General features: G+C 48.2%; 2 protein-coding genes across 6 annotated transcripts in view; one reads left to right on the top strand and one right to left on the bottom strand.

Moving 5' to 3' along the window:
• The window catches only part of GUF1 (GTP binding elongation factor GUF1), a 28,785-nt gene extending 26,374 nt beyond the window's left edge, over positions 1–2,411 (bottom strand). For 4 of the 5 annotated variants that reach the window (XR_010303479.1, XM_064149205.1, XM_064149204.1 and 1 more), the window contains exons 1-2: positions 2,128–2,411; positions 87–198 (exon numbers count right to left, since the gene is read on the bottom strand). Coding sequence is in view for 3 of the 5 variants with exons in the window: in XM_064149205.1 (XP_064005275.1) it covers positions 87–198; positions 2,128–2,265 (250 nt within the window). In the remaining 2 variants the exon portion in view is untranslated. The remainder of the gene's footprint in view (positions 1–86; positions 199–2,127) is intronic. The other variant, XM_064149206.1, reaches the window with a different exon arrangement.
• A 19,997-nt stretch (positions 2,412–22,408) lies between these two features.
• YIPF7 (Yip1 domain family member 7) lies at positions 22,409–51,132 on the top strand. The gene is made up of 6 exons (XM_064149422.1): positions 22,409–22,434; positions 26,042–26,155; positions 27,069–27,235; positions 32,876–33,021; positions 39,970–40,151; positions 50,970–51,132. The coding sequence occupies exons 2-6, from the start codon at positions 26,043–26,045 to the stop codon at positions 51,130–51,132; spliced, it is 771 nt and encodes a 256-aa protein (XP_064005492.1). The 5' UTR covers positions 22,409–22,434; position 26,042.
• The last annotated feature ends 19,599 nt before the right edge of the window (positions 51,133–70,731 follow it).

Raw genomic sequence — 70,731 nt, 5'->3', positions numbered from 1 at the left:
TTAGAAATGTTAGTAATAATCAACGCTACAGAATCTTAAACATCATCTAACAGGTTAAGAAAAGGTAGCTTAAAATGAGAACTCACCTGTAATTTCCAACAGTCTGTCTGCTAGTGTACTTTTGCCATGATCTACATGAGCTATAATACTGAAGTTTCTAATGCTTTCAACAGGATACGTTGACATATCCAGCTTGTCCTGAAAAATAGAGTTTTATTTTCATAAACCATAGTTAGTCTCAATGCACAACATGAAGGCCAAGGCCTTTAAAAAAAGAATTAACTCTCCTCTCCAAGAGAAGCATTGGTTGAACAGACACAAAAGTAACGACAGGGTGACAAAGGGCGATGAAGCTAGCGAGAGGCACTTAGTGCCATGGTCTGGTTGACTGGACAGGGCTGGGTGCTAGGTTGGACTGGATGATCTTGGAGGTCTCTTCCAACCTGCTTGATTCTGTGGTTCTATAAGGAGTGTAGCTGAGGGAGATGGGGTTGTTCAGCCTGGAGAAGAGGAGACTCAGGAGTGAACTCATTGCTGTCTACAAATACCTGAAGGGAGGCTGTAGCCAGGTGGGGTTGGGCTCTTCTGCCAGGCAACAGCAATAGATTGAGGAGACACAGTCTCCAGTTGTGCCAGAGCAGGTCTAGGCTGGATGTTAGGAGGAAGTTGTTGCCAGAGAGAGTGATAGGCATTGGAATGGGCTGCCCAGGGAGGTGATGGAGTTGCCATCCCTGGAGGTGTTGAAGCAAAGCCTGGATGAGGCACTTAGTGCCATGGTCTAGTTGATTGGCCAGGGCTGGGTGCTAGGTTGAACTGCGTGATCTTGGAGGTCTCTTCCAATCTGCTTGATTCTATGATTCTAAAATGCTGGCATTTAATTTTAGTCATACACAGATATATGTTTATTACTCTGAACAACCAGTAAGTCTGCTGGAAAGTGTTGTGAAATGCACTATGTTCTCATGCATAGAGAGAGACACAGAACCTAAAACAGCTTCCAGTCTAAAACAGCTTCCAGTCTAAAGCAGCTTTCAGTCTAAAACCTGTAACAGTTCCAAGTTTAAAAACTTAAAGATTAAGAAATGTGGATACAATGGACCCTTACAGGTATCATTCTTCACAAGTACAATAAGACTACAAAGACATCACCCAGCAGCTTATGTAGCAGTGACATTACATTAAGGAGTCATCAGGAAAAGAAGCTACAGGCAGCATCTATCTGGGCTAAATAAAAATGATGCAGAAAGCCAGCCTGGCTTCCTTGGTTCACATGCTGAAAGTTCCAACATTCAAGAGGCTTTCTTTGTGTTATTCCTGCTTATTCCAAGCAGCAAAACACATGGAATTAAAAAAGTGTTTCCTCTGCTTTTCAAAGCTTTCAGCACCAGGAACCAGGCCAATGACACCAGCAACACTTCACTGAAACATGTTGGTCAGCAGAGTGCTATGCGAAGTCCATCTGTCTTCCCTAGGCTATGCATGGCTGCTGCAGGCCAAGCTGGCAAGGAAAGCTCAGAGCTCTTCACCAGAGCTAAGCAGCACTGCAGGCCAAGCTGGCAAGGAAAGCTCAGAGCTCTTCACCAGAGCTAAGCAGCACTGCAGGCCAAGCTGACAAGGAAAGCTCAGAGCTCTTCACCAGAGCTAAGCAGCACTGCAGGCCAAGCTGACAAGGAAAGCTCGGAGCTCTTCACCAGAGCTAAGCAGCACTGCAGGCCAAGCTGGCAAGGAAAGCTCGGAGCTCTTCACCAGAGCTAAGCAGCACTGCAGGCCAAGCTGACAAGGAAAGCTCGGAGCTCTTCACCAGAGCTAAGCAGCACTGCAGGCCAAGCTGACAAGGAAAGCTCGGAGCTCTTCACCAGAGCTAAGCAGCACTGCAGGCCAAGCTGGCAAGGAAAGGTCCGAGCTCTTCACCAGAGCTAAGCAGCATAAGGTGCCGCGGCCCTTGCAGCATGCCTCGGCCTGGAACCGCCTGTGGGAGCAAAGGGACACAAAGGCCCCTGCAGAGGGAAACGACTAGTCCAGAATGCCACCGCCTGTCCGGAAAGGCTACCTTCTCTACAAAGGGCCACCGCTTCTGGGGAAACGCCTCCGTATCCCCCTCCCTCCAGGGCAGCCCTGCGGACTCACCTTGCTGCGGGAGCTGTAGGGCCGCTCGCAGGCCGCAAGCCCGGCGGGCAGCCAGCACGGCACGCTGAGCGAGGAGGAAGCGGGACAGGGGCTCCGCAGGCGGACCCACCACATCGCCGTCCTGCCGGCCAGAGCCATCGTCCGCCTGAGCTCGGCTGCGCTCCGGGACAGCCCGGTCCGGCCCTAAGGGCGCCGCGCTCCCCTCTGAGCCCGCTCCACGGAACGGACGGGCGCGACCGCCAGCCACGCCAACCACCGCCAGGGACCGCCAGCCACCGCCAGCGACCGCCAGCGACCGCCGGCCACCGACAGCCACCGCCGGCCACTGCCAGCGACCGCCGGCCACCGACAGCCACCGCCGGCCACTGCCAGCGACCGCCGGCCACCGACAGCCACCGTCAGCGACCGCCAGCCACCGCGGCTCGCTCACCGCGCGGCTCACGCCGGAAGCGCTGCTGGCAGCGCCGGAAGGCATCACCGCTCCGCGCTCCGCCCCGGCCCCGCGGCTGCGGGGCTGCTGCCGGCTGCGGGGCTGCTGCCCTTGCGCTGCTGCGGGCAGTGGCTTCGTTGGAAAAGGCATGAAAGGTCATCGGCTGCGACCGTTCTGCAGAGCGGCTTGGCCTGGTGCTAAACCATGCCCCTCAGCACCACGTCTCTGCGGCTTTTAAACACCTCCGGGGGTGCGGATTCAACCCCCTCCTGCTCGAGTTTGTTCCAGTGAGAATCCGTTCAGGGAAGAATTATCTTCTGGTGTCCAATCCAAACCTCCCCTGGTGCAATTTGAGGTCTTCTCTTCCTATCACTTGCTACTGGGGAGATCAGCACCCATCTCACGGCAGCCTCCTTTCGCAGAATCACAGAGTGTCAGGGGCTGGAAGGGAGCTCCAAAGCTCCTCCAGTCCAAGCCCCTTGCCAGAGCAGGATCTCCTGTAGCAGATCACACAGGAATGCGTCCAGGCAGGTTTTGAATATCTCCAGAGGGGGAGACTCCACAACCTCCTGGGCAGCCTGTATCAGAGTTCTGCCACCCTCACGGGGAAAAAAATCATCCTCATGTTTAAATGTTTAAATGAAACTTCTGTGCCTTCCACCCATTGCCTCTTGTGCTGTCATTGGACATAGAATCATAATGTCAGTCAGGGTTGGAAGGGACCACAAGGAGCAGCCTGTTCCAACCCCCCTGCCATGCCCAGGGACACCCTACCCTAGAGCAGGCTGCACACAGCCTCAGCCAGCCTGGCCTCAAACACCTCCAGCCATGGGGCCTCAACCACCTCCCTGGGCAACCCCTGCCAGCCTCTCACCACTCTCATGCTCAACAGCTTCCTCCTCACCTCCAGCCTGAATCTCCCCACCTCCAGCTTTGCTCCATTCCCCCCAGTGCTGTCACTCCCTGATAACCTGAAAAGTCCCTCCCCAGAGTTTTTGTCCCCCCTTCAGATACTGGAAGGCCACAAGAAGGTCACTTTGGAGCCTCCTCTTCTCCAGACTGAACAGCATCACCCAGCAGAGCCTGGCTCTATCCTCTGACACTCATGTTTACATAATGATAAACACTGATGAGGTCACCTCTCAGTCTCCTCCATGCTGCAGACCCCCAGCTCCTTCAGGCTCTCTTCATAAGAGAGATGTTCCATTCCCTTCAGCATCTTTATGGCTCTGCACTGTACTCTCAAGCAGTTCTATGTCCCTCTTGAACTGGGGGGCCTAGGACTGGACACAGGTATTTGTAGAGAGTGAGGTCTCCTCAGTCTCCTCCAGACTGAGGGAGCTGGGGTTGTTTAGCCTGGAGAAGAGGAGGCTCAGAGGTGATCTCATTGCTGTCTACAACTACCTGAAGGGAGGCTGTAGCCAGGTGGGGGTTGGGCTCTTCTCCCAGGCACCCAGCAACAGAACAAGGGGACACAGTCTCAAGCTGTGCCGGAGTAAGTCTAGGCTGGATGTTAGGAGGAAGTTGTTGGCAGAGAGAGTGATTGGCATTGGAATGGGCTGCCCAGGGAGGTGGTGGAGGCACCGTCCCTGGAGGTCTTGAAGAAGGGACTGGATGAGGCACTTAGTGCCATGGTCTGGTTGACTGGATAGGGCTGGGTGCTAGGTTGGACTGGATGATCTTGGAGGTCTCTTCCAACCTGGCTGATTCTATGATTCTACCCCAGTTCCCTCAGCCACTCCTCACCAGATCTATTCTCCAGGCTTCTCACCATCTTCAATGCCCCTTTTCAGACCTGCTCCAACACCTCAATATCCTTCTTCTAGTGATGGCCCCCAACCTGAACCCCCTGCTCAAGGTGTGGCCTCAGGAGTGCAGTGCTGAGCTGGTTTTGATCAGTTTGCTTTGAGACCCGTATGCACTGGGACAGACTTAACTGGAGAAGAGGAGGCTCAGGGGTGATCTTATTACAGTCTACAACTACCTGAAGGGGCATTGTAGCCAGGTGGGGGTTGGCCTCTTCTCCCAGGCAACCAGCAATAGAACAAGGGGACACAGTCTCAAGTTGTGCCAGGGTAGGTCTAGGCTGGATGTTAGGAAGAAGTTCTTCACAGAGAGAGTGATTGGCATTGGAATGGGCTGCCCAGGGAGGTGGTGGAGGCACCGTCCCTGGGGGTCTTCAAGCAAAGCCTGGATGAGGCACTTAGTGCCATGGTCTGGTTGATTGGCCAGGGCTGGGTGCTAAGTTGGACTGGATGAGCTTGGAGGTCTCTTCCAACCTGCTTGATTCTATGATAAGCTATGGAAAGATGCCCATTTCAGCAGAACAATAAAGTACAGGAGACAGCAAATAGGTCACATAAATTCTCAAGTGATCCATTTATGTGTCAAAAATGTGATGGATGGATGTACACAATTAACATTTCCTGTACTTCAAAAGCCATTAGTTATAATGAGGGTAAATTAAATGCACTTATCATTAGTTTTATTGAGTGTTATTGAAGTCAGCAGCAGAAAACTGAAATGTTTACAGATTCACGACTGAAAACACAAAACCAAAACATAAACATGAATTCCTCCTCTGAGTTCCCCAGAATCTTATTGTATGCAGAACTGAATTATCTTATCAACTTCCAGCTGGAGACTTAGGGTAATTCTGCCCTAAACTGCAAACCAAATTCTGTCATGACTGCAAATCAATCAGTCTTACGTGTTAGCTCCTGGAAACTGTGTTCAATGAAAACAAATATGAGCCCTAATTGACATGCTGTCATAGCCTGAGTTTCACCAGGAATTGCATGGGTTTTGCCTATCAAATGACAAAATTGCAAGTGCAGAGATAAAAAGAGAACAAGATTCTATGACAGTAGTGGGGGAGGAGAGGGTGGGAAGGAGGGTGGTGGAGTACTTCTTTCATTTCATAGGATAGAATGGCTTAGGTTGGAAGGTACTTGAGAGATCATAGAATCAACCAGGTTGAAAGAGACCTCCAAGATCATCCAGTCCAACCTATCACCAAACCCTATCCAATCAATTAGACCACTAGACAACTTCTGAATCTCTTGGCTGATTTTGAATATATTGAATAGAGAAGCAGAGATCCCAGGTTCACAGGATGTTAGGGCTTGGAAGGGACCCAAGGAGATCATCAAGTCCAAACCCCCTGCCAGAGCAGGACCACACAGTCTAGCACAGATCACAGAGGAGCACATCCAGACAGGCCTTGAAAGGCTCCAGAGAAGGAGACTCCACAACCTCTCTGGGGAGCCTGTCCCAGTGCTCTGGGACCCTTCCAGTCAAGAAGTTCCCCCTTATGTTGAGGTGGAACCTCCTGTGCTGCAACTTACACCCACTGCTCCTTGTCTTATCCCAGGGAGCAAGTGAGCAGAGTCTGTCCCCCCCCCTCCTGCCCCCCAGCCCTCAGATGTTTATAAAGATTTATTAAATCCTCTCTCAGTCTTCTCTTCTCCAGACTAAACAGCCCCAGGTCCCTCAGCCTCTCCTCATCAGGCAGTGCTCCAGTCCCCTAATCGTCCTCGTAGCCCTCCAATGGACCCTCTCCAGCAGATCCCTGTCCCTCTTCAACTGGGGAGCCCAAAACTGAATGCAGTATTCAAGATGAGGTCTTACTGGGGCAGAGTAGAAGGAGAGAAGAACCTCCCTTGATCTGCTGGATACACTCTTCTTAATACACCTCAAGATCCCATTTGCCTTCATGGCCACAAGAGCAAGGGTGATGATCATTCACTCTCAGCATATATTTAAGACCTAACAAGTGTCCTAAACCATTTGATGTGCAGTGTAAAAGTTGTTTTGTTGTGATTTTATAACCAAATTTTATATGTGATCAAAGTACAGAGTGTACAGAAAACAACACTTTTTTGCAGTGAGAGTCTTAGCTCCCACCTCTGCTGAGCTCAACTGTAACCTTCTTGGAAATAAGAAATCAAGTCACTCTATTTTTCACAAATCCAGGTTGATTGGCATTAATTATGTTATCCTCCTTTAACTCTTAATTAGAGTCCTGGAGCATCCATTCCATTAGTTTCCATATGATTGACATCCAGCTGGCAGGTCTATAATTGCCCTCTTTAAAAGCTGAAACACGTTTGCTCTCTCCAGCTCTTCTGGAAGTGACAGCATTTCAGGATCTGCTGAAAGCAACATTAATGGTGCACAGAGATTGGCAGGCAGCACTTCTAAAAAAGTTCTCTATGCAAATTCTTAGAATCATAAAATCAAGCAGGTTGGAAGAGACCTCCAAGATCAGCCAGTCCAACCTAGCACCCAGCCCTGGCCAATCAACCAGACCATGGCACTAAGTGCCTCAGCCAGGCTTTGCTTCAACACCTCCAGGAACAGCATCTCCACCACCTCCCTGGGCAGCCCATTCCAATGCCAATCACTCTCTCTGCCAACAACTTCCTCCTAGCATCCAGCCTAGACCTCTCCTGGCACAACTTGAGACTGTGTCCCCTTGTTCTGTTGGTGGTTGCCTGGGAGAAGAGACCAACCCCACCTGGCTATAGCCTCCCTTCAGGGAGTTGTAGACAGCAATGAGGTCTGCTCTGAGCCTCCTCTTCTGCAGGCAGCACACCCTCAGCACAGCCTTAGCTGTTTTCCAGCAAATCTCACTTTTACAATGCCACCCTGCATTTGTCCACTTCCCCATCCATTCTAGAATGGTATAAAAAGACTCTTCATTTAGCAGAAACTCATTTCCTTTCTCCTCCAGGCCAAGATAAGTCACACTGACAGAGTTCTCCAGCTCACATTCGCTGCTAGTCATACTGGAGAAGACATAGTTTGATCACTTTTATGGTTGTAGCTTCTGTTAGCTTAAAGAGATGAAGGACAGCAAAGTATCTTTAAGAACCTTTTAAAATGCCTCACAAGTGTAGTGTCTCTCCATCTTGTTTTGCTTTTGAAAAGCCATTAATATTTGTAAGGTCACAGGTTGCAGAGCCTACACATATGGTGAAAAAACAACCTGGTTAAAAAGCCCAGCAGGATGATGAGCAATTGTAGGGCTGTTTTAGGAGGTAAATGGCAAATCAATAAACAGAATATTATTTACTTTGTATTTTCTTCTGTTTACATGAAGTGAACCAAAGTATTCTAGCTTGTGTAATGCAGAAGCTGGTTTTGCTCTTTCTCTTGGTTAATGCTGTTCTGTTCCAGCAGATGTTGTGCTCTTACTACTTCAGTGATTATTTATCTAAGTTAATATTTAATAGGCATGCTGCAAGAGGCATTCTGTAGATAGGTATGAGTGAACAACTTTTAAGAAAGGCAACAGACTGGCTTATTACTATGGAAGATTGATTATTTTGTGCTTGGATACCTCACTTGTGGAACATTAAAGTGGACCTTGGTCTAGAAAGACAGGGATCTGCTGGAGAGAGTCCCAAAAGAGAGCTAAGAGGATGATGGGGCCAATTGAACATCTCTCTTGTGAAGAGAGACTGAGAGCCCTGAGGCTGTTCAGTCTGGAGAGGAGGTGGCTAACAAGAGATTTCATCAATAGCTATAAATATCTGAGGGGTGGGTGTCAAGATGAAGGTGCCAGGCTCCTTTCACTGATGCCCAGTGATAGGACAAAGAACAATGGGTACAAGCTGGGAGTTGTACCTGTTGGTTCACAGGAGTACAAAAAGAAAAGAAAGAAATATTTATTTATTTATTTATTTTAATCACCAAAACCACACAAAGAGAACCAAACCAGGCTGTAGGTATGAAAAGATGAGATAAAAAAAATCATTTTGCTTTAAAATATTACTTTTGTCAGGCAGAGAGTGGGTAAGTCACTGAAACAGCAATGCCTTTCAGCTACCAGCAGCAAGAGTAAATACCTACTAATTACAGGCATTTTGAATAGCAGAGAGTCTGCAACATCAAAGTGATAATTAATCCCACCTCTTTGTCTTATTTCATACCAAAGCTGTTCTTTTTCCTCTTGTTTTCAAACTGTAAGTGCCTCCATGTGTGATGATTTTAATTACCTCTGCTTTAATGAGAAGAAACATTGCTGCTAAACTGTATTGTGCTGTCTGCCATGTCTGTACTAGACAAAATGAAGAGTAATGGGTTTAAATTGACAGAGAGGAGACTTAAACTAGATGTTAAGAAGTTCTTTACAGTCAGGGTGGTGAGACACTGGCACAGGTTGCCCAGGGAGGTTGCAGATGACAGAGATGAGATTTAAACTAGATGCTAGGAAGAAGTTCTTTACAGTGAGGGTGGTGAGACACTGGCACAGGTTGCCCAGGGAGGTTGCAGATGACAGAATCACAGAATGTGTTTGAAGAAGCACCACACCAACATGCTTCTTGAACACCTCCAGGGATGGTGACCACCACAGAGCCACAGAGTGGTTGGATTTTTTACAGTGAGGGTGGTAAGACACTGGCACAGGTTGCCCAGGGCGGTTGTGGATGCTCCCTCCCTGGAGGTGTTCAGGACCAAGTTGGATGAGACCTTGAGTGACCTGTTCTAGTGGGAGGTGTCCCTGCCTATGACAGGGGATTGGAACTGGATGATCTTTGAGGTTGCTTCCAACCTAAACCATTCTATGAATCATAGGATTCTATGCATTTGCAGGATGCAAGAGGTCTACTCAGTGATGCAGTGATCAAGCCATTTTACCTACCGCTAAAGTGCCTTTTCCGTTGCACTTAAAGGTTAAGATTATGAATCACAGAATCTTGGAGGTTTGAAGGGACCTCCAGAGATCACCGAGTCCAACCCCCATGCCAAGCAGGATACCCTAGGGACATTCACATAGGAATGCATCCAGGTGGGTTTGGAAAGTCTCCAGAGAAGGAGACTCCACAGCCTCTCTGGGCAGCCTGCTCCAGTGCTCTTTCACCCTCACTCTAAAGAGGTTTCTCCTCATATTGAGCTGAAACCTTCTCTGTTCCAGTTTGTAGCTGTTGCTCCTTATCAAAAGGTAAGAGTCTACAGAGAAGATAGTTCATTTGCATTATTGTTTGTCTTGGAATCATAGAATCAAACAGATTAGAATAGACCTCCAAGACCATCCAGTTCAACCCCTCATGCAGCCCTATCCAATCAACTCCACCACCTCCCTGGGCAGCCCATTCCAATGCAAATCACTTTCTCTGGCAAGAATTTCCTCCTAACACCCAGCCTAGGCCTCCCCTGGCACAACTTGAGACTGGGTCCCCTTGTTCTGTTGCTGGTTTCCTGGGAGAAGAGACTGACCCCCACCTGACTACAACCAATCAACCAGACCATGGCACTAAGTGCCTCATCCAGGTTTTTCTTGAACACCTCCAGGGATGGCAGCTCCACCACCTCCCTGGGCAGCCCATAGAATAGAATAGAATCATCAAATCAACCAGGTTGGAAAAGATGATGCAGTCAGATTTCATCATGGGTAACCCTGGTTTGGGCAGAGGGTTGGAACAAGCAATCCCTAGAGGGACTTGAGTTGGTTGTGGGACTCTCTGAACAGATGTAGGGCTAAGAGCAGCGTAATTTTTTTTTCTAATCAAAAAATACTTCTCTAAATTATTAATTTCTAAGTGAAGAAAACAGTTTTGAACAGCAAAGATTGTTCTTGTTACTCATATGTGATAAAGGCATTCCAAAAAAGCTGGGGAAGGACTGTTCAGGATATCAGGGGGTGACAGGACTAGGAGGGATGGAGCGAAGCTGGAGGTGGGTAGGTTCAGACTGGACACAAGGAGGAAGTTGTTCAGAGTTGAAATGAACTATCAGATAAGACTAATCATAGAATCATAGAATGAATCAGATTGGAAGAGACCTCCAAGATCATCCAGTCCAACCTAGCACCCAGCCCTGTCCAGTCAACCAGACCATGGCACTAAGTGCCTCATCCAGTTTTTTCTTGAAGACCCCCAGGGACAGTGCCTCCACCACCTCCCTGAGCAGCCCATTCCAATGCCAATCACTCTCTCTGTGAAGAACTTCCTCCTAACATCCAGCCTACACCTACCCCAGCACAACTTGAGACTGTGTCCCCTTGTTTTGTTGCTGGTTGCCTGGGAGACGAGACCACCCCCCAGCTGGCTACAATGTCCCTTCAAGTAGTTGTAGACTGGATAGGGCTGGATGACCGTAGATGACTGGCTAGGGCTGGGTGCTAGGTTGGACTGGATTATCTTGGAGGTCTCTTCCAACATGCTTGATTCTATGATTCTAAGAATGAGAGTGGTGAGAGCCTGAAACGGGTTGACCAGGGAGGTGGTTGAGGCTCCATCCCTGGAGGTGTTTAAGGCCAGGCTGGCTGAGGCTGTGGCCAGCCTGCTCTAGGGTAGGCTGTCCCTGCCCAAGGCAGAGGGGTTAGAACTAGATGATCCTTGTGGTCTCTTCCAGCCCTGACTGACTCCATCCTTCTATGATTCTAAAAAGCAGGCTTTGAAAACTGGATTTTTAAACCACTTCTAAATGGCAGCCACATCCTTGCTTTTTATATGCCAAGACACCAGGAGGATCCATGCCTTCTGTGCCATTTTGCTTAACTTTTTGGTCTGTAGAAGTTTTCCCATGAGCTAGCAATATCTCTGTTGTATGACTTGTCTAGCCAGAAAAATGACTGCCTCTGTTTGAAAATTGCATGATTTATATCTCTAGGTGTTTCTTCAATACCTGGCAATAAATAAGAACAGCTTAACAGCATAATTCACAACAGGCTTTTCTTTTTCATCTTTCAGAAAGGAGATTTAAAAGGAGTAAAGTGATATACAGCAGGCACCTTGACAGAAAATCTCCCTTCCTTTCAATAGGGGTGAAACTGGTTTGATTTTTTGTTCTCCTTATTCAGCTTAATGCTGAAATGCTAAAATAAAGTTTATAACAAACAGTGATGGTTTCAATAAGCACATAAAAAACCACCAATAATTCACTCATTAGAATTTTGCCCCAACACTTGTAGTGCTTAATTATTTATTCTGCTGTGGGTCTTTTCTGTGTTGAGAGGTAAGAAAAAAACTTGGATCTTTGTTTGATGAGTTTCTGCTGCTGGCTTGTAGCGAATAAATTTAGCTTGTTTCTGTATCATAGAATCATTGAATGGGGCCTGTCTGAATGGGGGGGGCTACAAAAAAGCTGGGGAGGGACTTTTTAGGCTCTCAGGGAGTGACAGGACTAGGGGCAATGGAGCAAAGCTGGAGGTGGGTACGTTCAGACAGGACATGAGGAGGAAGTTGAGCATGAGAGTGGTGAGAGGCTGGAATGGGTTGCCCAGGGAGGTGGTTGACGTCCCATCCCTGGAGGTGTTTAAGGCCAGGCTGGCTGAGGCTGTAGCCAACCTGGTCTAGGGTAGGGTGTCCCTGTCCATGGCAGGAGGTTTGGAACTGGCTGATCCTTGTGGTCCCTTCCAACTATGACTGATTCTGTGATCATCTACTCCAGCATCCCCATCATGGTCAGGGACACCTCTCAACTAGACTCAGCTGCTTAGGTGATCCTGCTCCATTCCCCCCCAGTCCTGTCACTCCCTGACAGCCTAATATGTCCCTCCCCAGCTTTTTTGTAGGCCCTCTTCAGATGCTGGAAGGCCACAAGAAGGTCACCTGGGAGCCTCCTCTGCTCCAGCCTGCACAGCCCCAACTCTTTCAGTCTGTGCTCACAGCAGAGCTGCTGCAGCCCTCTGAGCATCCTCCTGGCCTTTCTCTGGACACTCTCCAGTATCTCCACATCCTTCTTGTAATGGGGGCTCCAGAACTGGATGTAGTACTGCAGGTGGGGTCTCAGCAGAGCAGAGGGGGAGAATCACCTCCCTGGCCCTGCTGTCCACACTTCTCCTGATGCAGCCCAGGCTTTGGTTGAATTTCTGGGCTGCAAGTGCACACTGCTGGCTCATGATGAGCTTCTCCAGCAGCACCCCCAAGTGCCTCTCCTCAGGGCTGCTCTCCAGCCACTCACTGCCCAGCCTGGAATTGTGTTTGGGGAGTCTCCATTTCTGGAGTCATTCCAGTCCCTCCTGAGTGATTTACTCTGGGTGACTTTCTCTAGCAGTGGGTTGGATCTTCAGAGGTCCTTTCCAAGCCTCCCCATGTCTTCATTCCTATGAAAGGCTTTTAACATCTGCTTTCTCTTAATTTAACCTTCCTCTCCTCTGCAACTTCTATATATTTAGAACAGCATTAGCAAAGCAGCAAATACCTCCAGAGGACTGAAATCTTGGAGGTGTCTTCCAACCTGGTTGATTCTATGATTGTCAGTTGTAGAAATGACCAACGCCTTTTTTTCCTTGCTCTTTATCTGGCTCCAAGTCAAGCTACACTCAGAAAGGAAGCTGCAATTTTACATGAGAAGCCCTTTAAGGATGACAAATTCATCCATGTGTAGGGTTTTTTTTTTGTCCCCTTGAAAGTAAAAGTTACTTTCTGGAGTTCACATTCCCTTTAGGCAACTTGTGATTCATAGATTATTGACAGAAAAAGCTGCAGCTGCTCTTCTGAAACCTTTATAGCTTACAGACCCTGGGTCTGCTTCTAAAGAAACAATTACAGCTTGTCCTTAGGAGCTTCACGACCTCCACAGAGGAAAAAAAACCTTTTTTATCACTTCTCCTATTTCCAGCCCCGTGTCAAAAGAATCATTACAATTATGCAGGGTGCAGGGATGCAGTTTGGTTACTTCACTAGGAGCCTCGTGAAAAGCAGGTCTTATGCAACACAGTTCCCAAACCTTGATATCCTTGGGGGTGCTGATTGATACCCGCCTGAACATGAGCCAGCAGTGTGCCCAGGTGGCCAAGAGAGCCAGTGGCATCCTGGCCTGCATCAGCAATGGTGTGGTCAGCAGGAGCAGGGAGGTCATTCTGCCCCTGTACTCTGCACTGGTTAGACCACACCTTGAGTGCTGTGTTCAGTTCTGGGCCCCCCAGTTTAGGAGGGACATTGAGATGCTTGAGCGTGTCCAGAGAAGGGCGACGAGGCTGGGGAGAGGCCTTGAGCACAGCCCTACGAGGAGAGGCTGAGGGAGCTGGGATTGGTTAGCCTGGAGAAGAGGAGGCTCAGGGGTGACCTTATTGCTGTCTGCAACTACCTGAGGGGAGGTTGTGCCCAGGGGGAGGTTGCTCTCTTCTCTCAGGTGGCCAGCACCAGAACAAGAGGACACAGCCTCAGGCTGTGCCAGGGGAGATTTAGGCTGGAGGTGAGGAGAAAGTTCTTCACTGAGAGTGGTGAGAGGCTGGAATGGGTTGCCCAGGGAGGTGGCTGAGGCCCCATGGCTGGAGGTGTTTAAGGCCAGGCTGGCTGAGGCTGTGGGCAGCCTGCTCTAGGGTAGGCTGTCCCTGGGCATGGCAGGGGGTTGGAACTAGATGATCTTTGTGGTCCCTTCCAACCCTGACTGATTCTGTGTTTCTGTGATACTTCCTGCAAAAAAAAAAAAAACCCAAACCACAACTTCACAATTTATTGAGCAAAAGCAGTTAAAAAAACTAATTGCATTTTCCATACATGAACTATTGGTTCAGTGTTCCTGGCAATTATCTTAATTTAATGCAAAGAGAAGCCAATTTAATTAGGTATCTACACTTCAAAGAGGTTTACCTCAAGAGAAAAAAAAGATGTTTTCTTCATAATTAATCCTAATTTATTTCAAATTGAACTCTTCTTGAGTGTGAATACATCTCATAGAATCATAGAGTGTTATAAAGACATAGAATGGCTTAGGTTGGAAGAGATCTTAAGAGATCACCTACTCCAGTATCCTCACCGTGGCCAAGGATGCCTCTTAAATACACTCAGCTCCTCATCCATCCTGGCCTTGAACACCCCTAGGGAGGAGTGTATGAGGGAAGGATTGGTATGTGACTGATCAGACAAGGAGACAGCCACAACCTCCCTGGGCAGCCTATTCTAGACTCTCATCACCCTCATAACGAATCAGAGAATCAACCAGGTTGGAAGAGACCTCCAAGATCATCCAGCCCAACCTAGCAACCTAGCACCCAGCCCTATCCACTCAACCAGACCATGGCACTAAGTGCCTCATCCAGGCTTTGATTGAACAGCTCCAGGGACAGTGGCTCCACCACCTCCCTGGGCAGCCCATTCCAATGCCAATCACTCTCTCTGCCAACAACTTCCTCCTAACATCCAGCCTAGACTTCCCCTGCCACAACTTGAGGCTGTGTCCCCTTATTTTGTTGCTGGTTGCCTGGCAGAAGAGCCCAACCCCACCTGGCTACAGCCTCCCTTCAGGGAGTTGTAGACAGCAATGAGCTCTGCCCTGAGCCTCCTCTTCTGCAGGCTGCACACCCCCAGCTCCCTCAGCCTCTCCTCACAGGGCTGTGCTCCAGGCCCCTCACCAGATTTATTGCCCTTCTCTAGCTACATTCCAGCATCTCAACATCTCTCTTGAATTGAGGAGCCCAGAACTGGACACAGCACTCAAGGTGTGGCCTGAGCAGTGCTGAGCACAGGGGCAGAAGAACCTCCCTTGTCCTGCTGCCCACACTGCTCCTGATCCAGCCCAGGATGCCATTGGCTCTATTGGCCACCTGGGCACACTGCTGCCTCAGCTTCAGCTACTCTCTACCATCACCCCCAGGTTCCTTTCTTCCTGGCTGCTCTCAGCCACTCTGTCCCCAGCCTGTAGTGCTGCTTGGGGTTGCTGTGGCCAAAGTGCAGAACCCTGCACTTGGCCTTGTTCAATCTCATCCCATTGACCTCTGCCCACACATCCAGCCTGGCAAGGTCCCTCTGCAGGGAAGAATAATCAATAATGAAAAGCTTCTTTCTAAGATCTAGTCTAAACCTACTCTACCTGAACTCCAAACCATTCCCCCTTGTCCTATCACTAGACACCCTCTTGAAAAATCTCTCTCCAGCCTTCCTGTAGGATCCCTTCTATATTTTGATCTCTCCACAGGGAGATGAAGATTTCAAAGAAAAGTGTTCTAGACTGACACAGCAAAAACCTGAAAATTCAAAATCAAGTTAAGATGTCATTTCAATTAGGCAAAAATCATTATTTCCTATGGATAGGAGAGGGCTGCCTCATGCTGCTCATTTGCTTGTTATGACATTCTGCACAGCAACTTCTGCATCTCTTGGCTGATTTTGAATATATTGAACAGAGAAACAGAGATCTTAATGACAATTAAGTTTCTACAAATTTAATGAGGGCTGGAAGTTGCTAGGAGGTAAGAAATCTTGTTAGCACCTCCTTGGAGAAAAAAAATTAGAGCACAACTCATGCTTATGAGATAGCAAATAATCAACCTAGAAACAAGCTGTTATGTGTGGTTCAGCCTTTAAAAACCAAGCCTGGAGCTGAAGTTTCTGTCTTGGTGGGTATTAAAGAATTCAGCTGCAAGATATTAATCAGGCTTCATTAGTTCTGATACCATAGAAGTAACGTTTACCTCAAAATCATTTTCTCTCATAAAAAAACATAACAGAAGTAGAGTTTTAGGGTTTTTTTTTTTGTTTTTTGGCATATCCATATCCAGGCAGTGTCTCCAAGGAACAAAATAGAATCATAGAACCAACCAGGTTGGAGGAGACCTCCAAGATCATCCAGTCCAACCTCGCACCCAGCCCTGTCCAAATTCCACGATGGTGTGAGTGAATGGGTAGATGAATCACAGAAATCATAGAATCAGGCAGTTTGGAAGAGACCTCCAAGAGCATCCAGTCCCACCTAGCACCCAGCCCTAGCCACTCAACCAGACCATGCCACTAACTGCCCTATCCAGGCTTCTCTTGAACACCTCCAGGGATGGTGACTCCATCACCTCCCTGGGCAGCCCATTCCAATGCCAATCACTCTCTCTGCCAACAACTTCCTAACATCCTGCCTAGACCTCTCCTGGCACAACTTGAGACTGTGCCCCCTTGTTCTATTGTTGGTTGCTTGGCAGAAGAGCCCAACCCCCACCTGGCTGCAGCCTCCCTTCAGGTAGCTGTAGACAGCAATGAGGTCAAGTCTAACAAAAAGAGAAACACCAAAAAAAAAGTTTTAAATTTCACTTTGTGTTTTTTTTTCCTCTTTTGCCTCTCACCTACCCTCTGATGAAAAAATAATGAGGGGGTTACATTAGATTTGTCTGAGACCTTTCTGCATAAAATTCATTTTTTTAGTAGACACTTTACATAATGCAACTAATTAAGTTGGGGGGTGGGGGGGAACAACAGCCCTATCTCAGGGAAGTAGTAAATGGTTTATTTCTTTGCAATTAAATTTTCCTCTCTCCTTTAGTAACATAATTTAGTAATGCCCTACTTATACAATTATTAATGGAGGCCATAAGTGTAAGTAATTAGGCTGAAGGCTCAGTGAATTAATCCTTAATGTGATTAATTTTTGCATCAGAAATGGAAAAAAAAAACCCAACCCAACAACTAGAGAAGAATTGTCTGAGTTTTATAATGGATTTGCCAGACTCATTGGTTTACTTTCAGTAATAAATGTAGGGTTATGCTGTGATTCTGTTACATAGTTAATTCACAGAGTCATGGAATGGTCAAGGTTGGAAGGGACCTCAAGGATCATCCAGTTCCAACACCCTGCCATAGGCAGGGACACCTCCCACTAGAACAGGTCACTCAAGGTCTCATCCAACCTGGCCTTGAACACCTCCAGTCAGGGAGCATCAACAGCCTCCCTGGGCAACCTGTGCCAGGGTCTCACCACCCTCACTGTAAAGAACTTCCTCCTAAGATCTAGTCTAAATCTCTGACAGTTTAAATGCATTACTCCTTGTCCTGTCATTGCAGGACCTTGTCAATAGTCACTCCCCAGCCTTTCTGTAGGCCTCCTTCAGATACTGGAAGGACACTATGAGGTCTCCTCCAATCCTGTCCTCAGGGTGGAAGAGACTTCCAAGCTCTTCCAGTCCAACCTAGCACCCAGCCATAGCCAATCAACTAGACCATGGCACTAAGTGCCTCAGCCAATCTTTTAGAATAGAATAGAATCAAGCAGGTTGTAAGAGACCTCCAAGATCATCCAGTCCAACCTAGCACCCAGCCCTGTCCAGTCAACCAGACCATGGCACCAAGTGCCTCATCCAGGCTTTTCTTGAACACCTCCAGGGACAGTGACTGCACCACCTCCCTGGGCAGCCCATTCCAGTGCCAATCACTCTCTCTGCAAAGAACTAACCTACCATAGATCAGGCTGGCCAGAGCCCCATTCAGCCTGGCCTCAAACATCTCCAAGGATGGGGCCTCAACCACCTCCCTGGGCAACCCATTCCAGAGTCTCTCCACTCTCATGCTGAAGGACTTCCTCCTTACATCCAAATCCCTTCCTCTTCTCCAGACTAAACAGCCCCAGGTCCCTCAGCCTCTCCTCATCAGGCAGTGCTCCAGTCCCCTAATCATCCTCATAGCCCTCTGCTGGAGGACCCTCTCCAGCAGATCCCTGTCCCTCTTTAACTGGAGAGCCCAAAACTGAATGCAGTATTCAAGATGAGGTCTCACCAGGGCAGAGTAGGAGGGGGGAACCTCCCTTGATCTGCTGGCCACACTCTTATCATCCTGTGCAGGAAGATTGCTAGCACTGTTTGGAAACTGTTCATACAGTCAACTGCTGCTGTCACTGTGGAAATATTCAAGTTCTTCTGCTCTGAGATTTGTTGTACCATCAACTAATAGCTTCGAGGACCCAGTTGTTATTTGTTGTCTGTTTTGTCCTAGCAGATTCTGCTCAAACCACCCTTACAAAGAGGGAGCTGAGGTTCTTTAGCTTGGAGAGGAGGAGACTGAGAAGTGACTTCATCAATGCTTATCAGTATGTGCAGGGTGAGTGCCAGGAGGCTGGAGCCAGGCTCTGCTGGGTGCTGCCCAATGACAGGACAAGGGACAGTGGGTGGGAGTTGAAACATAGGAAGTTCCATGGAAACATGAGAAGGATTTTTTTCCCTGTGAGGGTGCCAGAACCCTGGAACAGGCTGCCCAGGGAAGTTGTGGAGTCTCCCTCTTTGGAGATATTAAAGACCTACCTGGATGTGTTCCTGTGTGATCTGGTCTAGGTGATCCTGCTCTAGCAGGGGGGGTTGGACAGGATGAGCTTTGGAGGTCCCTTCCAGCTCCTAACTTTCTGTGATTGGCTCTGGTTGGTAAATTTTGCTTTAAAGTGTCTCCTAGATGAGGTTTGCAAAGCTTCTGTCCTGTAAGGCATCATTAGGAATCTTCTTCTCATTTACAATTACATTGGAGACACTTCAGTCAGCACTTATTTAATCAGTGTAATGGTTCTTCCATTAAGCAGTGATGGTTCTGTATTTATTGAAACAAAATCAAGCAAAAGGCTTTGTATAAATACAGGTCATCAGTGGTTACCTTTCTCAACTACAGATCTTGTTAGAAAATAAATGAGTTTGAAATGAGCTACCTTCCAAAAGCCTATGGTGATTGGATTCATTGATTCAGCTATTTATTATTGGAGCCCAGCATTTGCTAGGAGTCATCTCGTGGTGACAGGCAAGGAGGATGCTCCTGGAGAGTGGTGGCTGTGCTAGTTTGAGCCTAGCTAGAATGTTTTGGTGAGAAGGATTAGATCACAGGCTGTGAAAGGGAAACAGGATGATGCCTAATTCACTCATAGGCTTGCTGAGAGGTATAAGAACAAGAATCCAAACATAGATAAGGTACTTCTGGGGGAACTGGCTGAGCTGCACTTCTCTCTAGCCTCTCTGCCATCTCTCTGATTAATCCACTTTGCTTCCTAACCCCCTGGCCAAACCTCCATTCTGCCTTGGGACTGAGGTAAAGTAGAGGGGTGGGGGAAGGTGGAAGGGCAGTTAGGAGCCCCTCCTGGGCACTCAGGTTTCTGGGAGGGCTGCTGTGTTTCTGTATTACCTTTTACCTTGTCTATTTCTGTCTGTAACTGTATACTGTAAACATCTGCTTGTATATTGAGCTAAGCTGTAAATATAAGCTTCATTCAATTTCCAGAGCTGGCTGAGTCTAGTCTGGGTGATTTCCAAAGTATGAGGGTCAGGGAACACACAAACCATCACAGTGTGCTTGCCCTGGACTTGTGGATGGATCTGACCCTGCAATGGCTTCACCCTCCCTCTGCTGTTGTAGTCCCAGGGAGCATCACTTTCTCCTAAAGAGGCAAACTTCCTCTGACCCCTGCAAGGAATGACTCTAAGGTCTCATTTCCCACATACTGCAGGTGCATCTGCTGGAAATGTGTCTCCAAAGTAAATGCATTTACCTTACTAATTTAACAGGTTAAACTTCACAATGTCTAACAGCTCAGCTCATGAGGGCTCCAACAAGGTCTTTGTAAATACCTCCTTAAAAGGAAAGCTTAGAATCACAGAATCAAGCAGGTTGGAAGAGACCTCCAAGACCATCCAGTCCAACCTACCCCCCAGCCCTATCCAGTCAACCAGACCATGGCACCAAGTGCTTTAAACTGCTCTGTGTTATGGATTTGAGATATATGGGACAGCATTTGTTCCTTTTCTTCTGCTTTCCCTGAAGGTCCCTACCCTTTTCTGCTTATTGTTGTTAGCTCTAGTTAAATGCTGACACTGTGATATTGACAGGTCGTGGGTTGGTTTATTTTCCCCCCTTCCTATGCATCTGTTCAAAGATCATATTTAGCATCTTATAAATAGCACTAAGCTCACCCCAGTTGAAGCAAGAGGCTATTTTGGGTGCTCTTCAATGTGTGAATTCAACAGACTGGAGTTTCTATCAAGGGTCTTGAAAAAGTAAGTACCCTTAGCTCCAAATTCTTTTGGAAAACTAAATGTGTGCTTTCTAAACCCTGTTAAAGGCATTGAGTAAACCTTGATAAGTAATTGTTTCATATTATGGTGAGAGCAGAGCACTTCTCTTATGGGAACAGACTGTGAGAGTTGGGGCTGTTCAGTTTGGAGAGGGGAAGGCTCTGAAAATCACAGACTTTCAGGGGCTGGAGGGGACCTCAGAAGATCATCTACTCCAACCCTCCTGCCACACCAGCACCCTTTTTTTCTAACAATCCAGTTTTCAGTTTTATCACTTTTTTAAAATCCCACTTATCTTCCCTTTTAATCTCCCTTATCTTCCACCTTTCCTCTCCCTTTCCCCCCATCTTCCTCTTTTCATCTCCAGTCTTTTCCTCTCATCTCCCTCCTTTCAGCACCACCTCCCCTTTTCCACCATACCTGCCCCTTTCTTACCTCACTCCACGTTTTCCTTTTCTTTCTTCCAGAGCACCTGGCTTCTGTTGGAATCTCCTTCCACCCCAGGTATGACCACTTTGCTCTCCCTGCCCACTCCCCTTTTTAATCTGGGTTCTGTTGGAGTCTCCTCCCACCCCAGGTGTGACCACTTTGCCCACTCCCCTTTTTAATGGGCCCCAGGAAAGACAAGCCCTAAGCTTGCCCAACTGGGCAGAGGGATCCTCCTCAGATCATCACCGGTGAGTCCCTGTGGTGCATCACTGGGTGAATGGTGGAGGGGATCTAAAGGCCGGGGGGCCTGGTGGCCCCCCGGTTAGGTAGGGTAGAGACTTGATCATTACTCTAACATCACCCACAGGTGCTGGTTAGGCCTCCTTTTTTGGGCTGAGCTCCTTTGTGTTTAGCTGCTTCTTTTTGCTCACTTATGATTAGCTGAAGCACTTGGCTGAACTGTAAGCTGATGGGTGAGTAGTGTTATGTTGTCATCTGAAGTATTTGGCTGAACTGTAAGCTCATGGGTGAGTAGTGTTGTGTTGTCATCTGAAGTACTTGGCTGAACTGGAAGCTCATGGGTGAGTAGTGTTGTGTTGTCATCTGAAGTACTTGGCTGAACTGGAAGCTGATGGGTGAGTAGTGTTGTGTTGTCACCTGAAGTACTTGGCTGAACTGGAAGCTGATGGGTGAGTAGTGTTGTGTTGTCATCTGAAGTACTTGGCTGAACTGTAAGCTCATGGGTGAGTAGTGTTGTGTTGTCATCTGAAGTGCTTGGCTGAACTGGAAGCTCATGGGTGAGTAGTGTTGTGTTGTCATCTGAAGTACTTGGCTGAACTGGAAGCTGATGGGTGAGTAGTGTTATGTTGTCATCTGAAGTGCTTGGCTGAACTGGAAGCTGATGGGTGAGTAGTGTTATATTGTCATCTGAAGCACTTGGCTGAACTGGAAGCTGATGGGTGAGTAGTGTTGTGTTGTCATCTGAAGCACTTGGCTGAACTGGAAGCTGATGGGTGAGTAGTTGTGATGGTTTGGGGGTTACCTCGCCCCTCCCACACTTTTGAATTTGCCCCAGCTAACTCAGACGGACCCTGGGAATATAGATGAAGCAATTTATTTACAGCTAGCAGAATTTACAAGCAGCTATTTACAATATATACAGTTATATACAATTATATACAGAAATATACAAAGGATAAACAATACAAAAGCACAACTCCCCTCCCAGAAACCTGAGTCCCCAGGAGGGGCTCTCAAACCACCCCAACACCTCCCCCCGGCCCTCTCAGCCTTACCCCAGTTCTCAGGAAGAAGAGAGGTGCAGCCAAGAGGTTAGGGAGCAAGGTTAGTAGGAGCAGGGTTAATGAGATGTGACCAGGTCTAAGGCAAAAGCAAGAGTGAGTGACAAAATGGAGAATGTTTACTTCTTCTTCCCAGAGTTCTCAGCGTAACTGTGAGAGAAGTTGACACCATGTTTTCATTTCACTGCCCATTATCTAGTTCTGTTACCAAAACATTCTAGCTTGCTTCAAACTAGCACAGTAGTGTTATGTTGTCATCTGAAGTGTTTGGCTGAACTGGAAGCTGATGGGTGAGTAGTGTTGTGTTGTCACCTGAAGTACTTGGCTGAACTGGAAGCTGATGGGTGAGTAGTGTTGTGTTGTCATCTGAAGTACTTGGCTGAACTGGAAGCTCATGGGTGAGTAGTGTTGTGTTGTCATCTGAAGTACTTGGCTGAACTGGAAGCTGATGGGTGAGTAGTGTTGTGTTGTCATCTGAAGCACTTGGCTGAACTGGAAGCTGATGGGTAAGTAGTGTTGTGTTGTCACCTGAAGTGTTTGGCTGAACTGGAAGCTCATGGGTGAGTAGTGTTGTGTTGTCATCTGAAGTACTTGGCTGAACTGGAAGCTCATGGGTGAGTAGTGTGTTGTCATCTGAAGTACTTGGCTGAACTGGGAGCTGATGGGTGAGTAGTGTTGTGTTGTCATCTGAAGTACTTGGCTGAACTGGAAGCTCATGGGTGAGTAGTGTTGTGTTGTCATCTGAAGTGTTTGGCTGAACTGGAAGCTGATGGGTGAGTAGTGTTGTGCTGTCATCTGAAGTGTTTGGCTGGACTGGAAGCTGATGGGTGAGTAGTGTTGTGTTGTCATCTGAAGTGTTTGGCTGAACTGGAAGCTGATGGGTGAGTAGTGTTGTGTTGTCATCTGAAGTGTTTGGCTGAACTGGGAGCTCATGAGTGAGCAGTTTGTATACTTTCCCCACCACGTCCTAGACTTGAAATAGGCATGGATTTGATGGGTGTACCACTCAGCAGGTAAGGAATTGGCTTGTTGATTACACTCAAAGAGTAACTAAGTGGAGACAAGTGAGAAACAGCTTTCTTCAGAGGTGAGTATTGGTATCAGTGTTGTTTGACAGCCTGGCTGATGACATGGACAGGGGAATTGAGTGCATCCTCACCAAATCTGATGATGGCAACAAGCTGTGTGGTGCAGTTGACATGCTGGAGGGAAGGGATGCCATCCTGATGTGGGCCAATGCCAACCTCATAAATTTCAACAAAGCCAGGTAGAAGGTCCTGTGCCAAGACTGGGGCAATTCCAAGCACAATGCATGCTGGATTGGGAATGGATAGAAAGTGGTCCCAAGGACCTGGGGATGCTGGTTCATAAGAAGTTTAATATGTGATGATTTGGGTGTTACCCCCTCCACTTTAGAAATCACTCAGACAAGACCTTACTGTTGCCTTTCACTATCTGAAGTGGGCTACAAGAAAACTGGTGAGAGACTTTTGAGGATGTCAGGTAGTGATAGATCTGCAGGGAATGGAGAAAAATAAGAAGTGGGTAGATTCACATTGGATCTTAGGAAGAAGTTCTTCAGCATGAGGGTGGTGAGACCCTGGAGCAGGTTGCCAGGGAGGTGGTGGAAGCCTCAAGCCTGGCCATCTTTAAGGCCAGTGTGGATGTGGCTCTGAGCAACCTAATCTAGTGTGAAATGTCCCAGTCAATGCAGGGGAGGCTGGGTCTAAATGATCCTTGTGGCCCCTTCCTGACCTGACTATTCAATGATTCCATATAAATTCATGTCTTCTTCCAGGCAACCAGCAACAGAACAAGGGGACACAGTCTCAAGTTGTGCTGGGGGAAGTATAGGCTGGATGTTAGGAGGAAGTTCTTCATAGAGAGAGAGTGATTGGCATTGGAATGGGCTGCCCAGGGAGGTGGTGGAGTCACCATCCCTGGAGGTGTTCAAGCAAAGCCTGGATGAGGCACTTGGTGCCATGGTCTGGTTGACTGGATAGGGCTGGGTGCTAGGTTGGCCTGGATGATCTTGGAGGTCTCTTCCAACCTGCTTGATTCTATGATTCCTATTTTCTAAACCCTGTTATAGACATTGCAGCAGACCTGCTTAAGTAATTATTTCATCTCCACATAATGGCAGCAAAGAACATAAAAGCCTTACTGGAACTGAACTATTGGGCTAGAAGTACCATTTAATATCCTTTAAAACATACTCCTTTTAAAACCTTTAATGAGCAAATGCATAACTGATGTCCAGTTTCCAAATGAAACCCCAGTAAATACCTTGGCACCATTAAATCAGCCTATTAATTCCTGTGTGCAATGTAAACATGGATTTCTCTTGCCAGCCTGCAAATCCTGCACGATGGGTCAGCAGTTCAGAAAATAAAGTAGTAACTTCTGCTTTGAATGCTCCAAGTAATTAGCAATTGCTAACTGAGTCCCCACAGATCAGTCTGATTATGGGATGCAATTTAGAAGCTTTAATATGCAGCGTTTCAAGGTCTCTGATGAAATCCTAATCTGGGTAAGTTTTACCTTGCAAGGAGATTTGCCATAAGCAGAGTGTGCTTGATAAATACAGAGGTAGCTATGAGAGGAAAAGCCTGGGTTTGCCAGTGGCACTTGGAGAGCTGGAAAAGAGGGCAAAAGGGAAGAGAGCAAGAAATGGGAGAGATGAATATCTAAGTAAATTGGATATGGTTATGGTTATCAGCCAGATTATGTAACTTCTCTGTGTGCTTTGAGAGTTTAACTTTTCAGGAGAGACAGGGACCTGCTGGAGAGAGTCCAGCGGAGAGCCACGAGGATGATTGGGGGATTTGAGCATCTCCCCTACAGAGACAGAGCCCTGGGGCTATTTAGCCTGGAGAAGGCTGAGAGGAGCTCTGATCAATATGTACAAATACCTGAGGGGTGGCTGTCAAGTGGCTGTCACCAATCTCTTTGGTGGCCAGCAGCAATAAGACAAGGAACAACAGCTACAAACTGGAACAGAGAAGGTTTCAGCTCAGCATGAAGAAAAACTTCTTTACAATGAAGGTCACAGAGCACTGGAACATGCACTCTCTCCCTAGACCTCCCCTGGCACAGCTTGAGGAACATGCACTCTCTCCCTAGACCTCCTCTGGCACAGCTTGAGACTGTGTCCCCTTGTTCTATTGCTGGTTGCCTGGCAGAAGAGACCAACCCCACCTGGCTACAGCCTCCCTTCAGGTAGTTGTAGACAGCAGTGAAATCAGCCCTGAGCCTCCTCTGCTGCAGGCTGCACACCCCCAGCTCCCTCAGCCTCTCCTCACAGGGCTGTGCTCCAGGCCCCTCACCAGCTTCGTTGCCCTTCTCTGGACACCTTCCAGCACCTCAACATCTCTCTTGAATTGAGGAGCCCAGAACTGGACACAGGACTCAAGGTGTGGCCTGACCTGTGCTGAGCACAGGAGCAGAAGAACCTCCCTTGTCCTGCTGCCCACACTGCTCCTGATGCAGGCCAGGATGCCATTGGCTCTGCTGCCCACCTGGGCACACTGCTGCCTCATCTTCAGCTACTTTCTACCAGTACCCCCAGGTCTTTCTCTGCCTGGCTGCTCTCAGCCACTCTGTCCCCAGCCTGTAGCACTGCTTGGGGTTGCTGTGACCAAAGTGCAGAACCCTGCACTTGGTCTTGTTCAATCTCATCCCATTGGCCTCTGCCTACCCATCCAGCCTGGCAAGGTCCTTCTGCAGGGCTCTCCTACCCTCCAACAGCTCCACAGCTGCTACTAGCTTGGTGTCATCTGCAAACTTACTGTTGCTGGACTCAATATCCTGATCCAGATCATCAATAAAGATATTGAACAGGGCTGATTCCAGCACTGATCCCTGGGGCACACCACTAGTGACAGCTGCCAACTGGATGTGACACCATTCACCACCATTCTCTGTGCCCTGCCCTCCAGCCTGTTCTTGACCCATGTCATATAACAATATGATCTTTTCCTACTCTGCCCTTTGCTTGTTGCAAAGTCTCTTTTATTGATGTTTTCAGTCACTTTTTTTCTCTTTCCCCTCTCGATTCAGAATGTCAGGTTTTGAGCAGTTTCACTTTGACTTCTACCAGTCCAATTACACCATAGATGACCAAGAAGGCTGCAGCAGTTATGGGTCTAATGAAAACCTCTGTGGAAGCAGAAAGTAAGTATGGTATTTAAACAAAAAAAAAAAGAAACAACCCAAACCACTAAACACATGAACAGAAACTCCTGAAAACCAAACAAAGAGATAAAAAAGGTGATGCATCTCAAAGCTTCAATAAAATGATAGAGTCATCCAGGTTGGAAGAGACCTCCAAGATCATCCAGGCCAACCTAGCCCTACCCAATCCACTAGCCTATGGCACCAAGTGCCACATCCAGGCTTTGCTTGAGCACCTCCAGGGACAGCAACTCCACCACCTCCCTGGGCAGCCCATTCCAATGGCAAATCACTATGAGGATTATTGGGGGCTTGAACATCTTTGCTGTGAAGAGAGACTGAGAGCCCTGGGACTGCTTAGTCTGGAGAAGAGAAGGATGAGAGGGATTCTTACCAACCTCTATAAATCTCTGAGGGGTGGGTGTCAAGATGAAGGTGTCAGGCTCTTGTTAGTGGGGCCCTGTCATAGGGCAAGGAACAACAAGGACAAGCTAGAACACAGGAGTTTCCACTCCTACATGAGGAGAAACTTCTTTATGGTGTCAGTGATGGAGCACTGGAGCAGGCTCCCCAGAGATGTTGTGGTGTCTTCTTCTCTGGAGGCTTTCAAAGCCCACCTGGACATGTTCCTGTGTGATTTACTGTGGGTAACCCTGCTCTAGCAGGGAGGTGGATCTAGATGATCTTCAGATACTGCTGGGTTCAGAGTGGATTGCAGTGAAGAGAAGCAAAGCCATAGTCAGCAGTTTGGCACTCACTGCACTTGGTGGTCACTGTACCCAGACTCTGCTCCAGCTTCCCCAAACTGAAAATACTTGCAAATTTAAACCACAGCACACCAGCACTTTAAGCTGTTGCAAAGCTGCTCGCTGCAGGTGCTGATTTTGCTGTGATTTGCTGCTTCTTGTCCTAGAGGACAGACAGGAGAGCAATCCTCAGGCAGTGCTTTTGCCCCGTCAGAGATGTTCCCATACTCTGAGAGTTACACTGGTCAGATTCTGCAGCCAACACACAGCCCTGACACTCTCTCTCACCTTACTTATGCTGATGGATTTGATGAGGAGCCTCCTTTGCTGGAAGGTAAAAATAAAACCGTGATCAATGTGTGTGTGTGGTCCTGGGGGTACCTACAGCTTGCCAGGTACTGGTGGTCACTAAGAATCACACAATCATAGAATCAGGCAGGTTGGAAGAGACCTCCAAGATCATCCAGTCCAACCTAGCACCCAGCCCTGGCCAATCAACCAGACCATGGCACTAAGTGCCTCATCCAGGCTTTGCTTCAACACCTCCAGGAACAGCATCTCCACCACCTCCCTGGGCAGCCCATTCCAATGCCAATCACTCTCTGCCAACAACTTCCTCCTCACATCCAGCCTAGACCTTCCCTGGCACAACTAGAGACTGTGTCCCGTTTTTCTGTTGCTGGGTGCCTGGCATAAGAACCCAGACTCACCTGGCTACAGCCTCCCTTCAGGTAGTTGTAGACAGCAATGAGCTCTGCCCTGAGCCTCCTCTGCTGCAGGCTGCACAGCCTTAGCTGTTTTCTAACAAAACTCAGTTTTATGATGCTACCCTGCATTTGTCCACTTCCCCATCCATTCTGGAAAGCTATAAAAATACTTCATTTGCCTGAAAGCCTCTCCTCACAGGGTTGTGCTCCAGGCCCCTCACCAGCTTTGTCACCCTTCTCTGGACACATTCCAGCACCTCAACATCTCTCTTGAATTGAGGAGCCCAGAACTGGACACAGCACTCAAGGTGTGGCCTGAGCAGTGCTAAGCACAGGGGCAGAATAACCTCCCTTGTCCTGCTGGCCACACTGCTCCTGATGCAGGCCAGGATGCCATTGGCTCTCCTGGCCACCTGGGCACACTGCTGCCTCATCTTCAGCTCCTCTCTCCCAGCACCCTCAGGTCCCTCTCTGCCTGGCTGCTCTCAGCCACTCTGGCCCCAGCCTGTAGTGCTGCTTGGGGTTGTTGTGGCCAAAGTGCAGAACCCTGCACTTGGCCTTGTTCAGTCTCCTCCCATTGGCCTCTGCCCACCCATCCAGCCTGGCAAGGTCCTTCTGCAGGGCTCTCCTACCCTCCAAATTTGAAGGAGATTGCAGTAGAGGTACCAGGCCTGGATGTGTTTGCTTCAGACAACAGCCCCTGGCCCTCAGCATTGTTTGGTTTGGGTTTTTTTTTGATAGTTTACTTACTTTGCCATAGCAGTGACAGTGCTTTGACTGTTCAGCCTCATAGCACAGGCAGCATATATCCATCTGCCACTAGATGACAGCATTACAGCATGTTTTGCATTCTCACCTCGGATTATTTCTCCTGCTGTGTTTCTCTTGCCTGCATATTGGAACATCTATAATTAATAAATACTCCTAGTAATCCTTTTGCATATCTGCAGAGAGAGGCTGAGGGAGCTGGGGGTGTGCAGCCTGCAGAAGAGGAGGCTCAGGGCAGAGCTCATTGCTGTCTGCAACTACCTGAAGGGAGGCTGTAGCCAGGTGGGGTTGGGCTCTTCTGCCAGGCAACCAGCAACAGAATGAGGGGTCTCAAGTTGTGGCAGGGCAGGTCTAGTCTGGATGTGAGGAGGAAGTTGTTGTCAGAGAGAGTGATTGGCATTGGAATGGGCTGCCCAGGGAGGTGTGGTGGAGATGCTGTTCCTGGAGGTGTTGAACCAAAGCCTGGATGAGGCACTTAGTGCCATGGTCTGGTTGACTGGACAGGGCTGGGTGCTAGGTTGGACTGGATGATCTTGGAGGTCTCTTCCAACCTGCCTGATTCTAGGATTCTAATTAGTGGAATAGTTTCAAGATGCTTGCTTCAGTCAGAAAGGAACTGAGGAAGCTGTTTTCATCTTCAGTTAGTTGATCATTTTAACTGTCTGAGTGACATCAATCATCGTGTTGACATCTTAATGCTGATTTTGTAGCTTGCTTGTACTTGTGCTCTATTAAAATACAGTAATTGGAGAGTTTGTGATTATTTAATCAGAAGAAGGGCACGTTTAGTCTGCTTTTGCATGCTGGAAGGGGAGTTTTTACTGCTTAAGAGATGCTACTGCTGCCTGAAAACAATCAAGGTCACTCTGATACAGGTAACTATTAAATCTCTAACTCTTAGATGCACTCTCCACATGCAACTCACCCAGTGACTTGCTGATAACACAAACCTGGTGCAGAGACTGAAACATGGTGGGGGAGTGGGGAGTGTAGAGCCATGTACCTGGGAAAGAAGAACCCCAGGGATCAGTATAGGTTGGGGACTGACCTGCTGGAGAGCAGTGGAGGGGAGGAGGATCTGAGGGTGCTAGTGGATGGGAGGTTGAGCATGAGCCAGCAATCTGCTCTTGTGCCCAGGAGGGGCAATGCCATTCTGCAATGGATTAGAAGGGCTGTGGTTAGTAGGTCGAGAGAGGTTCTCCTGCCCCTCTACTCTGCCCTCGTGTGGCCACATCTGGAATACTGCGTCCAGTTCTGTGTCAGTTCAAGAAGGACCTCCAGGAACTGCTTGATAGGGTGGCAGAGCCCTGGAGCAGGCTGCCCAGAGAGGTTGTGGAGTCTCCTTCTCTGGAGACTTTCCAAACCCACCTGGATGCATTCCTGTGTGAACTACCCTCGGGGATCCTGCTCTGGCAGGAGGGTTGGACTGGATGATCTCTGCAGGTCCCTTCCAACCACTAAGCTTCTTTGATTCTGTAATAGTCTTAGAAGAACTGAGCTGATCTGCTCTGGCTTTCTATTCCCTCCTTTAAAATATCTTACCTAGCACACACTGCTGGATCTTTTCTTTCCACCAGAGGTAAGACATCACTTCACCTGCATTACACCTGCACAACATTTAAACTGTATGCAGGTCACTTTCAAAGCAAAGACACTTTTAAATATGTAATCTCTGAACAAAAGGCAGCAAATGACTCATACAGAATGATAGAATTATTAGTGAAGTCTTCTTCTCTAGAGACTTTCCAAACCCACCTGGATGCATTCCTTTGTGAACTACCCTAGGGGATCCTGCTTGGGCAGGGAGGTTGGACTGGATGATCTCTGGAGGCCACTTCCAACCTCTAAGATTCTGTGAACCTAAGTTCTCACTTACTGGATCATCTCAGGGAAGAGGATTAGTCCTGAAAAAGCTGAAGTGTTTCTGCAGTTCTAAGAGAAATCATAGAATCAAGCAGGTTGGAAGAGACCTCCAAGCTCATCCAGTCCAACCTAGCACCCAGCCCTGTCCAGTCAATCAGACCATGGCACTAAGTGCCTCATCCAGGCTTTGCTTGGATGCTTCCAGGGCTGGTGACTCCACCACCTCCCTGGGCAGCCCTTTCCAATGGCAAATCACTCTCTGTGATGGTTTGGGTGTTCCCTGCCCCCCCACACTTTAGAAATCACCCAGACTAGACTCAGCCAGCTCTGGAAATATGAATGCAGCTTATATTTACAGCTTAGCTCAATATACAAGCATATATTTACAGTAGATACAGTTATAGACAGAAATAGACAAGGTAAAAGGTAATACAGAAACACAGCAGCCCTCCCAGAAACCTGAGTCCCCAGGAGGGGCTCTCAACCACCCCTGCACCTTCCTCCTACCCCTCTCAACCTTACCCCAGTCCCAAGGAAGAATGGAGGTTCAGCCAGGGGATTAGGAAGCAAAGTGGATTAGTCCCAAATGGAGGCTGAGGTTAGAGAGGTGCAGCTCAGCCAGCATCATCCCCAGTGAGAGTGGTTATCTATGTTCTTATTTCTTGTTCCTATACATCTCAGCAAGCCTATGAGTGAAGTAGACATCACCTTTGTTTCCCTTTCACAGCCTGCAATCTAATTCTTCTCACCAACACATTCCAGCCTGCTTCAAACTAGCACACTCTCTCTATGAAGAACTTCTTCCTAACATCCAGCCTATACTTTCCCTGGCACAACTCTTTGCCCTGGCAAAGTTAATGGCAGAATTCCCATCAACTGTAATGGGGATGAATCTTGTTCTGTTTCCAGAGGCCTTCAATAATTACTTTTCAAATGCAAACAAAAAAAAAAGAGGGGGGTGGGGGAGGAAAGCCTTAACCTGCTTTGAAGGGAAGAATGTCATTTTTAAGTGCTTCTGGCAGTTGAGGCTTAAGACATATCTCTTGTCAGATTTGCCAGGCTTAAAGCATCTATCTCTGTCCTGAGTGTTCTAGAGTATCTTGAATTCTGCAGTTACTCTTAATTAGCATAGTCTTCTATACCTAAGTTTGTGTGGCAGTAGATAGATGTGTTTTAAATATAGGAAAAACCAAATATTAACTCTAAAATGCTGAGGGCATTTTTTTTGAGGGGTGTGGGGTTGTGAATTGCCAAAAAACAAATGAAATGAATTATTATTCTAATTCAGAACCAGAGCTGACTCTCAAATACACTTGCAAGGACATCACATTCCTACTGCAGAATGCACCATCCTCCAATATCACCCAGGTGCTGGCTCATGGTCAAGCTCCAATATCATCTGCATTAAAGAATCACAGAAACACTCAGGTTGGAAAAGTCCCTCAGGATTGCCAAGTCCAACCAATATCCCTACTCTACAAGGTGCATCCTAAACCATATCCCCAAGCATCACAGCCATGTCACTTTTAAAGACATCCAGGGTTGGTGACTCAACCACCTCCATAGACAGCCCATTCCAATGCCTGAACCAAGCAACCCAGCTTTAAAGTCACACTCCAAGGGACTGCCAGCAAGTCATTTCTAAGTGAATACACATAGACTCATAGAATCAGTCAGGGTTGGAAGGGACAACAGGGATCATCTAGCTCCAACCCCCCCTGCCATGCCCAGGGACACCCTACCCTAGAGCAGGCTGGACACAACCTCGGCCAGCCTGGCCTTAAACACCTCCAGCCATGGGGCTGCAGTCACCTCCCTGGGCAACCCATTCCAGCCTCTCACCACTCTCATGCTCAACAACTTCCTCCTCACCTCCAGCCTGACTCTCCCCACCTTCAGTTTTGCTCCATTCCCCCCAGTCCTGTCACTCCCTGAGAGCCTGAAAAGTCCCTCCCCAGCTTTTTTGTAGGCTCCCTTCAGATCCTGGAAGGCCACAAGAAGGTCACCTGGGAGCCTCCTCTTCTGCAGCCTGCACAGCCCCAACTCTTTCAGTCTGTGTTCACAGCAGAGCTGCTGCAGCTCTCTCAGCATCCTCCTGGCCCTTCTCTGGACATGCTCCAGCATCTCTACAGCCCTCTTGTAATGGGGGCTCCAGAACTGGATGCAGGACTCCAGCTGGGGTCTCAGCAGAGCAGAGCAGAGCAGAGGGGGAGAATCCCCTCCCTGGCCCTGCTGGCCACACTTCTGCTGCTGCAGCCCAGGCTCTGCTTGGCTTTCTGGGCTGCAAGTGCACACTGCTGGCTCCTGTGGAGCTTCTCCTCCGGCAGCACCCCCAAGTGCCTCTCTTCAGGGCTGCTCTCCAGCCACTCACTGCCCAGCCTGGAGTTGTGCTTGGGATTGCCTCGACCCAGATGCAGGACCTTGTACTTGGTCTTGTTGAACCTGAGGTTGGCTTGTGCCCAGCTCTCCAGCCATGAGCAACACCATGCTGATTTGAAGTTAATTGGAATACTTTAATGAGAGAAATTAGAGATTCATTTATTTGTTTCTTTGGGATTTGGTGGTTATCTAATGCATGCCTACAAAAGTGCTGTTTTCTTGTGAGCAGTTAACAATCCTGGGATTTCTCCTTGTAGAACTTGGAATCAATTTTGAGCATATATGGCAGAAAACATTGACAGTTCTAAACCCATTGAAGCCTGCAGATGGCACCATTATGAACGAAACAGACCTCACCGGACCTGTGGTCTTTTGTCTGGCCCTGGGAGCATCACTGCTGATGGTAGGATGTGGTAGAAATCTTCAGGGATTCTTTTTCTCATGAGCTAATCCTGAGGTGCTAATGCATGTGATGCTGAGTACTGCATCCAGTCCCAAACCTTTATTAACCTAAGGACACAGGAACAGCTTTTTCCTTCCCCCCTCAAATTCACAATCCCTTCCTGGAAACATTGCTAATCCTTTCTTAGTTGATACTTTTCTACATCATCTACTACACAAAATAAGGTAGCCTGTGCTTAACCTCCTTCCCCTTTATGATGCTTAACCTCCTTCCCCTTTATGATGCTTAACCTCCTTCCCCTTTCTGAATACAGCTTTCCTACAGGAGGGAAGTTCACAGGATCACACAGGATGTTAAGGGTTGGAAGGGACCAAAGGAGATCATTGAGTCCAACCCCCCCCACCAGAGCAGGACAATACTGACACAGATCACAGAGGAACACATCCAGACAGGCCTTGAAAGGCTCCAGAGAAGGAGACTCCACAACCTCTCTGGGCAGCCTGTGCCAGTGCTCTGGGACCCTTCCAGTCAAGAAGTTCCCCCTTGTGTTGAGGTGGAACCTCCTGTGCTGCAACTTACACCCATTGCTCCTTGTCCTGTCCCAGGGAGCAGTGAGCAGAGCCTGTTCCCTGCTCCTGGCAGCCTTCAGATACTTATAAACATACATCAAATCCCCTCTCAGCCTTCTCTTCTCCAGACTAAGCAGCCCCAGGTCCCTCAGCCTCTCCTCATCAGCCATGCCCTCCTGTCCCCTCATCATCCTCCTATCCCTCTGCTGGATCCTCTCCAGCAGATCCCTGTCCCTCTTCAACTGGGGAGCCCAAAAATGAACATGGTATTCAAGCTGGAGTCTCACCAAGGTGATTGAACAGGGACTGTACAGTGCTCCAAATTCATCTATTTATCACTAACAACAGAGGCTCTCCAGTGCTGTCAAAGTACAGCTCTGATTGTCGGCAGCAATTCATCAGCCAGGGGTAAGGTGGGACCATTCTGGGAAGGGCTTTACTGCTCTGCAGCCCAGGTGAGAGAAGCAGAGCTCTAACTCTCCATTTCCTCCGTGATAAATAGTGCTGAATCAGAAGACTCTTGCAAGTTCTTACTCAATTTGCAGTGTCAGTGCAGTCCCTTGAATGTGCAAACTGCAATACAGCTGGCAAGTGGTAGTATTTATGTCCCTGTAAAAAGAATCATCTTGTAAAAAGGAGAGAAGAGGCAGGAGGAAGGAGAATGAAAAGGAAGGAAGGGTGGAAGCTAGAGAAGATAGGCTGTTTTCCACCTGGAGAAATAAAGGTATGAGGGGGAAAAAAAAGCAGGTAGTGTTGAACTTCTAATCAGGAAAAAGGAAGGAAGGAAGGAAGGAAGGAAGGAAGGAAGGAAGGAAGGAAGGAAGGAAGGAAGGAAGGAAGGAAGGAAGGAAGGAAGGAAGGAAGGAAGGAAGGAAGGAAGGAAGGAAGGAGGGAGAGGGAGGGAGGGAGGGAGGGAGGGAGGGAGGAAGGAAGGAAGGAAGGAAGGAAGGAAGGAAGGAAGGAAGGAAGGAAGGAAGGAAGGAAGGAAGGAAGGAAGGAAGGAAGGAAGGAAGGAAGGAAGGAAGGAAGGAAGCACTGCTTGTTGGAAATCTCTTGGGAACAGGTGGAAGGAAATCAAGATGGGTAAAGAGCAAAGCAAGGGAAGTCATCAAACTTAAGAAGTTAGCACTTAAAATGATGAAGATGCATCTCTGTGAAGGAAGGAAGAGAGGGAGGAAGGAAGGACCACTTGCTGGAAATCCCTTGGGAACAGGTGAGAGGAAATTAAGATGAGTAAAGAGCAAAGCAAAGGAAGTCATCAAAATGAAGAAGTTAGCATTTAAAATGATGAAGATGCATAGGAAGGAAGGAAGGAAGGAAGGAAGGAAGGAAGGAAGGAAGGAAGGAAGGAAGGGAGGGAGAGAAGGAGGGAGGAAGGAAGGGCCACTTGCTGGAAATCCCTTGGGAACAGGTGAAAGGAAATCAAGATGGGTAAAGAGCAAAGCAAGGGATGTCATCAAAATTAAGAACTGTAGACAGAACAAAGGGGAATGGCATCAAGCTGAGTCTGGAGAGGTTTAGATTGGACATTAGGAAAAAGCTTTTCATGGAGAGAGTGGTCAGGGACTGGAATGAGCTGCCCAGGGAGGTGGTGGAGTCACCAACAATGGATGTGTTTAAGGGTCGTCTGGATGTGGTGCTTAGGGATTTGGTTTAAGGTGAAACTTGCAGAGCAGGCTTCCCAGGGAGGTGGTGGAGTCACTGTCCCTGGAGGTGTTGAAGCCAAGCCTGGCTGAGGCACTTAGTGACATGGTCTGGTTGATTGGACAGGGTTGGGTGCTAGGTTGGACTGGCTGAGCTTGGAGCTCTCTTCCAACCTGGTTGATCCTATTCTATTCTATGATTCTATGACTTGGTGATCCTGAGGGGCTTTTCCATCTTGGATGTTTCTGTGATTCAGTGATTCAGTTCTTCCAGAGCAGGGAGGCAAAGAGGAAAGGGTTATTAGGCTGGCAGCAGGACTTGTTCTCCCTCATACTGGCATAAAGCAAAGCAGCTCCAGCACACAGAGAGAGAGAAACAACAGCAGCGGGAAAGTTAGCAGCAACCTGAGCCTCAGCTGCTTTGCATTTGACACAGTCACTTGAGCAAAATCAGACTTCCCCATCCACTTGAACTAAGGATAGTAGCACCCACTCCAGGCAGATGTGAACCAGCACACCAAGTCTGACTTTCCTCTAACCTTGTTCCTTCCGCAGGCCGAATTTAGCTCTTTCCATTCATCAAAGCCTGCCAGACTAATCAAGCCTGATTCTGGTTTTGCTTACCTCACTGCAAATTGGGAGTATTCCCACGTGTGTGAGTCAATATATTTACATATGTTAAGAAAGACCAGAATTGAAATCAACGTGTTCAGCTGCCTGCTTCTCTCTCTTCATACCCCCACACTGCTAATCAAACATTTCACTCAGTGGAGACTTCAGTTAGCTGCTGCTGCTGCTGCTCCTTTCTCTCTCAGTCATGTCTTCACCTTCAACTAAAGAGGGCTTGAGCACCTCTCCTGGGAGGACAGGCTGAGCTGGAGCACCTCTCCTGGAAGGACAGGCTGAGAGAATCACTGAATCATAGAATCAAGCAGGTTGGAAGAGACCTCCAAGATCATCCAGTCCAACTTAGCACCCAGCCCTAGACAATCAACCAGACCATGGCACTAAGTGCCCCAGCCAGGCTTTGCTTCAATACCTCCAGGGACAGCAACTCCACCACCTCCCTGGGCAACCCATTCCAATGCCAATCACTCTCTCTGCCAACAACTTCCTCCTAACATCCAGCCTAGACCTCCCCTGGCACAGCTTGAGACTGTGTCCCCTTGTTCTGTTGCTGGGTGCCTGGGAGAAGAGCCCAACCCCACCTGGCTACAGCCTCCCTTCAGGTAGTTGTAGACAGCAATGAGCTCTGCCCTGAGCTACCTCTTCCCCAGTGAGGTGCCTTCAGATGTGCCTTCAAAACTCCACCATTCTGTGCCTGAGTGATTCTATGAAAGGCTGCCCCAAACCACAGTGGATGCTGAACCTACTACAAATCTTCACTGGCTCAAACTGTAATTGATAATAATCAGTTGCTATTCCTCTCTCACATCTCTCCCACTAGCCATGAATAATTTTATTTAGTGGAGCATTTTTCCCACATTATTATATGCCAGTAGTATGCAAATTCTGGCAGAGAACTCTACATAAGTAGGAAGATTTATTCTGCTGTTAGGTGAGGAATAAATGATTCCTTTAGAGTGGATGCTGATGACACCAAGCTGGGTGGAGTGGCTGACACACTGGAGGGCTGTGCTGCCGTTCAGTGGGACTTAGGCTGAGAGATGGGCAGGGAAAAATTGAATGAAGTTCAACAAAGGCAAGTGTAGAGTTGTGCACCTGGAAAGAACAACCCTTGGAGCAGTATAGGTTGGGGACTGACCTGCTGGAGAGCAGTGAAGGGGAGAGAGACCAGGGGGTCCTGGTGGATGGAAGGTTGACCAAGAGCCATCAGTGTGCTCTTGTGGTCAAGAAGGCCAATGCCATCCTGGGGTGAATTAGTAGGTTGAGAAAGGTTTTTCTGCCCCTCTGCTCTGCCCTCTGGAATACTGTGTCCAGCTCTAGGCTACTCAGTTCAAGGACCTCCAGGAACTGCTTGAAAGAGTCCAGCACAGAGCCAAGGAAATGATGAAGAGACTGGAACATCTCTGTTACGAGGAGAGCTTGAGGGAGCTGAGGCTCTGCAGCTTGGTTGAAGTGGAGCCTGAGAGGTGACCTCATTCATGTTTATCAATATGTGCAGGTGAGTGCCAGGAGGCTGGGGCCAGGCTCTGCTGGGTGATGCCCAGTGACAGGAAAAGGGGCAATGGATGGGAGCTGAGCCATAGGAAGTTTCTTGGAAACAGGAGAAAGAGTTTTTTTGCCCTGTGTGGGTGCCAGAGCACTGGCACAGGCTGCCCAGAGGCATTGTGGAGTCTCCTTCTCTCGAGATATTTGAGACCTGCCTGGATGTGTCCCTGTGTGATTTGGTCTCGGTGATCCTGCTGTGGCAGGGGGGTTGGTGTGGATGAGCTTTGGAGGTCCTTTCCAGCCCCTAATATTCTGTGATTCTGTGAACTCAGTGATGAGGAAGAAGCCAGCACCTAGGACATTGTGAGGCTATAGTCAACTTAGCTGTATTTGACATCATCTTGAGGACTGGAACCAGAGGAGAGCTCAGAAGTGAGCCAGGTCAGGTTGAAAGCAGGATGACAGTGCAGATGTAGAGGCAGGTCCTACTAGCTGGGGCTGCCTTTCTCATCAGCATGCACTGTTGTCAAGCCAAAGCTGGTGACCTGTCACCAACCTGCAACATCAGAACTTTCAGGGTGTCATCATTCAATGAAGCTCTTTCAACTACATTGCTTTCTATTTTCCCACCTCAAATACTGCTGACATTCAGGGATCAAGTTCCACCCAAATGTTCATTTCTGGGAGTGAGTAATGTCTGGAGGTGGCCCTTCAAAATAAGGGCAGGAGATAAGAAATCAGTGGCACTGTGGCCACTGTTGCCTGCTGTACTAGCTTTGTGTAGAAATTAGAATCATAGAACCAATCAGGGTTGGAAGAGACCACAAAGATCATCTAATTCCAAGCCCTCTGCCATGCCCAAGGATACCTCACACTAGATCAGGCTGTCTAGAGCCTCATCCAGCCTAACCTTAAACATCTCCACGGATGAGGCTTCCACCACCTCCCTTAGCAACCTGTTTCAAAGTCTCACCACCTTCATGGTGAAGAACTTCCTAACATCCAGTCTAAATCTATCCATTTCAAGCTTTGTTCCATTCCCCTCGGTCCTATCACTCCCTCATAGCCTGAAAAGTCCCTCCCCAGCTTCTTTGTAGGCCCCCTTCAGATACTGAAAGGCCACAATAAGGTCACCTTAGAGCCTTCTCCTCTCCAGACTGAACAGTCCCAACTCCCTCAGTCTCTCCTCATAGCAGAGCAGCTCCATCCCTCTGACCATCCTCATGTCCCTTCTCTGGACACCCTCCAGCACATCCATAGCCTTCTTGTAATAGGAGCTCCAGACCTGGACACAGTACCATCAGGCTCCAAGTTGTCAGACTAATACCTTTCACAGCCACTAAATTCACACAGAAGAATAAATCCTGGAGGAAAAAAAAAAAGTCCATCTGAGTTTCATTCTTTTGTTGGAACAAGAAGAGAACAGAAGCTGACAGTTACTGCTCAGGTTTATGTTGAAATGAGTGTGTTGTATTGATCTAACCACAGTGTTGTGTCTTTCTCATGGTAGTCAGGGGGAAGCATGGACATACTCACCCTGCAAACCAGCATCCCTTCAGCAGAGCTTTACTAGTTCTCTTTTTTTCCTTAGGGTTTCTTAAAACTGGAGGTCTGTGATAAAAATGTGAAGCATATCAAGTAAACTAAGGCATCATTTCACTTAGGACACTTTTCCACAGCCCTGTGTGTTGTATGGATGTTAGGAACAAGTCCTTGGCCATGAGGGTAGTAGAACACTGCAACAGGTTGCCCAGGGAGGTGGTTGAGGCATCATCCCTGGAGATATTCAAGGTGATGTTCAACAGGGCTTTGAGCAACCTGATCTAGGTGAGGATGTCCCTGCTGACTGCAGAGGGGGTTGGATTGGATGACCTTTGGAGAATCATAGAATCAAGCAGGTTGGAAGAGACCTCCAAGATCATCCAGACCAACCTATCCCCCAGCCCTATCCAGTCAACTAGACCATGGCACTAAGTGCCTCATCCAGGCTTTGCTTCAACACCTTCAGTGACAGCAACTCCACCACCTCCCTGGGCAGCCCATTCCAATGCCAGTCACTCTCTCTGCCAACAACTTCCTCCTAAAATCCAGCCTAGACCTCCCCTGGCACAACTTGAGACTGTGTCCCCTTGTTCTGCTGCTGGTTGCCTGGGAGAAGAGGCCACCCCCCACCTGGCTACAAGGTCCCTTCAGGTAGTTGTAGACAGCAATGAGGCCTCTTCCAACCCCGACCTGTGATTCTGTGAGTCTATATACACCTATTGGAAAGATGTTCCCTGACTCTACAATGTGCTTGCCATTATTTCATCCCAGTTTGCTATCAGTTAGACTTTTCCAAGTCACCCAAATGATTACTGGCCAGTGCACAGTCCTGTGACAGCAGGGCTGAGAATCAGCCTTAGTATTTTAGGCCAGTGACAAGCACATGATCACAACTGTACCTTGAAGTTTTTTGGATGCACAAATCACCCACAAGTATCAGCTGTGACTTACAACTGAACTACTGGAGGTGAGGCAGAGAGGATGTCAACAAGAAAAGGTAACAAACCTTGTGTTAGTCTTCTGTCTTCTCCCACCACTTTGCAATCTCTTGCTCACTTCATGCTTCCTCACATTTATTCCAGGCAGGAAAAGTTCATTTTGGCTACGTGTATGGCATGAGTGCCATCGGGTGTCTTGCTATGCATGCCCTACTGAACTTGATGAGCACCTCAGGAGTCTCACATGGCTGTGTTGCAAGTGTCTTGGGCTATTGCCTGCTGCCCATGGTGATCCTCTCCTCTTCTGCAGTTTTCTTCTCACTACAGTAAGTACCAGCCTGTGGCAGTAGGAAGCAAGGGTCTTGGGCATTTAGCTGTCCATGGCAATCCTGTCCTGATTTGCCATTGGAATGGGCTGCCCTGGGAGGTGATGAAGTCACTGTCCCTAGAGGTGTTCAAGAAAAGACTGGATGAGGCACTTAGTGCCATGGTCTAATTGAGTGGCTAGGGCTGGGTGATAGGTTGGACAGGATGAGCTTGGAGGTCTCTTCCAACCTGCTTGATTCTATCATTCTATGATCCTCTCCTCTTCTGCAGCTGTCTCCTCACTACAGTAAGTACCAGCCTGTGGCAATAGGAATCAAGGGTCTTGGGCATTTGGCTGCCCATGGTGATGCTGCCCTCTCCTGCAGCTGTTTTCTCACTGAAATAAGTACCAGCCTGTGGCAACAGGAATCAAGGGTCCTGGGCATTTGGCTGCCCATGGTGATGCTGCCCTCTTCTGCAGCTGTTTTCTCACTGAAATAAGTACCAGCCTGTGGCCACAGGAATCAAGGGTCCTGGGCATTTAGCTGCCCATGGTGATGCTGCCCTCTTCTGCAGCTGTTTTCTCACTGAAATAAGTACCAGCCTGTGGCAATAGGAATCAAGGGTCCTGGGCATTTGGCTGCCCATGGTGATGCTGCCCTCTTCTGCAGTCATCTTCTCCCTGCAGTTAAGTACCAGTGTGTGGCGAGAGGCATCACAGGGAGGAAATTCAGAAGGCTGATGTTATGCAAACCATTTTTGTTACTGTTTAGGCAGTGAATTTTGGCAGCTGAAACTGTGAAGAAAAATACTATTTTGTGGGAGTGAGTAGGTGGAAATGTTAAAAACTGGACAATGTTTTATTCATTTAAGTAAGTTCTTAATTTCACCACTTGGGCTAAGGGAATGCCTTTGGTTTTTGCAGCAGCCTTAGAATCACTCAGGGTTTGAAGGGACCACAAGGATCATCTAGTTCCAATCCCCTGTGCCATGGGCAGGGACACCCTACCCGAGAGCAGGCTGGACACAGCCTCATCCAGCCTGGCCTTAAACACCTCCAGCCATGGGGCTGCAGTCACCTCCCTGGGCAACCCATTCCAGCCTCTCACCACTCTCATGCTCAACAACTTCCTCCTCACATCCACTCTGAATCTCCCTCCCTCCAGCTTTGCTCCATTCCCCCCAGTCCTGTCACTCCCTGACAGCCTGAAAATTCTCTTCCCAGCTTTTTTTGTAGTCCCCCTTTAGATCCTGAAAGGCCACCAGAAGGCCTGGGATGTGATTTGTGTTTTGCAGAGCCCACAGTGGCCACACTCAGGTATCAATTTTAAAAGCAACTGCCAGGTTTTGCTTTTGTATTATTTGCTTGGGGTTATTTTTTTACCTTGTTTTCACCTTTGGTTTTACCTTGTTGTTACCTTTGGTTTTACTTTGTTGTTACATGTGGTTGGGCTTAATTTTTTAGCCTTGTTTTGGTTCTCATACTTAGCCTTCATTTCCTTCTCTAGACTGGCTCCTGTGTGACAGCATGAAATAAGTCACTCTTAAAGACTTGCATTTGAGCAAGTGTTTTAAGATGTAAAAGAATCCTGTTCTCTGAGGTCTAGCCTGAAAATAACTGAACACTTTGAAGAGCCAAATGTGTGGTGGTGTCTGTATCCCTGCCTGTGTGTGGGGGAGGTGTTGGGTAATATGCCTATAAATAGGACATTTGTATGCAAGCCTCTCCTTCCCCCTCATTCTGTAAAGCCTTCTGAGATACAGCCTGTGTTTACCTCTCTGTTCACATGCAGCAGAGTACAAGGAAGCTCCAGGTCTTGCCTGAAGGCCTTGAGCAGTGCTTTTATCCATCATTATCAGGTTATTAATAACCATTCCCCTCCTGAGTGTTTGTTGTTCACTCATGCATCGTAGAATCAAGCAGGTTGGAAGACACCTCCAAGCTCATCCACTCCAACCTAGCACCCAGCCCTGTCCAATCAACCAGACCATGGCACTAAGTGCCTCAGCCAGGCTTTGCTTGAACACCTCCAGGGATGGTGACTCCACCACCTTCCTGAGCAGCCCATTCTGATGGTTTTAACTCTCCAATCTGTCAGACATGGAACTTGGCAGCTGATGAAAGTGTCCCTGCTTGGAGTTGTCTTTCTTATTTTAGAAAAGCATCAATTTCATGTAGATATTTATCATTTTAATAGGAAATTGCCTAATATGATAAAGATTTTTGGCTTAATCCTGGTTGGATTTTATTGCGGTGCTACCATGGCTTAACCCTGACCATATTCCACCTATTAAAGCATTCCTGAGCTCTCCTTAGAATCATAGAATCATAGAATTAACCAGGTTGGAAGAGACCTCCAAGATCATCCAGTCCAACCTAGCACCCAGCCCTATCCAGTCATCTAGACCATGGCACTAAGTGCCTCATCCAGTCTCTGCTTGAAGACCTCCAGCGATGGAGCCTCCACCACCTCCCTGGGCAGCCCATTCCAATGCCAATCACTCTCTTTTTGAAGAACTTCCTCCTAACATCCAGCCTATACTTTCCCCAGCACAACTTCAGACTGTGTCCCCTTGTTCTGTTGCTGGTTGCCTGGGAGAAGAGGCCAACCCCTACCTGGCTACAGCCTCCCTTCAAGTAGTTGTAGACAGCAGTGAGATGAGATGAACAGTAGTGACACTGAAGAAACAGTTTATTCTCTGCTTTCCTACACTTCCCATATTTTCTTGATTAACCTGTTTAATAATCCACCCTAATAACAGCTGCAGATGCATAATTACAGCACAGATGGGGCAAACTCCAGACCAGCTGGTAGTGCTGCACAGGGTGCTGTAGTCTGCACAAGGAATCCCCCAATCACCCTCTGCACAGTTGTAAAATGCTTTCAATTTACAGCCAGCAAATCTTTTGGAGGTCTCTGAGTGCTCTTCTCTGACAGCCTTTGCAAAATTCACAGGATCACAGAAACATCCAGGTTGGAAAAGTCCCTCGGGATCACCAAGTCCATCCATTAACCCTACTCTGCAAGGTGCATCCTAAGCCATATCCCCAAGCACCACATCCAAACGACTTCTAAACACATCCAGGGTTGGTGACTCAGCCACCTCCCTGGGCAGCCCATGCCAGTGCCTGACCACTCCTGCTGGGAAAAATAAATCCTAATATTCAGTCTAAACCTACCCAGTTGCAGCTTGAGGCCATTCCTTCTTGTTCTATCACTAATGACCTGTGAGAAGAGACCAACACCAACCTCTCCACAAGGTCCTTTCAGCTGTAGCTAGTGATGAGATCTCCCTTCAGCCTCCTCCTTTTCACACTAACCATCCCCAGCTCCTTCAGTCCTCCTCATAACATTTATTCTCCAAGCCCTTCCCCAGTTTCCTTGACCTCTGCACTCACTCCAGCACCTCCACATCCTTCTTGTAATGAGGTGCCCAAAACTGAACACAACACCGGAGCAGAGTCCAAGGGGACAATCACCTCCCTGCTTCTGCTGGACACAGCATTTCTAATCCCAGCCAGGATGCCATTGGCTTTCTTGGCCACCTGGGCACACTGCTGGCTCCTATTGTCTGAATCAACTTTTATTTGATAACATCCAATGCCTCTCTCCAGGACTCTGCAGTCCTTTCTCATTCACTGTGTGAAACTGCTTGTGCACAGCAAGTTAACTGCTGCAAACACCCAACTAAAATGAAGGGGCAGGTTTTCAATCCAACCTTACTAACCTTCAAATGCCTTTGAAAAGGCAAAGGAAAGACAGTCACAAGTTCAGGAGTTGTTGCCTAGATATTGCTGAAAATGTTCTTGTCTATTTCCAGGTGTGAAGCAACTTCAGTATTTGTTAAGATAATCATGGAATCATAGAATGAGTTGGGTTGGAGGGACAAACACTAACCCAACAATTTTCAGTCTTCATGATTAGCTCTGGAGGGAGCTCCAGAGTCTCCCTCTCTGGAGATACTCAAGAAGCATCTGGATGCATTCCAGTGCAATCTGCTCTAGGTCATCCTGCTCTGGCAGGGGGGCTGGACTACATGAGCTTTCAAGGTCCCTTCCAGCCCCTGCCATTCTGTGATTCTATCTCACTGAAACTGAATAAAAAGCAAAATATGGAACAGGGCAGAGCTCATTGCTGTCTACAACTACCTGAAGAGAGGCTGTAGCCAGGTGGGGTTGGGCTCTGCTGCCAGGTGACCAGCAACAGAACAAGGGGACACAGTCTCAAGCTGTGCCAGGGGAGGTCTAGGCTGGATGTCACGAGGAAATTGTTGTCAGAGAGAGTGATTGGCATCGGAATGGGCTGCCCAGGGAGGTGGTGGAGTCACCATCCCTGGAGGTGTTGAAGCAAGGACTGGCTGAGGCACTTAGTGCCATGGTCTGGTTGACTGGATAGGGCTGGGTGCTAGGTTGGACTGGATGATATTGGAGGTGTCTTCCAGCCTGCTTGATTCTATGAACATTTTGGGTGTTGAAAGTTATCAAAGAGAAAAGCAGATCTCTCATGCAAGCTTGCCTGGAATCAGGTCTATTTCTGCCCATCTCTGCTGATACCACAACTGAGACAAGCTGATCTTTCTGAGAGAAACAACAGCAGATTTCTTCCCCACATAACTCCAACAAATCATTACTATGGTCAAGCAATTTCCTTATCTAAACAGCAAAGGAAATGAGTGTAAGAGTGGAGAAAGAAATTCTTAAATCCATTGGATTCCAAGGACCCATCTGCAGGTTGTGGAGAGGAGCAGAGAGGTTCTACTCATGTCTGTCCCCACAGCTCAGTTTCACATCAGTGAACCCTCAGTCCTCCTCTTACTCACTGTAGGCACTCAGTGATCCTGGAGGACTTTTCCAACCAAAACAATTCTATGATTCCCTCTGCCTTTTGCTGGAGGATGCAGCTTCCATGGACATGCCAGACAGAAGCTCTCTGCTGAAGCCAAACCATTGCTTTTGGCAGCCACATGCTGTTAGACCAAGGAGTGGATTTATGAGTGCACTGAGGGATCTCTTGGCTCCAATATGATTTGATGTCCTTTCCATCCTGCTCGCTGCCAGTTCTGGAGCAATCCATGAGAGGCCACTGGACTTCAGTGCAAGGCAGAACAGCTCTAAGTTGTGTGCTTTGTGATGGTCCCCTGAAGGGGCATTGTACTAGCTGAAATCTGTCAGCACACAGTGTGTTCCTGTTGCATGCCAGCCCTCTGCCAGCATGGGTACCAGCTGAAAGAGGCATCCATACCAGCATCCTAGCATCTCCACTTAGGAGCAGAGACCAGGAACTGGGTTCAGCAGCCCAGTGTGATTTCTCTGAATGCCACTATGTAGGTTTAAAGAGCACTTAAAGTGAGGATATTAACTCACATGCTCTCTAATATTTATTTTTAGCAGGTTGAAGTTGCAGTGAGGTGCTGAGTCACCTTAAAATCAATTCTCTTCTTCCTCCCCCAAAGTCTTAAAAGCTGACACCACCAAGTACCTTACTGGCCTGGAGCTAATGCACTACAATATACCTAAAATGAACTATTTTATGTGATGTGATTGCATGATGTAAGCTGCAATGAGGAGAGCTCTACCCATCATGGGTTTGTTTCAATAATAGTATTATCAGTGGAGATTTTTTTCTTACAAATGGACCCAAGTATGTATGTGTAGTCACTTTCCTACTGCTGGGCATGGTTTGCTAATAGTTCAGAGGAGAGTGGCACCAAGAAGCCCCTTTAGCAAGTGGCAGAGGTTCATTCCTTGTTAAAGCTCTTCTGACTGACACAGCCAGAGAGTGCAGTGCAGCCAGTGCCATGATGTGCTCCAGCAGTGGAGCCCATAGTACACAATTTACAGGTTCACAGACTGCATTGGGTTGGAAGAGACCCTCAAAGGTCAACTTGTCACAATATCACAGTCTCACAGTATTATTAGGATTGGAAGAGACCTCACAGATCATCAAGTCCAACCCTTTACCACAGAGCTCAAGGCCAGACCATGGCACCAAGTGCCACGTCCAGTCCTGCCTTGAACAGCTCCAGGGACGGCGACTCCACCACCTCCCCGGGCAGCCCATTCCAGTGTCCAATGACTCTCTCAGTGAAGAACTTTCTCCTCACCTCCAGCCTAAATTTCCCCTGGCACAGCCTGAGGCTGTGTCCTCTCGTTCTGGTGCTGGCCACCTGAGAGAAGAGAGCAACCTCCTCCTGGCCACAACCACCCCTCAGGTAGTTGTAGACAGCAATAAGCTCTGCCCTGAGCCTCCTCCTCTCCAGGGACACACCCTCCTGCAGTAGCAGGGACACCTCCAACCAGATCAGGCTGCTCAGGGACACATCAAGCCTGGTGTTGAATGTCTCCAGGGGTGGGGGCTCAACCACATCCCCCGGAAACCTGTTGCAGTATTTTGCCAGTCTCATTGTGAAGAGCTTCCTCCTGATGTCCAACTGAATCTCCCCTGCTCCAGTTTCAAACCATTGTCCCTTGTCCTACTGCTACAAGCCCTTCTAAACAGCCCCTGCCCAGCCTTCCTGTAGGTCCCCTTCAGATACTGAAATGTAGTTAAAAGGTTTCCCCAGAGCCTTCTCTTCTCCAGCCTGAGCACCCTCAGCTCCTTCAGCCTGTCTGCATAGCAGAGGTGTTTGAGCTCCCTGATAATTTTTGTGGCCCTTCTCAGGATCTGCTCCATCAGGTCCAGGTTCTTCCTATGTTGAGAGCTCCAGAGCTGGACACAGCAATCCAAGTGAGGTCTCACCAGAGCAAAGTGCCAGAATCACCTCTCTTGACCTGCTGGCCACACTCCTTTAGATGCAGCCCAAGATGCGATTGACCTTCTGGGCTGCAAGCTCACCTTGTTGGCTCATGTCCAGATTCTCACCCACCAGCACCCCCAAGTCCTTTTCTGCAGGGCTGCCCTCAGTTTCATCATTTCCTAACCTGTATTAATACTGAGGGCTGCCCCAACCTGTGTTCTCATGCATTTTACAGAAGCAGGCTGCAAATACAGAGAGCAAATAAAGAGTATGTGAAACATTATTTATTGCTGAGGTCATGTTCCTACAGGCTTTAATACTGAGCTCTCTGTAATGAGCAGGAATATTTCAGAAGGCATTTGACCATAGTCCCATTATCATCAATCCTCCAGGCCAGCCTGTGCTTGAGAGGTGGCAGAAAGCAACTTTGGCCATGACAACCCTGAGCAGTGCTAAAGGCTTGGGACAGAGTGGCTGAGAGCAGCCAAGAAGAAAGGGGCTGGTAGATAGTAGCTGAAGATGAGGCAGCAGTGTGCCCAGGTGGCCAAGAGAGCCAATGGCATCCTGGCCTGGCTCAGGAGCAGTGTGGCCAGCAGGACAAGGGAGGTTCTTCTGCCCCTGTGCTCAGCACTGCTCAGGCCACACCTTGAGTGCTGTGTCCAGTTCTGGGCTCCTCAATTCAAGAGAGACGTTGAGGTGCTGGAAGGTGTCCAGAGAAGAGCAGCAAAGCTGGTGAGGGGCCTGGAGCACAGCCCTGTGAGGAGAGGCTGAGGGAGCTGGGGGTGTGCCCCTGGAGAAGAGGAGGCTCAGGGCAGAGCTCATTGCTGTCTACAACTACCTGAGGGGAGGTTGTGGCCAGGAGGAGGTTGCTCTCTTCTCTCAGGTGGCCAGCACCAGAACAAGAGGACACAGCCTCAAGTTGTGCCAGGGGAAATTTAGGCTGGAGGTGAGGAGAAAGTTCTTCCCTGAGAGAGTCATTGGACACTGGAATGGGCTGCCCGGGGAGGTGGTGGAGTCGCCGTCCCTGGAGCTGTTCAAGGCAGGACTGGACATGGCACTTGGTGCCATGGTCTGGCCTTGAGCTCTGTGGTAAAGGGTTGGACTTGATGATCTGTGAGGTCTCTTCCAATCCTAATAATACTGTGAGACTGTGATACTGTGAGGCTCAGGGGTGACCTCATTGTTGTCTACAACTACCTGAAGGGAGGTGGACTTGGTCTTTTCTGCCAGACAATCAGCAACAAAATAAGGGGACACAGTCTCAAGTTGTGCTAGGGGAGGTCTAGGCTGGATGCTAGGAGGAAGTTGTTGCCAGAGAGAGTGACTGGCATTGGAATGGGCTGCCCAAGGAGGTGCTGGAGTCACTGTCCCTGGAGGTGTTGAAGCAAAGCCTGGATGAGGCACTTAGTGCCATGGTCTGGTTGACTGGCTAGGGCTGGGTGCTAGGTTGGACTGGGTGATCTCAGAGGTCTCTTCCAACGTGGTTGATTCTATGATTCTATGATTTCCACAGGCCCAGCTGCCACCAAGTGGCAGTGTGGAAAGCCACCATCCTTTCAGAGTGCAAAGAAAGGCACCATGGCAAGAAACATATCTTTCTTCAGTGTTTCCTTTCCAACCCCTTCCCTTCTAATCAACATGCACCCTTCTTAAAAGACCAGGAGAGCTTTCTCCTGAGAGGCTGTCACCTCCTCTCTACCCAGAGCCTCACTGATCCTCAGAGCCTGCAGCAGACTAAAACCTGTGCCAGGTTTTAGCAGCAGACTAAAACCTGTGCAGGCTGCCTGATGGTATTGAAAGTCTCTAGTGCCATTTTTGAACCTAACAACTTAGATTTGTAGAGTGATAGAATGACAGAATGATAAAATCATAGAATGGTCTGGGTTGGAAGGGACCTCCAAAGGTCATCCAGTCCAACCCCACCCTTCACTCAGCAGGAAGATAGAATTGTAGATTCATAGAGTGAGTGGTCTGGGTTGGAAGGGACCTCCAAAGGTCATCCAGTCCAACCTCCCCCTGCACTCAGCAGGGAGATAGAATTGTAGATTCATGGAGTGAGTGGTCTGGGTTGGAAGGGACCTCCAAAGGTCATCCAGTCCAACCCCACCCTGCACTCAGCAGGGAGATAGAATCATAGATTCATAGAGTGGTCTGGGTTGGAAGGGACCTCCAAAGGTCATCCAGTCCAACCCCACCCTGCACTCAGCAGGGACATAGAATTGTAGATTCACAGAGTGAGTGGTCTGGGTTGGAAGGGACCTCCAAAGGTCATCTAGTCCAACCCCACCCTGCACTCAGCAGGGACATAGAATTGTAGATTCATGGAGTGAGTGGTCTGGGTTGGAAGGGACCTCCAAAGGTCATCTAGTCCAATCTCACCCTGCATTCAGCAGGGACATAGAATCATAGAATCATAGAGTGGTCTGGTTTGGAAGGGACTTCCAAAGGTCATCCAGTCCACCCCTGCCCTACAGTCAGCAGGAACATCCTGCTGTAGGTCAGGTTGCCCAGAGCTCTGTTGGGCATCACCTTGAATATCTGCAGGGATAGGGCCTGAGCAAACTGTTTCAGCATTCCACTACCCTTGTGGTAAAGAACTTGTTCCCTCTGCAAGATGATTTTGGCTGTAATAAGATCTTTGCTAGCTTTAAAATTAAGTTTTAGCTGCTGCATCTGCCGGAGCCACAGAAGATTTATTTGGAGAGGCAATGCCCTCTGCTCTACTTCAGCTTTCCCCATGCTGCAGAAATTACCTTTCTGCTTCCTGTTACTATTTTAATTTGGTTCTCAGCCTTGACTTTCATTATGTCAGCCAGTCCTTGCTTTTCCACTCGGTGCTTCACAGGCTCACAGGAGGTTAGGGCTTGGAAGGGACCCGAGGAGATCATCGAGTCCACCCCCCTGCCAGAGCAGGACAATCCTATCTAACACAGATCACAGAGGAACACATCCAGACAGGCCTTGAAAGGCTCCAGAGAAGGAGACTTCACAACCTCCCTGGGCAGCCTGTTTCAGTGCTCTGTGACCCTTACAGTCAAGAAGTTCCCCCTTGTGTTGAGGCAGAACCTCTTTTGCTGCAACTTACACCCATTGCTCCTTGTCCTATCCCAGGGAGAATCATAGAATCATAGAATCAACCAGGTTGGAAGAGACCTCCAAGATCATCCAGGCCAACCTAGCACCCAACCCTATCCAATCAACCAGACCATGGCACTAAGTGCCTCATCCAGTCTTTGCTTGAAGACCCCCAGGGACGGTGCCTCCACCACCTCCCTGGGCAGCCCATTCCAATGCCAATCACTCTCTCTGTGAAGAACTTCTTCCTAACATCCAGCCTATACCTGCCCTGGCACAACTTGAGACTGTGTCCCCTTGTTCTATTGCTGGTTACCTGGGAGAAGAGGCCACCCCCCACCTGGCTACAATGCCCCTTCAGGTAGTTGTAGACAGCAATAAGATCACCCCTGAGCCTCCTCTTCTCCAGGCTAACCAATCCCAGCTCCCTCAGCCTCTCCTCATGGGGTTTGTGCTCCAGGCCCCTCACCAGCTTTGTTGCCCTTCTCTGGACACCTTCCAGCACCTCAACATCCTTCTTGAATTGAGGGGCCCAGAACTGGACACAGCACTCAAGGTGTGGCCTGACCAGTGCTGAGTACAGGGGCAGAATAACCTCCCTTATCCTACTGGCCACACTGCTCCTGAGCCAGCCCAGGATTCCATTGGCTCTCTTGGGCACCTGGGCACACTGCTGCCTCATCTTCAGCTTACTGTCTATCAGTACCCTGAATAGGGAGCAAGTGAGCAGAGCCTGTGTTCCCCCTCCTGGCAGCCTTCAGATGCTTATAAACATTTATCTAATCCCCTCTCAGTCTTCTCTTTTCCAGACTAAGCAGCCCCAGGTCCCTCAGCCTCTCCTCATAAGCCATGCCCTCCTGTCCCCTCATCACCCTCCTAGCCCTCCACTGGACCCTGTCCAGCAGATCCCTGTCCCTCTGCAACTTACCAATACCAAGATGCCAGACATAAATGTGAGCAAGATCTTTGCTGCTGCATTTACTAACCAGTGGACTCTCTCTTGTTTCTTTTGTCTTTTCTCTTAGGGGCACTCTGGGCACTTTGTTAGCTCTCTTTGTTATTGGATGGTGCAGTTTGTCAGCCTCCAAAATTTTTACCTCTGCCTTGGCCATGGAAGGACAACAGCTTCTGATTGCCTACCCCTGTGCTTTGCTTTATGGACTTTTTGCACTCCTAACAGTTTTCTGAGCTGTGTTTTCTGGTAGCCTTATTATAGCCTGTTTACAGTTGTGGTAGGGAACAGAGGTTATTTACTTATTTTTAGCTTGCCTGCAGCTGCATTTAGCTCCATTAACTAAATTAGATTATATGACTTACCTTTTATTTGCCTAATGGCTGATAATGAAACTCAAAAACCCATGAAGCTAACAGGTAGATGATTGCAGCAGTGATGGTTTGAAAAGTCTTACAGCTTGAAGAAGAAAGAAAAAAACAAAACAACAACAACAACAAAAAAAAACCCCCCACCTTTGAGACTGCAGTAAAAGTGAAGCAAAAAAAAATGTTTAATAAATGATAGTTTCAAAACAAAAAAATGTTCTGATTATTTAATGTGTAATGCATACAGCAGGGGCTAAGTGGAAAGCAATAAGGTAAATATTTAATAGGCCTAGTAAATCAAATTAAAACATACATATATTGGTTTCAGGGACACCACTTTGCCATCTTACATGATTCACAGGCTCACAGGATGTTAGGGGTTGGAAAGGATCCAAGGAGATCATCGAGTCCAACCCCCCCCAGAGCAGGACCACACAGTCTAGCACAGATCACAGAGAAACACATCCAGACAGGCCTTGAAAGGCTCCAGAGAAGGAGACTGCACAACCTCTCTGGGCAGCCTGTTCCAGTGCTCTGGGATCCTTACAGGAAAGAAGTTCCCCCTTGTTTTGATGTGCAACCTCCTGTGCTGCAACTTACACCCATTGCTCCTTGTCCTAACCCAGGGAGCAGTGAGCAGAGCCTGTTCCCCCCTCCTGACCCCCAGCCCTCAGATGTTTATAAAGATTTATTAAATCCCCTCTCAGTCTTCTCTTCTCCAGAATAAACAGCCCCAGGTCCCTCAGCCTCTCCTCACCAGGCAGTGCTCCAGTCCCCTCATCATCCTTGTAGCCCTCCTCTGGACCGTCTCCAGCAGATCTCTGTCCCTGCTGGATATTCATTACTAATGAATATCCAACATTTGTGTGTGGGGAGTTTGGGGTTGTTTTAGCCTGGAGAAGAGGAGGCTCAGGGCAGAGCTCATTGCTCTCTACAACTACATGCAGGGAGGCTGTAGCCAGGTGGGATTGGTCTCTTCTGCCAGGCAACCAGCAACAGAAGAAGGGGACACAGTCTCAAGTTGTGCCAGGGGAGGTCTAGGCTGGATGTTAGGAGGAAGTTGTTGTCAGAGAGAGTGATTGGCATTGGAATGGGCTGCCCAGGGAGGTGGTGGAGTCACCATGCCTGGAGGTGTTGAAGCAAAACCTGGATGAGGCACTTAGTGCCATGGTGTAGTTGATTGGCCAGGGCTGGGTGCTAGGTTGGACTGGATGATCTTGGAGGTCTCTTCCAACCTGCTTGATTCTATTCTATTCTATACTTTTCTTTTTTTGAGGGCTTTTTTCATCAACAGCATAACTGAGTGACCTTACTTTCTGATGGTGAAAAATTAGCCAAGAATAGATACCTGCAGCAGAGGGAGGAAGCTAAGAATGTCAGCTCCTTTGTCCTGCAAGAGGTGTTACTGTCCAAAACACTCTTCATACTTTGCAATGCACAGTGAGGTTATATTTGCAAATCACCACTAAACCACCTCCTGCTGCCACCTGCCCCAAAGCACCACACAAAGCAAAGGCAGCAGCTCAAAAGGTCTCCCGAAGGGCACGACTGTATTTGAGCCAAACAAAACACAACCCCCTACAGTTTTACTGGAGCACAAATCCTATGAGGAGAGGCTGAGGGAGCTGGGCCTGTTTAGCCTGGAGAAGAGGAGGCTCAGGGGTGACCTTATTACTGTCTACAACTACCTGAAGGGGCATTGTAGCCAGGTGGGGGTTGGCCTCTTCTCCCAGGCAACCAGCAATAGAACAAGGGGACACAGTCTCAAGTTGTGCCAGGGTAGGTATAGGCTGGATGTTAGGCAGAAGTTCTTCACAGAGAGAGTGATTGGCATTGGAATGGGCTGCCCAGGGAGGTGGTGGAGGCACCGTCCCTGGGGGTCTTCAAGCAAAGCCTGGCTGAGGCACTTAGTGCCATGGTCTGGTTGACTGGATAGGGCTGGGTGCTAGGTTGGACTGGATGATCTTGGAGGTCTCTTCCAACCTGGTTGATTCTATGATTCTATGATTCTGTGATTGTCACCCCCCCTCAAAACAAAGCTAAATTGCTGCTTTTGGTTTTGCAGGAACCTACCATTGTTCTGACATCCACGAAGCATAGATTGCACAAGAAGGTGTCTCAAAATATCATGTTGGAAGTATCAAGCTCCCGAGAGCTAACGGAGATGTGTGCACAGTCGTAACAGCAACCAGATCCAGTGGGACTGGAAATGAATGTGGCTGTAGGGAAAAGAAACAGATGAAACAAAGGGAAATGGGAAGGAAATAAGTGGCTGTGGATTGTTTCGTCAGTGGTTTATAGAATCATAGAATGGTCTGGGTTGGAAGGGACCTCCTAAGGTGGTCCAGTCCAGCCCCTTCTGCAGTCAGCAGGGGCATCATCAACTAGGTCAGGCTGCCCATAGCTCTGTTGAACCTCACCTTCAATATCCATTCACCTGGAGTGACAGGACTGGGGGAAATGGAGCAAAGCTGGAGGTGGGGAGAGTCAGACTGGACATGAGGAGGAAGTTGTTGAGCATGAGAGTGGTGAGAGGCTGGAATGGGTTGCCCGGGGAGGTGGTTGAGGCCCCATGGCTGGAGGTGTTTAAGGCCAGGCTGGATGAGGCTGTGGCCTGCCTGATCTAGGGTAGGGTGTCCCTGGGCATGGCAGGGGGTTTGGAGCTAGATGATCCTTGTGGTCCCTTCCAACCCTCACTGATTCTATGATTCTGTCCTCACAGGTTGTGGGTGCCTCCTCTCTGCCCATGATGGAGAGGTTGGAGCAGATGGTCTCTGAGGTCCCTTCCAACCTGAGCTACTCTGTGATTCTCCAATACATGCATTATTTTGAACTCTTTGGTGAAATGCTTACAGAATTCACCTCTCTTTAGACAGAATCACAGAATTAACCAGATTGAAAAAGACCTCTGAGGTCATCAAGTCCAACTTATCACCTAACCCTTAGGATTAACTAAACCATACCACTAAGTGCCTCATCCAGCCTCCTCTTAAACACCTCCAGGGATGGTGACTCCACCAGCTCCAAATGAGTCTGTGGGAGAGTGTCCTGATACTGCAGGCACTTAAACAGAAGTTTAGTATGGAAAGGCTGCTGAAAACTATGTAAAATTAATTGTGTTCCTAATCCTTTTCAGGTTGGGGTAAATTAGGTGATCAGTCTCTCCTCAAGCCAGTAATCCTGTTTCTGAATTGAAAGAGCCTTGGGTATGAGTGGCATATCTGGGGGGTTTCTAAGAGCTCCTGTGCAAACCATTCTGATATTCATTTTGCTGAGCTCAAGCAGATCTAGTTCAGACTGGGGGTCATGAGAAGTAAAGAAAAGGTAATGTGTAATTAACCAATTCCTTGAGGAATCACAACTCATCTATGAAAAAGTCCTTGCTGCCTTTATCCTTTATTTTTTCTTGCAAGGCTATGAATAGATTGCCCAGGGAGGTTGTGGCTGCCTCCTCCCTTGGGATGTTCAAGGCCAGGCTGCACGAGTCCTTGAGCAGATGAGTCTAGTTGAGAGGTGTCCTTGCCCTTGGCAGGGAGGTTGGAGCTAGATGCTGGGCCCAGTCCTGTTCAGTGTCTTTATTGATGATCTGGACCAGGGGATTGAGTCCAGCATCAGTAAATTTGCAGATGACACCAAGCTAGGAGCAGGTGTGGAGCAGGTAGGAGAGCCCTGCAGAGGGAACTGGACAGGCTGGATGGGTGGGCAGAGGCCAATGGGATGAGATTGAACAAGGCCAAGTGCAGGGTTCTGTACTTTGGCCACAACAACTCCAAGCAGCAGTACAGACTGAGGACAGAGAGGGAGCTGGGGATGCTGGGAGAGAGGAGCTGAAGATGAGGCAGCAGTGCCCAGGTGGCAAAGACAGCCAATGGCATCCTGGGCTGGCTCAGGAGCAGTGTGGCCAGCAGGACAAGGGAGGTTATTCTGCCCCTGTACTCAGCACTGGTCAGACCACACCTTGAGTGCTGTGTCCAGTTCTGGGCTCCTCAATTCAAGAGAGATGTTGAGGTGCTGGAAGGTGTCCAGAGAAGGGCAATGAAGCTGGTGAGGGGCCTGGAGCACAGCCCTGTGAGGAGAGGCTGAGGGAGCTGGGGGTGTGCAGCCTGCAGAAGAGGAGGCTCAGGGCAGAGCTCATTGCTGTCTACAACTACCTGCAGGGAGATGGAGTTGGTCTTTTCTGCCAGACAACCAGCAACAAAACAAGGGGACAGAGTCTCAAGCTGTGCCAGGGCAGGTCTAGGGTGGATGTTCTGGGGAAGTTGTTGTCAGAGAGAGTGATTGGCATTGGAATGGGCTGCCCAGGGAGGTGGTGGAGTCGCCGTCCCTGGAGGTGTTGAAGCAAAGCCTGGATGAGGCACTTAGTGCCATGGTCTGGTTGAGTGGCTAGGGCTGGGTGCTAGGTTGGACTGGATGATCTTGGAGGTCTCTTCCAACGTGTTTGATTCTGTGATTCTGTGATTCTAGATGATCTCTAAGGTCCCCTCAATCTAAGCCATTCTATGGTTCCTTGATGTGTCCATGATCTAGAAACAAGATAAATGTATTAGCTACAAGCCAGCAGCAGCAGTTCAACTAACTAGGAGCCAAAGTTTTTCTCCTATGTCTCAACCCAGAAAAGACCCACTGCAGAATGAATAAACAGGAAAGAAATGCTACAAATACAGTTGTAGAAAGAACAGAACCAAATTTCTGGAGGGAAGGTTGGAGTAGATGATCTCTGAGGTTCCTTCCAGCCTCAGCCATTCTATGATTCTATCATTTTATGAACACAGGCACAGAGAGACAAAGTTGGAGGCATGACCCTGGAGCAAACTGTGGCTATAACTAGGCTGGACCTGGCTGCATATGAGTGGGAAGTACTTAACTATGGCAGATCAGCATTTGTGAACTCAGTAGATTCAGCCCTGCCCTATCAGGGAGTAAATTGGCCACTAATGAGGCACAGATAAACACACCAAGTGACTCCAGGGCATGGTCATAACAGCAGGCAGTTTGATCTCCCATGCACTGATGGCATTCTGACGTTTGAAGAGGGATATATTCACAGAGCTGCACATCCTCTGAGGATCAGAGAAGATGGCTTAGCGACATTGAGACCCCTTTTTGTCCTGCTCTTTCTGTTGCCATTCATACCTCCTAAAACAGGTATGAAATGGCTCTGTTCTGCAGCACTTGGTATCCATTGCAGGATGTGAATGGCAGGGGAACCAGTGAGTCAAGCCATCAGTTTGCCTTCTGATGTCACAGACAAGTCAAATTGCTGCTGGGGAAAATGAACAGCTCGAGATTTGGCCACAACATTTAGAAAGGAAATTCTGGGCTGATTGCAGCTTTATGTTTGTTCTCTCAGAATTTACAGCTTCTCTCTCTCCTTCTTCTCTCTCCTTCTTCTCTCTCTTCCTTTCTCTCCCTCCCTCCCTCCCTCCCTCCCTCCCTCCCTTTCTTTCTTTCTTTCTTTCTTTCTTTCTTTCTTTCTTTCTTTCTTTCTTTCTTTCTTTCTTTCTTTCTTTCTTTCTTTCTTTCTTTCTTTCTTTCTTTCTTTCTTTCTTTCTTTCTTTCTTTCTTTCTTCCTTTCTTCCTTTCTTCCTTTCTTTCTTTCTTCCTTTCTTCCTTTCTTTCTTCCTTTCTTTCTTCCTTTCTTTCTTTCTTTCTTTCTTTTCCTTCCTTCCTTCCTTCCTTCCTTCCTTCCTTCCTTCCTTCCTTCCTTCCTTCCTTCCTTCCTTCCTTCCTTCCTTCCTTCCTTCCTTCCTTCCTTCCTTCCTTCCTTCCTTCCTTCCTTCCTTCCTTCCTTCCTTCCTTCCTTCCTTCCTTCCTTCCTTCCTTTTCTTCACTGAGTCATCATAATTTTGATGACTTCCCTTGCTTTGCTCTTTACCCATCTTGATTTCCTTCCACCTGTTCCCAAGGGACTTTGAGCAAGCAGTGCTGTGCTCCAAGCATGGTGTCCTTCAGATGTCTCTGTCCTCTGTAGTCTACAACTACCTGAAGGGACCTTGTGGAGAGGCTGCTGCTGGGCTCTTCTCACAGGTAGCTGGAGACAGAACAAGGGGGAATGGCCTCAAGCTGAGGCTGGGGAGGTTTAGATTGGACATTAGGAAAAGGTTTTTCACAGAGAGTGGTCAGGCACTGGAATGAGCTGCCCAGGGAGGTGGTGGAGTCACCAACCCTGGATGTGTGTAAGGGTGTTTTGGATGTGGTGCTTAGGGATATGGTTTAAGGTGACTCTTGTAGAGTAGGATTATATGTTGGACTTGGTGCTCCTGAGGGGCTTTCCCAACCTGGATATTTCTGTGATCCTGTGCTGCCTGTGAGCATTCAAACCTCTTAGCCATTCTTCCTTGACTTCTTTTAAACAAGACTTCTCATGTTCACCTAATTGTCCTTTCTGAAAGTCAGCATGGCCATGGTGATGCTTTCAGCCCTGTACACTTCCTGACTCTAAAATTATCACAGTCACTATTATGAGCAGTTGCTTCCTCACAAATAAATGTTACTTTGGGTCTAAGATCAGTTCCAAATGTGTATATTTGGTAATGTAGCCTTGTTCTGCCCCTCTGGCCAGCCTTTCCCAACAGCACCTTGCTTTCCTGTCTTCCCCTTATCTGGGCCATTGTATTTCACTCCCTCACATCATTCCATGAAAGTTTAACTAGAAGCCTGGCAAGCTGCTGCTTTCCACTTGCCAAAAAGAGGATTATAAAATAGTAATGGGTCACAGACTCATTTTTAATTCATGTTCCTCACCCTGAAGAGTTAAAAATCATCACCAGGCTTAAATATCAGCTTCAAAGCAAAAGGTGGGAAGGGAAAACCATGAATGTGGAGAGTGCAGGTTTCTAATCTGCTTTCAGTTTCTGGCATGCACAGCTAAGTGCAAGTCTGAATGTGCATTCACCCACAAAAATGGGCACCCATGTCACAGAATCACAGGACATTAGGGGTTGGAAGGGACCTTGAAAGATCATCCAGGCCAACCTGCCTGGATGGTGATCCAGGCAGGATCACTTGGAGTAGGTTGCACAGGGATGTGTCCAGACTCTTTCAAACAGCTCCAGTGTTCTATCACCCTCACAGGGAAAACATTTTTCCTCCTGTTTCCATGGAATTTCCTGTGCCTCATCTCTCACCCATTGCCCCATGTCCTGTCGCTGGGCATCACCCAGCAGAGCCTGGCTCCAGCCTCCTGGCACTCACCCTTTATCAATATGAATGAGGTCACCTCTCAGCCTCCTCCTCTCCAAGCAGCACAGCCCCACCTCCCTCAGGCTCTCCTCATAAGGAGGATGTTCTACTCCCTTCATCACTTTTGTGGCTCTGTACTGCAGCATTTCCCTGAGGTCCTTCTCAAACCAAGGAGCCCAGAACTGGACACAATATTCCAAATGCAGCCCCACCAGGGCAAAGTAGAGGGGGAGGAGAACCCCTTTTGACCTACTAACCACAGCCCTTCCAATACACCTCAGGATATCATTGGCCTTCTTGGCCTCAAGGGCACATTGCCAGCTCGTGGTCATTCTTCTACCTACCAGGATTCCCAGGTCTCTCTCCCCTTTACTGCTCTCCAGCAGGTCAGTCCCTAACCTAGGTTGTTCTTTCCCAGGTGCAAGAGTCTAGACTTGCCCTTGTTGAATTGCATTCAATTTCTCCCTGCTCAACTCTCCAGCCTGTTCCTTTCTGGTTTGTTTTTTCAAATGGTGCTGCCAAGATTGGACACAGGCAGCACAGGAGACAAAGTTCTTACTGGTCTTCCATTGCACTTTTCTCGTGCCAGATGTACTCAAGGTCACCTTCAGCCATGAGCTTGCAGCATTCTGCTGTAGTCTAAACATTTTTGCTGTTCTGTTGCAACAAGAATGCAGGAGAGCCTGAAAGTGAAGGTTTCCTGAGTGAGAGGAGAGTACAGCATGAGTCAGAGTAGGCAGTGATGGTAAAATGGTTATCATCTGAGCGGCAGCTGCTGACAGAACATCAGGTCGCACCCACGGACCTGCTCTCCTTGGCAAGCAAGGGCCACATCTGTAGGATGTTCCCCTTGTTATCAAAAATCATCTTGTCAGATGTCATCCTTAAGAGGTTATAATACAGGCCTTGAGCAGTTTAACTGTTGGCAAGCTGAAGCTAGGAGTGAAAGCTGCTGACACACTGAATTGGACACACACAGGGCTTCCTGGTGAAATAGCTCCATTAGCACAGGGTAACATTTTCAGGGGCTTAGCATGGAAGCCACACAAAGCTTACATTCAAAAGCAGTGAGACAGGAGTGCATTGTTTATGTCATTTGAGAACAAGACATGACAGCTCAGTGCCTCATCTTAGACCTCTCCCTTAGCTTTCAGCTCCTTGCTAAAGAGCCATCTTCACGTGTTGGCGTTTTCTGCCCACTGAGTGGTCTTAAGTGGATGCTGCAGTAATGTTGCATTACTGACCTCTATTCATATCTATAATGAGAAGTGAAGCAAGGATTCAATCAATTGGCTCTGGTTTACATGTCTTTTTCACAACTCTATTATCAGAAGCACCACTCAAAGAGGCTGAGGGTGGTATAGAATCATAGAATCAAGCAGGCTGGAAGAGACCTCCAAGATCATCCAGTCCAAACTAGCACCCAGCCCTAGCCAATCAACCAGACCATGGCACTAAGTGCCTCAGCCAGGCTTTGCTTCAACACCTCCAGGGATGGTGCCTCCACCACCTCCCTGGGCAGCCCTTTCCAATGCCAATCACTCTCTCTGCCAACAACTTCCTCCCAACATCCAGCCTATACTTTCCCCAGCACAACTTGAGACTGTGTCCCCTTGTTCTATTGCTGGTTGCCTGGGCCAGAGCTAGGGGTAAAAGCTGCAGCCCAGCTCAAGTGCATGTATATCAATGCATGCAATATGGATAACAAGAGGAGCTGAAAGCCTTGGTACAAGAGGAAAACTATTATGTTGTCACCATCACAGAACCATGGTGGGATGACTCACACAACTGGAGTGCTGTAATCAGTGGCTACAGACTCTTCAGGAGAGACAGGCAAGGGAGAAGGGGTGGAGGAGTGGCCCTATGCATTAGGGATGCTCTGGATGTCATGCAGGTAGAGATTAAGGATGATCAGGTTGAGTGTCTATGGGTAAGAATTAAGGGGAGGGCCAACAAGGCTGACATCCTGGTTGGAGTCTGTTATAGAGCACCTAACCAGGAAGAAGAGGTTGATTTATTATTCTTGAAGCAATTGGAGGCTGCTTCAAGATCACCTGCCCTTGTTCTTGTGGGTGACTTTAACCTGCCAGACAGCTGCTGGGGCCTTATTACTGTGATATTTAGTGCTTAGGCTGTTGTGGGCTTGTTCACGCTTGGTAGCCAAAACTATACATATGTGATACTTGGGGTGCATTAAGAAAAGCATGTTCAGTGGGTCTAGGGAGGTTGTCCTCCTCCAGGTGAGACCACACCTGGAATATTGTGTCTAGTTTTGGGCTCCCCAATTCAAGAGAGACAGGGCTTTGCTGGGGACAGGTCAGTGGAGAGCTGCAAAGATGATTAAGGGACTTGACCATCTCTCTTGTGAAGAAATACTGAGACCTGGAGCTGTTTAGTCTTAAAAAGGCTGAGAGGAGATCTTATCAACGTCTATAAATACCTGATGGGTGGGTGTCAAGATGAAGGTGCCAGAGTCTTTTCAGTTGTGCCCACAGGGAACCATAGGTATAAGCTGGAACACAAGAAATTCCACCTCAATGTGAGGAAAAACTTCTTTACTGTGAGGGTGGCAGAGCACTGGAACAGGCTGTCCAGGGAGGTTTTGGAGTTGCCTTCTCTGAAGACATTCAAAACCCACCTGGAAGCAAAACTCCACCTGGAGTGATTTGCCATTGGAATGGGCTGCCCAGGGAGGTGGTGGAGTCACCATCTCTGGAAGTGTTCAAAAAAAGCCTGGCTGAGGCACTTAGTGCCATGGTCTGGTTGACTGGATAGGGCTGGGTGCTAGGTTGGACTGGATGAGCTGGGAGGTCTCTTCCAGCCTGCTTGATTCTATGATTCTATGGTTTCTGTGTGACCTGCCCTAGGTGATCCTGCTTTTGACAGGGGCAGTTGGGCTTGATGATTTCTGGAGGTCCCTTCTAATCCTTAATATTTTATGATGCTATGATATAGACATAGAGATGTCAAAAAACCCCAACAAAACCATGTATATGATAGGTTGCCAGACACTGGAGCTGCAACAAGTTCTGGGCACTACATCACCACTTTTTGAGGGCATAGTATGAGCAGCATGGGTGACCCAGCCTGGAAGATGATGTACATATCAGAGAATCAGAGAATCAGTCAGGATTGGAGGGGACCACAAGGATCAGCCAGTTCCAACACCCCCTGCCATGCTCAGGGACACCCTACCCTAGATCAGGCTGCCCACAGCCTCATCCAGCCTGGCCTTAAACGCCTTCAGGGATGGAAGTGTCCTTTAAAAGAAGTCAGCAGTTGATAAGCTTTGTGGAGAATCACTGCAGATAATGGCAAAGCTCACAGTGACATGATGCATTTGGTGGTTAATGTATTTTCTGACAGGTAGCAAAAGGCTGCTGGGTCAGCAAGTGAGGGGTTACTGCAGCACAATGGCTACAGCCATAAACTGGATAATTAATGTCAACCTGCCTAGACCATTGTAATATGAAATTGATCTCTATCTGTGTTGGCATTACTAATGGTTATGATCCTTTTCAAAACCTGCTCTCTGTCACAACTTGCCCTTCACTGTTTCCACGTTCATTTAGCCTCTTGCATGTTTATTCTAAGTGCATTGGTGAGGCACTCTTAGCAGCACTGATTTGGTAGCTGCAGGCCACAGCTCGTCTGCTTGAACAGTCTCACGTCCTCACTGCTCCTGGTGGTGCAATCTGAGGAGAGGGTCAGAGCATGCACAGGTGCCAGGCTTGTGTTACAAAGAACACCACCTGTGGCAGTGCCAGTATGTTTGCTGTGATTACCAAGCACGTTTGTTAGACTTATGGTCCCATCATTAGCTTGACCTTGGAGCTGCATCGCCCAGCTGGATAAGTGGTGCAGTTCACAGCCATCTGCATGCGGTTGCATAATAAAGACCTTGGTCAACACATACCCTCTGCTATGACAGCACTTCAGTTCCAGCTGCAAAACAGAAAAGCATCATTGCCCTTCTTTTGCTGTGATGTTAAGTGTGGTGGGAATGACCACAGAAACACCACTCACAGCTGTGGAAGCATAACCAACCGCTAGGGAAGCTACTGCTTTGCAGGGAGCAAGGGGGAGGCTTGCAAAGGCACGAAGGTCAGTCCTATCAAAAGCCACCAAGATCTGAGCTCCAGTGTGGACTTTGGTGATTTTCCTGACAGCCTCTTGACAGGCACTCCTGAGCAATCAAAGTGCAACCAGCCTCCAGGCTACCACAGGCAGGCTGATGACCCACATATAATTCTAGGTGGAGATGGCTACAGGAATCAAGCCTAAGAGGTTAGCCCAATGTGTGGCTACAAAATGAGATTCCTGGCTACAAGATTATTACTTTGAAGGCTATTTTTCCTCCCAGCTTATTTAATCCTCTATCTGATTCTTATGTCAGCTCTACATTTATGATATGGAGTTTGACCAGGCTCTGGCTTTGCTCTTCAACTTAGTAGGTTGTTGGTTGCTCTCATTTCTGACCTGCAGCACCTCTCCTCCTGACTGTGATTCTTAGCTACAACTTCTTTTTGTCCCCAACTTTTGGTTTCTGCTTCCATGTTCATGGTTTTAGTCACAGTTTTAACCATTTAACAGTCTGCATGCTTGTTGTGTTTCTTTGGTACTCCAGCTGCCTTCTAGAATACACAGCATACAGAGGAAGAATTATTGAATAGAATCACAGAGGTTGACGTCCAGAGATCATCCAGTTCAACCCTCCTGCCAAAGCAGGATCACCTAGGGCAGACCCTACAGGAATGTATCCAGGCAGGTTTGGAAAGTCTCCAGAGAAGGAGACTCCACAACCTCTCTGGGCAGCCTGCTCCAGGGCTCTGCCACCCTCACTGTAAAGAAGTTTCTCCTCATGTTGAGCTGCAACCTTCTCTGTTCCAGTTTGTAGTTGTTGCTCATTGTTTTATTACTGTGCCCCATCCACTTGACACCCACCCCTCAGATATTTACAGACATTGCTCAGATCCCCTCTCAGTCTTCTCAAGACTGTAAAAATATTCCTGAGAGAAAATCCCATCAGCACTTGGCCATTATGGATACATAGAATGGTTTGGGTTGGAAACAACCTTAAAGATCACCTAGTTTCAACCTGTCTACCAGGTTGAACCAACCATGGGCAGGGACATCTCCCACTGGACCAGATTTCTCAAGACCTCATCCAACATGGCCTTGAACACCTACAGGGATGATGCATCCACAACAATGATGCATCCACAACCTCCCTGGGCAACTTGATCCAGTGTCTCACCACCTTTACTGTACTTCTAATGTCATAGAATCATAGAATCAACCATGTTGGAAGAGACCTCCAAGATGATTTAGTCCAAGCATGAGCTCTTTGGGTCTACAGTTAACCATGCAGTCAGAATTATACATCAGTTAAACAGTAGTGTTGAGAGAGAAACCTCCAATCTATTTTACCACTAAAAGTAGGTGTTTGGGTTTTCTTTAATGCAAATACCTAACTGAAACCCAAACACCACCAGGAGTGATAAAACTGCAATATCCCAAGGAAGAGGCTCCAGAAAAGACTACTCTAGAATCATAGAATCAAGCAGGTTGGAAGAGACCTCCAAGATCATCCAGTCCAACCTAGCACACAGCCCTAGACAGTCAACCAGACCATGGCACTAAATGCCTCATCCAGTCTTTTCTTGAACACCTCCAGGGATGGTGACTCCACCACCTCCCTGGGCAGCCCATTCCAATGCCAATCACTCACTCTGACAACAACTTCCTCCTAACATCCAGCCTAGACCTGTCCTGGCACAGCTTGAGACTGTGTCCCCTTGTTCTATTGCTGGTTGCCTTGCAGAAGAGCCCAACCCCACCTGGCTACAACCTCCCTTCAAGTAGTTGTAGACAGCAATGAGCTCTGCCCTGAGCCTCCTCTTCTGCAGGCTAAACAAGCCCAGCTCTAACATTTAAAGAGGCATAAAGGCATGCAGCGGATTTTATCTCTCTGTTGTAGAACAACCTGATGGTCATGCATTACTGTTCAATTGCTCTCCTGAATTGCTAACTGCCTGGAGGAAGTGCACCACCGGTGATGCAGTGCAGAATGTGAAAGAGCTCAGGCAGTTATTCCTTGTGGAAAGCAGCCCTGGCACTTTGGCTCTTCAGAAGAAGTAGGCGTGATAATGCGATCCCCTTTCAAGCGCCTGTGCGTTTTGCTTGGCGAGCCAATTTGCTGGAGGAAGATGGTATTAAATGACACTGATAACCACCAAAAAAATAAGGCAGAAGAAGGATGAGTGCAGCATAAATTTGCTTATATTTCAGACACTCTGCACATGGTGCATAGAGATCTGCAGAGTGTTGCAGAGCAGCAGCACTGCGATACATCTCACCTGCATAATGAGGGCTGCTGAATAACTGTTGGCACTGCGCAGGAATCGCTTTGACTGGGATATGAGCATACCTAATGCTGCCTGCCTCCTGGAAAGGACTGCTTCTCTAAAGAGGAATTCACCCTGGAGACATGGGTTTCTGAGGGCAGACACTGAGGTGAAGTGTTTAATGGAGCACTTTGCAGTTTGCCTCACCACCAGCACTGCCTGGATGTTCTATTCTCTCTCTCCAGCTCACCAATCTTGATTATTGATTGGGCCCTGATGCAAAGGAAGAGGCTCAGATCAGTTGCTAAGGTCACTCGCCAAGAGTACCCTGAAGTGCAGCAAGGGTACACCACTGATGGATAAGGAGTTGGCTGGATGGGTGCACTCCAAGAGTTGCAGCCAACTGCTCCACGTCCAAGTGGAATCATAGAATCAACCAGGTTGGAAGAGACCTCCAAGATCATCCAGTCCAACCTAGCACCCAGCCCTATCCAGTCAACCAGACCATGGCACTAAGTGCCTCATCCAGGCTTTGCTTGAACACCTCCAGGGATGGTGCCTCCACCACCTCCCTGGGCAGCCCATTCCAATGCCAATCACTCTCTCTGACAACAACTTCCTCCTAACATCCAGCCTATACTTCCCCGGGCACAACTTGAGACTGTGTCCCCTTGTTCTATTGCTGGTTGCCTGGCAAAAGAGGCCACCCCCCACCTGGCTACAACGTCCCTTCAGGTAGTTGGAGATCAGCAGTGAGTAGCATTACTCAAGGGTTGATACTGAGACTGCTTCTGTTTGACACCTTAGTCAGAGGCATGGGCAGTGAGGCCAAGTGCACCCCCAGCAAGGATGCTGATGACACCAAGCTGTGGTGCAGTCAGTGCACCAGAGGGAAGGGATGGCATCCAGAAGGGCCTTGACAGGCTTGAGACAGGGGCCTGCCTGCAGCCCATGCAGCTCAGCAATAACAAGTGCAAGCTCCTGCACACTGGTTGGGGCAATCCCAAGCACAAATATAGGTTGGATGGTGAGTGAAATGAGAGAGAAGGACTTGGAGTTGATGGATAAAAACCTGAAGATGAGCCAGCAATGTGCAGCCTAGAAAGCTAATGGTACCCTGGGCTGTGTCAACAGAAGTGTGGCCATTGGATTGAGGGAAGTGATTCTGTTCCAGCCTTTTGAGGTTCCACCTGGAGTACTGTGTTCATCTCTGGGACCCCCAGAAAGAAATGGACTTCTTGGAGCAAGCCCAGAGAAGAGTCCACAAAGATGATCAGAAGGCTAGAGCAGATCTCCTGTGAGAACAGACTGAGAGAGCTGGAGTAGTTCAGTCTGCAGGTGAGAAGACTCTAGGGAGACCTTAGAGCAGCCCTCCAGCACCTGAAGAGGGCCTGCAGGAGGGCTGGAGAGGGACTTTTTTCCAGGGCCATACAGTAAGTAGAACGAGGGGTAATGGCTTTAAACTGAAAGAGCATAGACTGAGATTAGATATAAGGAAACAGTTCTTCACTATGAGGATAATCAGGCACTGGAACAGGTTCCCCAGGGACTCTGTGGACACCCCATCCCTGGATGTGTTCAAGGCCAAGTTGGACAAGACTTTGAGCAATCTAGTCTAGTGGAAGGTGTCCTTGCCTATGGCAGGGGGCTGGAAATGGATGGTCTTCAAGGTCCCTTCCAACCAAAATCACTCTATGATAAATATCCACCAGAGCCACAGCCTGCATCCAGTGAATAATGTAAAGAAGGTTTTGCTAAGACAGATCACACCTATGTGGCTCATGTCTCTTTCCCTACTGCTTATGACCAGATGTGCAGCAGTTCAGCTTTTGTGCTATGTCAATGGCTTACCAAAGAGCTATAGTCCCCACATGACCACAGCCCTTACAGGTCCTTTTTGGGTTCCACCAGCTGAAATATTCCCTGTGTGACAGGAGCAAGCAGAATGAAAGATATTGTCCCATCTCAGCCCAATGAAATCTTGAACATTCTAACTGTTATAGCAGCTGAATAGTCACAGATTCATCAAAAACTCAGTGCAGGAAAGAACCCTGGGAGGCCATTAAGTCCATCCTCTGCCTCAGGAAAGGATTGACATAATTCCTGACACCATGATGTGACAGGGAGGCTTTCCTTCAAAACTTTCATCTTTCTATCAGTAGATCTTTCAAATGACTACACTGAAGATCTGTGTCTTTCTTTGAGTGGCAGGTGGTGTGTGCTGGTCACTGAATGGTTGCTTCATGTGTTTGTATTTATGCATATAGAAAAAAGGTATGATTTTTATGTATACATTCTATTTTTATATATAGAAATACAAGATATGTAAATAAATTTCATATATAGATATTTAAAATAGAATTTTATATATAGATATTTAATCATAGAATCGACCAGGTTGGAAGAGACCTCCAAGATCATCCAGCCCAACCTAGCACCCAGCCCTGTCTGAACAACCAGACCATGGCACTAAGTGTCTCATCCAGGCTTTGCTTCAACACCTCCAGGGATGGCAACTCCACCACCTCCCTGAGCAGCCCATTCCAATGCCAATCACCCTCTCTGCCAAGAATGTCCTTCTAACATCCAGCCTAGACCTCCCCTGCCACAACTTGAGGCTGTTGCTGCTTGCCTGGTAGAAGAGACTAACCACCACCTGGCTACAACCAGGTAGTTGTAGACATATGTACCTATGTATAACCATAAAATCATAGGATGATGCAGGTTGAATGATCATCCAGTCCAACCTTCTGTAGTCAGCAGGGACATCCTCAACTAGATCAGATTGCCCAGAGCCCTGTCAACTTGAATAGCTCATGGGAAGTAGCCTCAACCACCACCCTGGGCAACTAGTTTCAGTGTTCCACCACCCTCATGGTGCAGAATATGTTCCTAACATCCAATCTGAATCTGCTCTTCTCTAGTTTGAGGCCATTGCCCTCATCCTGTCATTCTAGGTCTTTGTAAACAGTTTCTCTCCAGCCTTCTTGTAGCCTCCTTCAGGTACTGGCAGGCTGCTACTAGATCTACCCGGAGCTTTGTCTTCTCCAGACTGAACACCCTCAGCTCCCTCAGCTTGTCCTCGTAGCAGAGGTGTTCAATCAAATGAGAGGACACAGCCTCAGGCTGCACCAGGGGAGATTTAGGCTGGAGGTGAGGAGAAAGTTCTTCACTGAGAGAGTCATTGGACACTGGAATGGGCTGCCCGGGGAGGTGGTGGAGTCGCCGTCCCTGGAGCTGTTCAAGGCAGGATTGGACGTGGCACTTGGTGCCATGGTCTAGCCTTGAGCTCTGTGGTAAAGGGTTGGACTTGATGATCTGTGAGGTCTCTTCCAACCCTGATAATACTGTGAGACTGTGTTCTATCCCCCTGCTCATTTTTGTGGTCCTCCTCTGGTCCTGCTCCATCAGGTCCATGTCCTTCCCTCATTGAGGACTCCAGAGCCAGGTGCAGTGCTCCAGATGAGGTCTCACCAGAGCAAAGTGGCAGAATCACCTCTCTGGATCTGCTGGCAACGCATCTTTTGATGCAGCCCAGGATGTGATTTGCCTTCTGTGCTGTAGTGGCAGGAATGTTAAAGGCACACTAACAGTAGCCTGTTGGTTATCTACTTTAGAGCAATTAAGTTACAACAGAGACAGTGATGCAAAGCAGACTGCTAGAGTCCAGTTTCACATTGCCCATACGTGCTGCTGATTGCTGGAAACCTCCAAAGGAAAAGAGTCATTCTATACATGCCCCATTTCTCATATTTTTAGATTAAAAACATGCTTCTGGCCACTGCCAGAAGAGGAATACTGAGCTACACAGGGCTTTAGTCTGACCAAAGACCATAATTCTTATCATTATTACCCTAATCCCCATGATTATTATGTAGTGCTTAATGGCTAATCAGGAATGATATATAGGCAAGGTACAAGCTGAGAACAGGGCTCCTTTCCCAGCACAGCTCATACCAGTAAAATATGACTGCTGGAGCAGAGCACAATTGATGGCAGCCCTGCATTAAGACATTGCAAAGCTTTCCCCCTGTACAGCCTGACTGGTAGCACCACAGAAGGCAGTTTGCTCTGTAATCACTGCAGCGTGGTGCTAATGAGCTTGTTAGGCTTTGTGTGCTTTGCTGCACGGTTTGCATACTTGGTGTGCTTGGGGCACTTTGGTGTTTTCTAGCTGTGCCAGCGGTGTTTGCATTCTGATCACTTAACAAAACAAGGCTGCACACTTAAGGAAGGTCTGGATGCAAATCTAATGCATGGCAACGATAACAGTACCCTGCCTGCCTGCAAATCCCTGCCATGCCATGCACTCAGATGTGAACAGACTGGGCAATGCAAAGCCACAGGCACCAGCTAATACATGCATCTCTTTGCCAACAGCTTTAAAGCAGCTCAAGGAGTTAAAGGAAGAGGGTTTTGTCTGTAAGGAAAAAGGGGGTTGTAGTTAATGTGGTGGATCGAGATGTCAGAGCATCACAGAACCACAGAAAGGAAGGGAAAGATCATCCAGAGCAATGCCCCTGCCAGAGCAGGATCACAGAATCATGGAATGGTTTCGGTTGGAAGGGACATCAAAGATCATCCTCTTCCAACTCCCTGCCATAGGCAGGGACACCTCCCACTAGAACAGGTGACTCAAAGCCTTCTCCAACCTGGCCTTGAACACCTCCAGGGAGGTTGTGAAGCACAGAATCACCCAACGTGATCTTTGATTACATTGGGTGATTCTGCGCTTCACAACCTCCCTGGGCAACCTGGGCCAGTGTCTCACCACACTCACTGCAAACAACTTCCTAATATCCAGTTTCAGTATCCCCTCTGCCAGTTTAAACCCATTCCTCCTCATCCTGTCATTACAAGACCTGGTAAATAGTTCCTCCCCAGCCCTCCTCTTGGCCCCCTTCAGATACTGGAAGGCCACTCCAAGGTCTTCTCCAAGCCTTCTCTTCTCCAGGCTGCAGAACCCCAACTCTCTCAGCCTGTCCTCATAGCAGAGCTGCTGCAGCCCTCTCAGCATCTTGGTGGCCTCCTCTGAACTGGCTCCAACAGTTCCATGTCCTTCTTATGTTGGGGGCTCCAGAACTGCACACAGGACTCCAGGTGGAGTCCCCATCCCTGGAGGTGTTTAAGAGGAGGCTGGATGAGGCACTTAGTGCCATGCTTTAGTTAATTAGAAGGTGTAAGATGATAGGTTCTACTCGATGATCTCAGAGGTCTTTTCCAACCGGGTTAATTCTGTTCTTCTGTGATTTCATGGGTACTCTGTGATGGTTTAAATAATCAAATATCTGTCAGCCTGTTTCTGCAGGTAGGAATAAGCCCAGTGAGTTCCAGAAATGCTTTTCCTTTTTGGGTGGTAATATCCACCAATATATTTCTCCTGCAGTCCAGCGTGACGAGGCAATCTGCACGGTCAGCACTCACTCTTGACAATGGTTAATTCATCATCTGCTGTTGATATTCTGTTTACTGCTATTTAAAGTAGCTTCTTTGTCCTTGACAGAGCATATTTCGTTTCAGCAAACAGACACCCAAGCCATTATTTTGTAGAGCTGGTGAAAAGTTTTCATCTGAGATGGCTATTTTTTGTTTTGACAAGCAGAGATATAAGTCCCCACTCCAGCTGAGCAAACAGCAATACAAGCTAAGGGCTGGAAATCTGAGGGAGAAGCAGGCTTTCAACCATCCTAAAAATCCTTGAAGAACTAGAAAACACCTCCATGTTTTCCCTCAGTATGTCCTAGGATGTGCTTAGCTGGACCGCAGCTACAACAAAAACCCAACATATTTTCCCTCAGTATGTCCTAGGATATGCTTAGCTGGACCACAGCTACAACAAAAACTCAACATGCTTCACCTCAGTGTGCCCTAGGATGTGCTTAGCTGGACCACAGCTACAACAAAAACCCAACATGCTTTACCTCAGTGTGTCCTAGGA

Source organism: Pogoniulus pusillus, chromosome 9 (genome assembly GCF_015220805.1).
Source record: "Pogoniulus pusillus isolate bPogPus1 chromosome 9, bPogPus1.pri, whole genome shotgun sequence".
Lineage (NCBI taxonomy): Eukaryota > Metazoa > Chordata > Aves > Piciformes > Lybiidae > Pogoniulus > Pogoniulus pusillus.
The sequence above is the reverse complement of the archived record's forward strand: the minus strand, read 5'-3'. Positions and strand labels throughout refer to the sequence as shown.

Bases quoted from the DNA above. Each gene is read 5' to 3' on its own strand.
- YIPF7 (XM_064149422.1), top strand. From the start codon at position 26,043: ATGTCAGGTTTTGAGCAGTTTCACTTTGACTTCTACCAGTCCAATTAC. The intron at 26,156-27,068 runs GTAAGTATGGTA...TTCTTGTCCTAG, and splicing joins AACCTCTGTGGAAGCAGAAA to AGGACAGACAGGAGAGCAAT. The intron at 33,022-39,969 runs GTAGGATGTGGT...CATTTATTCCAG, and splicing joins TGGGAGCATCACTGCTGATG to GCAGGAAAAGTTCATTTTGG.